The sequence below is a fragment of the Danio aesculapii genome, chromosome 25, assembly GCF_903798145.1.
Source record: "Danio aesculapii chromosome 25, fDanAes4.1, whole genome shotgun sequence".
In the NCBI taxonomy this organism is placed as follows: Eukaryota; Metazoa; Chordata; class Actinopteri; order Cypriniformes; family Danionidae; genus Danio; species Danio aesculapii.
The window spans coordinates 19,132,560-19,204,648 of NC_079459.1; the positions used below are offsets into that span (position 1 = coordinate 19,132,560).

The 72,089-nt window shown below is 36.0% G+C and overlaps 5 protein-coding genes and 1 pseudogene across 5 annotated transcripts; 4 read left to right on the top strand and 2 right to left on the bottom strand.

Annotated features, from left to right (window-relative positions):
* The first annotated feature begins 7,571 nt into the window (after positions 1–7,571).
* On the top strand, positions 7,572–8,115 carry LOC130219027 (fibroleukin-like). Its single transcript, XM_056451297.1, has one exon. It carries the CDS (start codon positions 7,666–7,668, stop codon positions 8,113–8,115), a length of 450 nt encoding a protein of 149 aa, XP_056307272.1. The 5' UTR covers positions 7,572–7,665.
* A 2,315-nt stretch (positions 8,116–10,430) lies between these two features.
* On the top strand, positions 10,431–13,265 carry LOC130219144 (fibroleukin-like). The gene is given in 4 exon segments (XM_056451434.1): positions 10,431–11,308; positions 12,289–12,420; positions 12,423–12,913; positions 12,916–13,265. Coding segments are annotated over 4 exon segments (1,113 nt in total). The 5' UTR covers positions 10,431–10,890; the 3' UTR covers positions 12,988–13,265.
* Positions 13,266–17,933: 4,668 nt separating this feature from the next.
* LOC130219732 (transmembrane protein 60-like) lies at positions 17,934–18,895 on the bottom strand (annotated as a pseudogene).
* A 3,470-nt stretch (positions 18,896–22,365) lies between these two features.
* LOC130219028 (ELKS/Rab6-interacting/CAST family member 1-like) lies at positions 22,366–30,767 on the top strand. Its single transcript, XM_056451298.1, has 4 exons — positions 22,366–22,370; positions 23,020–23,167; positions 23,439–23,540; positions 30,733–30,767. Exons 1-4 carry the CDS (start codon positions 22,366–22,368, stop codon positions 30,757–30,759), a joined length of 282 nt encoding a protein of 93 aa, XP_056307273.1. The 3' UTR covers positions 30,760–30,767.
* Positions 30,768–47,671: 16,904 nt separating this feature from the next.
* On the top strand, positions 47,672–53,414 carry fgl2b (fibrinogen-like 2b). The gene is made up of 3 exons (XM_056451300.1): positions 47,672–49,228; positions 49,959–51,388; positions 52,374–53,414. Exons 1-3 carry the CDS (start codon positions 47,748–47,750, stop codon positions 53,072–53,074), a joined length of 3,612 nt encoding a protein of 1,203 aa, XP_056307275.1. The 5' UTR covers positions 47,672–47,747; the 3' UTR covers positions 53,075–53,414.
* Positions 53,415–55,327: 1,913 nt separating this feature from the next.
* On the bottom strand, positions 55,328–62,591 carry tmem60 (transmembrane protein 60). The gene is made up of 2 exons (XM_056452381.1): positions 62,471–62,591; positions 55,328–58,482 (listed from the first exon to the last, which is right to left on the bottom strand). The coding sequence occupies exon 2, from the start codon at positions 58,443–58,445 to the stop codon at positions 58,041–58,043; it is 405 nt and encodes a 134-aa protein (XP_056308356.1). The 5' UTR covers positions 58,446–58,482; positions 62,471–62,591; the 3' UTR covers positions 55,328–58,040.
* Between the last annotated feature and the right edge of the window lie 9,498 nt (positions 62,592–72,089).

A 72,089-nucleotide genomic window follows, 5' to 3' on the forward strand; every position in this document is an offset into this window, starting at 1 on the left:
AGATTCAGCCTCATTTTGCTCTCACGGCTCTCCGGCCCCCCCAACAACCCCCCCCCCCCCATTCCTTGATTTTCATTTGAAGTATTGACTTTATTCTGCGATACAGAAGTTCACTAATTTTTGCGATTGTTTTACTATGACAGAAAACGATCAAACTACTTGCGCTACAAACAAGTGTGTTCATGACTATACTTAAAAAGTAGAATAATATAATAAGAAAAGATCAGTTTGCAACATGCAGCACAACATGCTATTTTTAGCATATAATAATCAACAGAAGTAAATAAGACCAGAAGTCTTGAGCCAAAAAGATTCCAATTTAAAAGCGGTTATTTTTTATGATTGTGTTGCAATTGCATCGCTTTACTTTTGAGAGCATTTATCCAAGTGCCAGTGCCTTGCAAGTCCTGAAAAATGTAGCCCAGCATACCATTAATTTATTCTGTGTACACTAGCCTATGCATTCATTTAATTCCCAGCCTTTCAAAGTGCACTTCATTTGACACATACATGTACACAGGCATTCACATTACTGGCCTAATGATATGTTGCCACAACTGTTACAACTCATAACGTTTTTGTATTCTTTCATGCTAGAGCTGTACGAATGGAGGAAATCTCTTTGCATAATCTCTACATACATGGCAACAGGAAATCTGCTGCAGACAACTAGGAAATTTAGGTTGATATATAAGTTTTATTCTGTGGCATTTTTCCACCCTCTATTCAAAAAAATCTTTAAAGGGCACATAGTTTACCTCTTTTTTATGATTTAATATTAATATATGGTTCTTCTAAGTGTGTCAGTTTAGGTTCAGTTTTTAAAACACAATTCAGATTTTTTTTATTATAATGTGTTAAAAAGTGTCATGATGGGGGCGTGTCCACAGTTCGCTGATTTAGGGGTGTGTTGCTTCAAATGTAGACTAGTTTTCGGCTTCCCGCCCAACGTAACAAGGGGGCGGGGCCATGAGCTCACCAGGCAGACTGAGAGAAGGAAAATCATATGTGTCTTTGTACAGTTTTACAGCCAACTGTGTGCTAGTTTCAAGTGCCGAGCTTGTACACAGAAACTAATAACCACGCACACTGAATTAACTTTGACTGAGGCACCGGATGCGCCGCTCGAAGCCGCGACACGGCACACCAGACACTCTCTGTGGCGCGGCAGATACATGAAGTGTCCCGAATCGTCGCGCCATGCATTTTTGAATTCTAAACATAGGTTTCTGCAGTGGTCCGCGGCGCCCAGCCGTCGACTTGAGTGTACCCTGATAGAAACCTATGTTTAGAATTTTAAAACGCATGCTAGGTAAGATCACAGGGCGCTTCTGGGATCGCGAGAAATGCAAACGGCTGAAGTATAAGGTAGACTCAATGAGAAGTACACATGTTTGCAAACCTACCTAAAGATACAACCAATAATTCCGATTAGAGCGATAATGTGGAGAATAGTGCTCTTGTGTTGAGCCCAACGAGCCTTGCATCTAAAAATAGAGCTAGGGTGTTCCTTTAGTGTTATCGCTTCGACTCACGCTGAAAATGGCGGACGTGAATCAACAAACTGAGGATATGATGATGCGCCTGTCAATCAATATTGGTGGGCGGGGGGACCGCTCTCCTACGTAAAGTTGCGGTCGGTTTGAAAACCGCTCCAATTGGTCCACCGTTTTTATGTTGTTAAATTGAAAAAAAAGCACTGGGTGTGCTTATATTACCCCAATATGACGGTCTATACACCATACATGCACATATGTCTGTCTAAACAGCTTGAAAAGTAGATTTTTTACCATAGGTGCCCTTTAAAGTATTATTTAATTTTTATGTTGCCAAATGTGGTTTGTGACTTAAGAAAAAGCACAGCACCCCCCTGATAAATTATGGTCCCATGGCAATGTCTACAGGTGAATCTATTGTTGCTGTAGTTAGAGAGTATTCCAGTCGGTTCTGTTTAGGAAATTGGTCTTTGACAGCCCCAAGGCACAGTTTGCCAAAAAAAAAAAAAAAATTAGCAGATGTGTTCTGTTCATAATAAAAAACTAGTTACAAAACGCATAGTATTCTGAAAGCAAAATTACGTCACATGCACCACATGATTGCATCCCTATAAAGTTGAAGTATACTTGAGGATTGAGGCCAAAGGATTGTCATCTCTCCTTGGTGGTCAGATGCAGTTCAGGTCATAAACCCCACCCTCTGTGTAAACAAAAGGGACGTGAACCTAATAAAAACAAACAAACCGCATTTCAAATGACTATTATTATTATTTCATAAGGTTTTCGATCCTTTTAGGTATTCTTATCACACTCAAGGTGTTCATTTTTTCTATATGTTTGGTTTGATTGAGTTATTTGGATGCTGATGTTAGCGTGATGTCATGATTGTGTATTAGCGAATGGGTCTGTGGGAGAGTTTGGGCGAGATTATGATACCTGGCTGCTCTTTCATGATCACTACAGTACAAATCCAAAAAGTCTGGGAAATTTTAACTTCAACTGGCTACAGTGAAAGAAAGCGGAGATCATCTGTCTTATAAAAGAACAAAATGGAGGTGACAAAACAGATGCAATGTGAATGGTCAATATTATGCAAAATTAACAGTTTCTAATTTAGTTTCAATAGGAATCCATTCAGTCATTCATTTTCTTTTCGGCTTAGTCTCTTTATTAATCTGGGATCACCAGAGTGCAATGAACCGGCAACTTATCCAGCATATATTTTACGCAGCAGATGCCCTTCCAGCTGCAACCTATCACTGGGAAACATCCATACACACTCATTCACACACATACACTATGGTAATTTAGCTTATTCACCTATACCGCATGTCTTTGGACTTGTGGGGAAACCGGAGCACATGGAGGAAACCCACGCGAACACGGGGATAACATGCAAACTCCACAAAGAAACGCCAACTGACCCAGCTGAGGCTCGAACCAGCGACCTTCTCGCTGTAAGGCGATCGCCACCGTGCAATAGGAATCCACAATAGGAATCCATCTAAACTATTTTTACACATAAATTGCAGCAGAACATTTTCTATCACAGTGTTCCTGTGCTTTAAGTATTTTGTCGTTCTGAAGCTTTCTCTACTTTGATTGGTCAGAGTCTTGAACAGTGATATGAACAGTAAAAAACTTTTTTTTTTTACTGCATTAGTTGTTTTGCCATATGAATTTAAACTTAATTTCTCTACTTTTGGAAGTGCAAACAGTGTCTAACATCTTATTCAAACTTTTTTTAGATCATTTAGCTACAGGCAATGAAGACCGTAGACTGGTATTAAGCAAGAAAACTATGTGCTGCAAGTAAAAATAGCTGACAACTTGTTTTCTACTTGTATAAAATTGGTTACTTTATTGTGGAGAAACAAATAATTTTTTGGTTAGCAAAAATCTATTTTACACACCACAGAAAAAAGGGGGAAGGGCTTAACGTTTTAAGTTTAACATTATCATAATGCATGTTTTGTGAATAAATATATAATTTACAAAGCGTCATCTTAAAAAGAAAGAGACAGAGAGAGAGCAAAATGAAGTCTCCAAACATTTAAGATTAAAAGTTAGAAATTACTCATTTCATTTTCAGGTTTGTTTACAGATAGGTTACATGCATAAACACAGTTCTCTAAAAATTGTATCCACTAAAAATACAAAATACCAAACCAATTATTACCAAACAATGAATTTTTAACTGCTGCTTGAACACCATCATAAGATAAACAGTTGTTTTTAGATTTGGTGATAATTTTTGCAGATGTTAAGCAGCAGCTGAAACAGACTGGCATTCAAAAATGAACTTGATTTGTTTGCAATCTACACCGATTCCCAAGATGAATAGGTCATTGTTTGGCAGAGTAACTCTGCAGCTAACATGTGCTTTTAATTGCAGCTGAGTTAATGCAGACTACGATGTCTTATAGATTTTCAGCTGAGAATTAATCAGGCTAAACTAAATTATTATTCCAGCCTGTCATCAAAATGCTAAAGATCAGTTCCTGACATAAAAAGGGGTAGCTTATGCCAAAATGAAAACTGTCGTCAACTTCCACAGTCTTTTAAGTTTTACACTTTGTGATCTTCCATACTGCACGCCTGACACCATTACCGCTTCCCCCCAAATTGATCTGACATATTTATTACATTATAATTACTGTAATTCCAGACTTTCGTGCAGATCCTGCACGCATTTACAAATCAACTGTTTCAATTGACTCCAGAAGATCATCACCGAAAAACAAAAGTCAAGTTGTCGCCACAGTGAGAGGAATCTGTGCGAGCGTTAGCCAGTGCTTTAATGAAGTCAAGGCTTTTGTAATGCAAACAATCGCTCTTGACGTTATCTGTTGTTGATTGCACTGTAACCATCAACTCCAGATGTCCCTTCTCCAGTCTGAAATCTGGACAAAAGCCGGCAAATCACCTTACATGGGTTTCCCACACAATTTGCCTTCATTTGTGTTATATAACTGTAGGAAAGAGGTTGAGTGCACTTGTCTGTTCTTTTATCACAATTACATAATAACCACTACCACAACATGCAGATGTGCCGGCGTAACGATCGCTAATGTGGTACTCAAACCCATCTGACAGGTCAAATGTTCTGTAAGATGGTTTATTGGAAAAATTGGAGTGTTTACACAGACAGCGACACCGATGGGCTGAATCATCCCAGAGGGATTTCAGACCCTGACATCTAAAAGGGCACCGCACAATAACCGTCCTGTCCATAAATGGTAAGACTTGATTTGTGCTAATAAAACCAGGAGTTGGATTGTAATTCCTCTATTAAAACTTGTAAAGCGAACATTTTAAAGACAATCACTTCTGTTTGGAATCTGTAAACACTGGTTTGGGGATTTTCAAAAATTAAGAGAGAATTGGATTGCAACAGTTTCCATTCTTGCTTAGTGGCCTTGGACTATTAAAGCTTCAATGTTTATATGGTTGTTACAACATTTCTCGAAATGGACATTTTCAGTTTGTTGTGGGGTCACCACATCTCTTTAAAATCAACATTTTGAGTTGAGACTGTTAACAAAGGATGTTTTTAATTTTATATCCATTGTGTCAATGTGGGCTATTCAAAACCCTATTGAAGGAAAGTTCATTCATTTTGGTGTTTGGCAGCCATCTTGGTGATCAAACTGCGGACTATTTGTAGTCAAGCGATCTATCAGAATGGGGAAAAATAAATGTCTCAGAATATGCTTGACTAAATGGCATGCAATTAAATAGGAAATCTCCTGTACAATATCATCACAGATGCTTCAGAGTCCATGCAGTATTATACTTCATAGCAGACGCCTGAAAACAATAATGTGTCTCATAATTGTAATTTGTATGTTTTATCTTGACATACATCCGATTGACACGGTTTCTGAAATGAGAAAAAAATATAGGGTGGTGCATTGATTTTGTCTATTGAAAACCGATTGGATTGTTGGAAGATGGACTTTACTTTCAAATGGAGGAGGAACATTTCAATCTTGGACTATTACGCTCATTGTTTATATGGTTGTTTACAACATGTCTCGTAATGACATTTTCAGGTTGTGTAGGGTCGCCACATCTCTTTAATACCAACATTTTAGTTGAGACTGTTACAAAAGATGTTTTTCATTTTACATCCATTGTGTGGATGTGGGTTTACCAAATCCTTGAATGAAAATTCTTTATTTTGGTGTTTGCAGCCATCTTGGTAACCAAAGTGCAGAACTATTTGTAGTCATGCGATCTATCAGAATGGGGAAAAATAAACATCTCAGAATATGCTTGACTAAATGGCATGCAATTAAATGAGAAATATCCTATCAACAATATCATCACAGTCCATGCAGTATTATACTTCACAGCGGGATGACTGAAAACAACATTGTGTTTCATAATTGTAAGGAAAAACAAGCTTGTGTAATTAAGCCATGTTTAAAGTTGACAAGAAGATAATATTGTCCTTTTTTCCCCAATCTTCACATACATCCGATTGACACGGTTTCAGAAATGGAAAAATTTTTTTAGGATAGTGCTTGATTTCGTCCTTTTGAAAAACCGATTGGATTGTTGGAAGATGGACATTATTTTCAAAATGGAGGAAGATTGTTTTATCTGGTTGTTTACACATTTCTTGTAATAACATTTCAGTTAGTTGTGGGGTTGACACATCTCTTAAATCACAATTTGTTGTTGAGACTGTTAACAAAGGATGTTTTTCATTTTATATCTATTGTGTGGATGTGGGTATTACCAAAATCCTTTGAGTGAAGGTTCATTCATTTTGATGTTTGGCAGCCATCTTGGTAACCAAACTGCAGAATATTTGCAGGTCACGCAAATGGGGGAAAAATAAATATTTCAGAATATGCTTGACTAAAGGCATGCAATTTAATGAGAAATATCTTGTCAACAATATCATCACAGATGCTTCAGTCCAAGCAGTATTATACTTCACAGCGGACACCTGAAAACAATAATGAGGACAAAACGAAGGAGGATTTGAATCTTGGACTATTATGGATTCATTGTTTATATGGTTGTTACAACATTTCTCATAATGAAGGTGTTTCACAATGGTAAGAAAAAAATTTGAGTGTTAAATTAATACATGTTTAAATTAGAGTAACAAACATATACAGCACCTTCAAAAAAAAAAAAACCAATACTTTGTTCACACAGCTTTGAATCTTCTGTGGCTTGGATGCATATGTCAGTGTGTGTGGCGTGCTGCTTTATTGGCAGGATGTTGGGAAGCTGCTGCCATCAGATCCTCGTGCATATGCATATCTGCACATGTGAGAAAGGATATGACATATGCATAGAATGCATTGTGTGTTCTAGATTAAAGACTGATCGTAACTGGGATGGTTTTGATTAAACGTCAGAGTCAGCCAATGCAAATGACTTTGACAAATCATATTCTATTTCTTAGTTCTGACACCCTTAAAAAGGGTTCAGTATCTGAAAACATTAAACAGCAGATATTGTAACCCAGCTTAATCAAGTTAAAATAACAACAAGACAAAAAATTAAATCAAATTTAAACCATTAACCCAACAATGATTGTGCAAAAAATATTATAGTTTCACAAATTACCTCAAACTGTAAAGTGTGGGTTGACTACTGCAAAAATGAGAAATGCATCATAGAGTAAATAAAAATAGTGTAATAATTTTAGGAACACAACTGGAAAACAAACAAATAACAAGATTGTCTGTTGTTTGTATATCATCATGGCAAGAGCAACACTGCACAAAATTCACGATTTTTCCCCCTTTAAAATCTGACAGTACTTAAAACAAGATACATTTACACTATGGTACCTTGGAAGAGATATAAACGTTGTGTGTTTAATGCAAGTGCATTTAGGTCTTTAAATTTGCACTCTTCAAGAGACATTCACTAAAAAAGCCTTACGCAGTAATAAATATATCCTGCTTTAAATCTCAAGTTTTATTTGTTTATCCCTAACAATCAATAACGATATACTGAACATATTCTGATTATTCTCATAGGAGGTTCTTACACTCCTCTGTTGAGAGTCATCATAGAGCATCGCCCCTCTCTGAGCTCTCACACTTCTATAAAGGGAGGTGGTCCTCCAATCCCTCCTGTTCCTTCTCTCTCATACACTTCGACACATTGAACAGAACTGCTCACCACAAAGGACACAATGTGGTTTGCTGTGTTTTACATATGGGGAACCATCTTGGCATTTTCTGTATGTGACATCTGCCCAGAAACCTCTGAGGATGCTGCTTCATGGGTAGAACTGAAGCCCCAGGGACACTGCGGGGACGAGGAAGACTTCTGCCCTTATCGGCTCACCCTCCCTGCTCTCTCCATCCAGCTGCCCAGGCCTTTTAGGGAGCTGGAAGAAATGGCTAAGGAGCTGCAGAACCTAAAGGAAGTTGTGAACCAGCTAAGGAGAGACTGCCAAGAATGTAAGGACAGGCACAGTGATGGGAGGGGTGGATGGACAGACCATAGGGACGAAGAGGAAGGGAGACATCAAAGTTTACGGCATAACATCAGTATCAAGAACACACAAAGTCTTGATGGAGAAAAAGTTGCTCAAATCTTCTCTTCAACCTTACCACAGGGAGACCACATCAGAAAGTGAAGGAACCATCAAGGGGTCTGAGAAAAGGCCCAATCATTCGATTCTGGAAGTTCGGGAATGGGATATTAATCCGAGGATTGATCTAAACCAAGGTACAACAGATCGAACATCGGAGATGAATAGAAATGTAAAAATATTTAACCCCTTACTTGATGAGGTACCTGAGGATATTTCAAAGGTGCCTACACCTGTAGGGACAGAAAAGGAACTAAAGCGGCAGTGGATTAGCAGAACCGTCCCTTCCCATGAAAAAGGATGATATACAATTTGTAACTCATGTGAAACAGCAGCCAAATGTTCTCAGGGATGGACATTCAGGGAACATAAGTGACATTCTGACATTGAGAAGAAGAGTGCAGAATGCGCCTGATCCAGATGGATTAAGAGATCCTAACATAAGGACATCAGATTTAAGCACATCAGCAGGGAACAGAAGAGTTCTAAACTTTTCTGGAGCAGGTAGACCATTGAGGCCAAGGGGTTCCTACATAAACAGTAGAGTTGTCAAAGTTAACAATGGAGACAGATTGAAGAACCCTGCTGTCATGAGAAAAACTAATCCACAAGTTGAGGAAACGATGGATACGATTCAGCCAGAAGAGGCTGGCTTTTCTCCAGCGAGGAGTGGCATTATGCGGGTAAAGGAAACCAATCCTCATATAGCAAACACAAAATCTGGGACAATCAGAGGATCAAGTCCATCAACAGATGACCAAAACAAACAAGACTTCAGTAGGGTTTCTGGTCCCAAAACAGACGATAAACATGTAAGCCAAGTAACTATAGTTAGAGAAGACAATTCAAGAAACATAAACATGACTGAGATTACAAGACTCCCAACAAATCTGAGGAAAGAAAAACAAGGTAATGTGAGCCACACAGACACAATTAAATCGTTCTCCAGCATTATGAATCAAGCCGAACAGCCAAACACAGTTAAAGAGGAAGAGAAGCACATTGGACTGAGTGAAAGTCTGGTAATTATTAGTAGCTCCGCTGTGAATAGAGAGGACTTGCCTTCCCCAGGAAGACAGGTGGAAATTGAAAAATATCTAAACCCAATCACAGAGGGTAATAACGGACAAATTGGTTCCACAATTTTAGATAAGGCTGACAGAACTCTTAATACAAGGACAGTTAATCCAATGTCTCCAGATCTTACAGATAAGATACAGCCAGAAACGTTCATCGTGGGGGCAATTGAGGAAACAGGTTTTAACTCATTAAATGCAGAAACTGTGAAGGAGGACATCCCAAGCCACAGTAAAGGCACTTATTCAGAAGACTTTGTGAAGCCAACTATTGTCCCAACTGTAAAGAGCAAAACAATAAATAGTAATGTAAGAATGACCAGTAGGTTTAAATCACCTGTGGGAGGCCATGGGGCAAGGAGAACTTCAATAACTCCACTCAAAGTTATGCCAGAACAGCCTCAGAACAGCAAGAAAAACATCAGCATGACACACGAAGTGAGGCAAGAAGTAAAGTACGTAATGCCAAGCCTTCTAAGTAACCCAGACACCACTGTGATGTCTCCTACAGGCCCCAAACTGAGACCTAATGCGACAGGAAAAATGTCAGCAAACAGAAGTGTTGGGGTACCTTCAAAATTGCCTATCCCAGTTAGAAATGGAAATATTCCCAGGAAAAACGTCTCAGGAATAATGAAACCAATTTATACAAGGAGGAAGCCAAACTTTCAAACTGAGATGAACACAAACAGAGGCATCAAGACAAAGGTAAGCACAAGGAATCAATTCTTCAGCCCCACTGGTGTAACACCTATTGTAGGAAGGGATGAAATCAAACACATCCCACAGGTGATAACATCAAATGTACTGGATAATCATCGGTTGAAAAACAACATTACAGAACCAAAATCACAACCAGAATCTCAAAATGCAGGTGACTTCAGAGATTTGGATAAGGTTCAAGAAGCTATGAACAGAGCTGAAGACAACAGTGAGATTTTGTTGATCTCAAATCATGAGAACCATTCACAGGATCCTAACACAATGCAAAGTGGCACAAGAAATTCACCAGCTGGAGAAAAAGAAAGATCGATCATTAGTTTGGGAGGTGCAAATAGTAATGGTCAAAACCCATCTGAAGGGGACAAAATCAGCAGTGGGAAAAAAAGGCCAACTGCATCCACCTTAAAGAAAGAGTTACCTAAGAAACCAGGTGCATCTCTGTTTATAACATCGACTGACTCTTTTACGGACACAGAGCATGGAGACAGTACGAAAAATATTCACATAGTGACAAACACACATGTTGAAACCTCTAAAAATCTCAGTCGGGATACACCAGAAGTTTTGAAAATACTGGACCGGCACCAAATGTGAGGTCAACTGTATTACATAATAATTGGTTAAAAAACAACAATACAGAGTCAAAGTCCCCTTCAATCTCTCAAAACGCAGCTAATGTGCAAGATTTGGCTAAACTTCAACAAGGTAAAACACAAGTTAGAGACAATAGTGAAGCTGTGTTGATTTTTAACACTGAAAACAGAGAAGAGGATACAAACATACAGCAAAGTGAAGGATCTAATTCACCTACTGGCAAAAAAGAACGCAAAACATTTAGTTTGGGAACAGCTGATAAAGTGGATAAGAAGAAAAAGGGCCAAACGCACCCACCTTGAAGAAGAAAGAGTTATTTAAGGAACCAGGAACAACACAATTCACAAACTCAACAGTTTCTTTTACAGACACACGCCACAGAGACAGTACAAAAAACAATGGTTCAGTGACAAATGCACATGTTGAAATGCCTAAAAACGTCAGTCGGGACACACCCATTAGTTTTGAAAGTATAGGAGCAACAAAAGAACTGGAACATATTAAGCTTAATAAAGACAGAGTAGATGAAATCCCTGGAGATGTATTATCTAACCCAAACACTGTGGACACAGCCAATAGTTATAGTGGAGGGAAGTTTGCAATACCAGTTGTTTTGGAAACGCTTACAAATACTGAAGAAATCAAGGGCTCAAAACTTTTCTCACTTAGCCCTGAGGACACAGCTGAGGGATTTAAATCCCATGCAGTCAGCGATGAGGTAACAGAGAGAGAGAAAGCAGAAAACAAAGTCCACAGCACCTGCCTTGGTAATTGTAACACTACATCAACTCCACACTCACAACCCAGTACAAGCCAGACCAGGACTCCATTGGCATATGGAAGAGGTGAGGAATTTTCTTACCCAACACATGTTCTTAATGTTTATTTAAAACATTTCAACCAAGTTGAAGGAGTATTTGCTCTTAATTCACACTCAAGAAAGCACTCTAGAGTGTTTAGAGAATGGCAGCAGCGCATGTTTATTGACACAAAGCTTACGGTATAGTGGAATAAGTCACAGTGACGCTTTGTATAGATTGCACCAAAGGTTTCAGGAGAGTTCAAATAGGGACATCTCTCCAAAATAACCACAGGTACAGGGAACTCAGACAAACAAGGAATCCTGAGACCCCACAATTTATCTTGGGAGTGTGATAGGGTTCCACATTATCCATAACAGGGATAAGTGGACTTGGATTCTCATCTGAATAGCAGATGTTGTGGTTTTTGTGAAGAGGACCAGCTGTAGGCGTCTTCTTTTGTCTGATGTATCAGGATGTGGTGTCTTTGTTGAGCTTGAGTAAAGGCTCAAAAGCTCAAACAATTTTCAGCAATGCATAATTAAAGCATGCTGACTACTTACTAACGATACTGTGCAAATTTACTCATGTATTGACTGGAGACCAAAATTTATCTTAGTGTTGCTTCATGTAAACTCTTAATAAATGACCTAATAATTCCAGGTGGTCAAAACAAACCCTCTAAAATATTAAGTCCACAGAGCGCAGCTTTGTTGTTGACGCATCATATGATCCAGAGATTCATCTGAATGTTTTATTTTTTTCAATTTCAACCCCATTGGGTTTATTTGTACTGAGCTTTCCGCAATGTTCCCACAAAGTATTTTGTGAAGCACTTTCACAAATAAAATGCTTTTGTGAATGTAAACAGCTTCTCTCGTTGTAAACATGACAACAGCAAAGAAATTCTCCCTGTAAGACATGCACATAAATACAAGCATGCAGATTTATGTTGTTTACACACGGTAATAGCATATTTCTTCAACAGTGGGGTGAAGTAACCTCAATGATTTTATGATCCACAGAAAAAGGACCTGCTCAAGACTGCGCTGATCACATTACAAAATCTCAAAGGAATGGTGTATACAGAGTAACGCCGCAACCAAAAAACACATTTCCTGTTTTCTGCGACATGGCGTCCTCGGGTGGAGGTTGGACGTGATTCAACATCGCTTTGATGGTAGCACAAGTTTTAATCGCACATGGGACGAGTACAAGAATGGATTTGGGAAACTAATAGGAGAGTTCTGGCTTGGCAATGACAAGATTCACTTGCTGACAAAGGCGAAAAACATGTCCTTGCGAATTGAAATCGAAGATTTCGAAGGGATCAGAGAATACGCCCAATATGACCACTTCTACGTAGCAAATGAGAGCCAACAATACCGCCTGTCCATAGATGGCTACTCGGGTACAGCTGGCAATGCCATGCAATTTAGCAAAAAGTACAACCATGACCAGAAGTTCTTCACCACTCCGGACAGAGACAATGACCAGTATCCCTCAGGAAACTGTGGAGCCTATTACAGCTCAGGCTGGTGGTTTGATGCATGCATGTCTGCAAACTTAAATGGGAAATATTATCAATCAAAGTACAAAGGGGTACGTAATGGAATATTTTGGGGTACGTGGCACAACATTAACATGGAATATACCCAACTAATGAAAGACAATCTTTTAGGACTGTTAGAATGATGATTAGACCAAAAAACTACTCCAACTAATACTAATACCAAACAGAACTAAATTAAGCTGTCTTTTGAATTCATAAACTGCTGCATTAATACCAGATTTCAGTGTGGTGTCAGAAAATTGGTTTAGTAACTATGTTGTTTAATAAACTGTAAACATAAGCATTGATTTACAAAACTTAGCACTTTTGTGATGCTTTGAAAATAATGTAGTGCATAAGCAATGAAAATATGCCATTTACAGGTTCAGCTGTTATTTTGTATATTGTATTTTTGTAAGTCTGGGGCAATCCATGGCTGTTTACACGGATATATGCTCTTTTTTCCCAATGCAAATGTTTTACGTTAAATAAAAGCATCTGTAATTTTGTTGTACCATTATTGAATTTTCAATTGAAACTAAGTACTATTTTCCATCATTGTAAGACGAAAAGGGGTTCCAAGCATTTATTTTCTTTTAAATTAGAATGTGTCCTATTTAATTTAGTTTTTTAAAGCAAACAAACAAACAAAAAAAACTATTACACATTTTTACAGAAGATACCTACAAAAATTAACTATGTTTCCATCCAAAAATGCGAATGAATTTTATGCGCAAAACTGGATTATCCCATAAAAGACATGTGAATAAAGCAGCGTTTCCATCCAACGAGCCAAAACGAACAAAATCGTCACTTCATGATCAACTGGCGCCCAATATCAACAGTAAAAATGGAAGGAGAAGCTGCTTCATTTTTTCTTCATCTAATAAATGACTAGTGCCTCAGAAGGCAATCCTGACACGCAGTGAATGCTCAGTGGCATTTGAAGGTGTCAGCTGCCAGAGCACAGCCGCTCTGATTCTGGTGGTCATTAATAATATAATAACACTAATACTTAAAAGGTAAGGCATTTTAGAATGACCAAACAACAATTAAGATGGTTTACAGTGTGCTCAGCCTGGTTTGTCCATTACACATTTTTATCATCACATGATCTCTTATAACAAAATCGCATGACCTTTTTTATTTGCGTATACTGAAATTTGTGCAGTAAAAGTGTTTCCATCGTATTTTAAGCGTTTAATCTTTCATCGAATAAAAAGTTTATACTACTCAGTTATGCGCATACGTTTTTTATGCGCATTTTCAAAATTCATGCGCATCATGGCGTTTCCATCAACCGTTTTTTTTATGCACATATTCAAAACGCGCAGAAAAAATAGGTGGATGGAAACATAGCTATTGAGTGAAACAAAAAGGTCTTATCAGGGATATTTAGATCAAGAATCATCCAATGACATTAAATAATTTAAAAATCATTTTAAATATTCATACCAATATTCTTCTAACCAACAGGTTTTACTTTTGCCTATTTATCAAGATGTTTTTCATACTTAAAATATATATTCTTGCAATTTTTTCTCAAAGGTCAGAATAAGTCTGCTGCTTCAGTTTTACATAAAAATGTGTTATGCTGAATGAGGATAGAACTTGCTTTATCTATATATTGACTTTTTTATCTCGAAAAGATATTTAAAGCAATAAAGCAGACACTTTAATTGCATTTACATAAAAAAGTCACAAAATTTTGTATATGTAAAATAATGCAGACACTGAAATGGGGCACTGACCCACATGTGCAAACCCGCCAAAATGCACCTTATATAGTAGAACTGTTTTGTAGTATCAATTAGGTTTTTTGAGAGCATAGTGATTGTGCCAATTTTAGCTTGTTCTCATTTCATTTTGTTAAATACAAACATACATAAAATACAGAATATTACAAAACAAAAATGTTTACATATATTTTTATATCTAAGATAAAATATTTTACATAAATATATTCAAATACTGTATATACACACGTGTGCATTTATACATTCATAACCAGTGTTGGGGTAACACATTACAAGTAACACGGGTTACTTCATAATATTACTTTTTTAAGTAACGGACAAAGTAACACATTACTTAAAAAAATAAGTAATAATATTTTAGTTATTTTTAGATTAATTAATCCACTTTTAAAAAATAGTTTGCTGAATTAAAATTAGTGTAATCAAGCAGAATCACACTCAATGAGAAAATGAGCTCACCATGGAAACAGACACAAATCAAGATGACAGAGCCTTACATTTCTGTGATGGAAGTTTTCTAATTATTTTGAACGCATGGAAGAAAAGGATTACAGTCTCAATGGACAGGGATTTTGAAGATTATTTTATAACAAAAATACAAAGGTAGCAAACACATTTCAACTTTTATTAATCTGTATATACAATATGTATAGCGTCAAGACGTTTTCAGAAGGTAACATTATTCAGTTTTTTTTTAAATAATTTTTTAAAGGTAAATTAAGGTCTTAGGTAGTTATAAGTTATAGTGTCGTTAAATGCAGAGGTCCTCTATTTAAAAAATCAAAAACCCTGCAAGTTCTGAAAGAGATACCAGCCTCAGGCAGGTATGAAGAATAACTCAAAAGTAACGTAACACATTACTTTCTATAAAAATTAACTAAGTAAAGGAACTAGTTACTTTTTTGGGGAGTAAATCAATATTGTAATGCATTACTTTCAACAGTAACTTTCCCCAACACTGTTTATAACAAATATGCACAGCACAGACATCTGTTATGTAAATACAATTTTTGATTAATATTTTGACAGCATTAGTTTCTAAATTTACATCTTCTGAGTCTTGATGAATTGACATTTCTCCACATAAAGCCATGGTCATACTGCTCTTTTCTCCCCATAGCTTTCCATTCACACGCAAGGAAATGCATGTGACAAGTTTTGAAAGTTCCTGCATTCCAAAGTGCAAGCTTGGTTCAAGCTCTGACCTGCGAATTGACCTCTCTGTACACAAATGTAAAAATATGGAGCATTCACTCATTTTTTCAATGTCACATTTTATCTTACCCATTTCCAAAGTACTGTATATGGGCCTGTCACAATAATCAATATATCAACTTATTGCAAACACACGGACATGACCTCATTCATTTTTGGTGATAACCAAATTCTAGCAACATAGTTTATTTACATGTGGGTGTCTGAAAATTGAAAATAAATATGGTAGCAGATATCGCAACCTCTGTTACTTTTTTGTTAAAATTTCAGGAGTCACTGCTTGATACTAATAGCAGGTTGGCATCCTATCCTGGGAGAAAACCCTGAGCTTGGAGATAATTGAGCCCAGGGTTCCCGCCTGGTCATTTAGCATGTAAGGGGGCTCAGAGATCAGATCTCGAGAGCTCCCCCTGGTAAAGGAGAAAAGGGGGAGATGGGGTGTGTGGGAATATAAATTTATATAATCTAGTTCCAAATTAGCAATAATCTATATATAACTGAAAAGTTATATTCTTTTTTATACAGACCTTAAAATCTCCTGGTTTCCTGAGCACTGGCTGTCTCCAAAGTAATGCAAACTGTCAGTTTCACAGCACAGCTGTGTCTATTGTTTAACAAATGGCAAAGTAACACTTTCAAGTCAGTCAACTGGTCTGACAGGTTCTGTCTCCAGAACATCCTTGCACACTTTTTTTTTCATGCTTAAAATGTATTGTGAACAGGTACTTATATGCTGATGAGATCGGGGCTGGAAAGGCAATTTACCCTTCGGACAACAACACTTTATTGCATGCTTTGTTTAGATCTCACCCCAATATATCAACGTCTGTAAAATTAGTTAAACTAGTGCCTACAGCACTAAGATAGAGTTCTTTCAATGATGCCACAGCGACACAGAGTTTCTTATAAAAGGATTCTGCTTTGAAGATACCCGAAAGGTCTCCCTGGTTTTTGACTCGTCTTTGAATTTAACAACAGTTTTGGTGCCGTGAGCCACATAGTGAATTCACAACAGGTGGATGGGGGGGATTCTTCAAAAGTGAAGATAGGGAAGTAAGGTGAAATGTGCTATTTATTGTAGGTTTGGATTAATCTGATTGGTTTATTGATGATTGCAGATAAAAGAGCAGCTGTTATCAATCAGATCATGTGCTGCTCTCGGAAATACTTTATAAAACTTCACTTGGCATTTGTGTTTTCACAGTCTGATTCCAATGCCTAATATTCAATTGTTAAAATGACTGAAGTCATTTTTAAGTGTTAAAGTGTTCTTAGGAAGTGTGTACTTGCATTGTGATGACATTATATTGTCATTCAGGCACTATATAATGAGTGGCCTTAAAATGTCCTTTAAATGACAATAATATTGTTTATCGCAATATATTTTGGTGCAATATATCAAACAACAAAAAATAGATATCGTGACAGGCCTAACCGTATGACAATTTCACATGCTCAAACTCTATTGTGATCACGGCTTAATTCTAGAGACATTGGTAAATTTATAATACCTGTGCGCTATATTGAACATAGTCATCTTAAAAAATAAATATGCATTCTTTTAATTATTAAGATGTTGTTATTTCTTTTATTACTATTATTATTACTATGATATTTACACACTCTTGTACAAGACAAAAACAAATATTGTAAACATATTATGCAAGTTCTGCAACGCAAAACATAAATATACGATGAAGAGAGATTTGTAAATAATACACCATCATTCTAGAACATACGTTTCTCCTGCTAATACACCATGTCTTGTTACAGTACTATTTAGGACGAAAAGCAAACGCAAACAGTGTGATCAACAGCATGTCAACTGTCATTTTCGATTTGATTTTTCGATTGTTTCACCAAAACGCAATAAATATCGAGCTCAACAATCAGTCATTTCTGTCACCTGAGCGTAAACTCACCACTGAGCCAAAAATCGTAAACCTCCCTGCCTTCCTGTCAACACCAAAACGCAGAATATTCAGCTTTACCTCCTGTGCCTGAAAGAACAAGCAGTTCCCGTTAAAGAGTTTCACACAGCTGTACATTCTTGTCCATTATATATCCCCTTTTCATGAATAAAACTACTTTCAAGACGATTTAACTCCTGAAAAATACAGGCTTTCAGAAACTACCGTTCCAGTGTTCAGTCTCTTCTGAAGTGAAAAACGTTTGAATCCCAGTTCCACCATAGCACCGATGAGCAAACCCCATAAAGGGATGCAAACCGAGCTCACCATGATGTCCATTAGGCTTTCTAATTTGGCACAGAGTGTCAGACAGAAGGCCAGTTTTAGCAGCATGGCGATGAGATACCAAACGCGCTTCTTCAAGTTCTCCGCTCCATTGCGAGGATCGAAGCCTGGTTTGCATCGACCGGCACATTTTGACAATGAGCATGAGGAGCAGGATCAGATCGAAGGTCCAGATGGGAAGGAAAATGAGGGAACCAGCTCCCAGTCGATCTTCCTGTCCAACTTGAGGACCCAGCATGATGAGGAAGATGAGGGTGAAGATCCACGTCAGGAGGACTCTCTGTGCAAGGGACATGTTCATTTGAAACGCTGGCCAAAGGGCACAGCAATGAGCTGATCTGAGAGAGAGACACAGTAGTTATTATTATGAGTGTTGTGTGACAAACAGAGAGTTCATTTTATTTTTTTTATCTTTCAGGATCATCATGCTGCTTTTAAATAAGAAAAAATGGTAATATATGTAAATTTAAGACACTATTAGTAGCGATGCTCCAATCGATCTGCCAGAGATCAGTATCGGACGATAATTACATTTCATGACTCAATCGGTACTCATTGATCTGGGGTGTGTTTCCGAAACCCATCGTTAGCCAACTAAGGTCGCAGGTTTCGTTGTTACAAACATAGTTCGTTGGTGTTTCCCAAATCCATCGTTTCAACGAACATTCGCAAATTTGTACGTTTCCAACTACACCTCTAGAGCTGTAGTTAGAAGCATAGTTCCTGGCTGTGTTCTATTCCCAGTTATTCCCTCCTATGCCCTATTCCTTTTGAATGTTTCAACATTTAAACTCAGACTGATTAAAAAAAGCATTAAAGTCATCTCTCTTAGGTGTAATTTGCTTTCAAAGTATTTTTCACAGCTCAGTTTTAGCAATCTTAATATTGACAATTGCGTTCTCTTCGTTGTGCATTTTGAAAACCTTTATGCCATTTTGAACACATCCGTGGCTCATGACGAAAGCTAAAGGTGACCTATTATTTAAAAGTGGAATTTACGTTGCGTCTCCAAGACTTGTGGAAACAAAATTATATAGCATACATTAATGCTTTAAATTTATAGTATGTTATTTATTAAGAAATGTATCTGTACTGTAAATGACATGGGCCTGTTGGTTAGATAATGTCTGCAGTGGTTTGAATGTGTCCAATTGTAAAAGTAGACTTTAAAAAGTAAATAAACAATAGCCTACTTAATAATAATAACAACAATAATAATAAATTAATAATAATTAAGATTTTTTTTCCTTTTCTTAATAAATGGCCTACTGTAAATTTCAACCATTAGCCTAACGATTTATAAATGAGATTAGAATTTGTGCTACTAAGTGGTTTTATGTTTTAGAATAGAATACGGAATATTCTCAATAATATTTGTTAAGGAAACACAGACCCTATATGTGCCGTTTACATAGGCTATATTTAAATTAATGTAGAAAATGAGTGCATGTTTATATCAAAACTAATATTGGATTATTTATAAATTTGTGTGCATGTAAAACAATACGTTGCACAAAAAAAGAGATTTTCTCTAAAGTAGTTGTTACTCCACCTCGTTTAGAGCGTCATTATGGACGTTTTACGTTATAACTAACGTGGTTCAAATGATGGATTTGCGACAAAGCAACTACGGTTTTGGGAGACACTCGTCACTACATCGTTCTTTCCCAAACGATGCATCGTACTACTACTCTAATAGTTCAGCCACGTCATTGTCATTGTTTGGGAAACGCAACCCTGGCCGATCCCATGAACCAATTGCAAATGTTTCATTAAGAGTTTACAAGCTGAGAAAGATGCATGTGCGCACCCAGGTTATGCATCAGCAGTGCTACAACACATGAGTATGCCCACACGGAATCTGCACAAATCCACAGATTTTTAGCCCATCATTGAGTTTATATATTTACTTATTATTTACTTGTAAATGTTTGTAAATTTATTCATTTTTTAAATTAATTTCATTAATATTAATGACTAATATGAAAATGTTCATATGATTTATTTACAATACAGTTTGCAAAGTAATATTTTCAGTTTTAGTAGATATATATATATGAGACTTGTTTACCAAATGAGTGGATCTATTTGGATTTTGCATTGTAAACATTAAATAAAAGTTAAAAAGGTATTATTTTTTACATTTAATATATTAAGTTTTTAGTTATGATAATCGCAAAATCATTCCACATAAATCTGCATATTTTTTTATAAAATTCTGCACAGAAATAGCAAAAAATGTTCGCAGATACTGTCTGGCCCTACACATGAGCAATGCTTCCAAAGTGCATAGTTAGTAATTTTTCTTACTATTTTTAATCTGTTTTAACTATTTTGTTTTTGTAAAGCTGCTTCTGGCCATTACATGAATGCTACATCCTTAATTTATTATTTTAGGCAAGGGGAGATATCATACTTAAAAGCAAAATGTGTTTATGCTATGGCAAAGTTACATAAAGCTTGAAGAACCAGAATCGGTGCTCAGTATCAGCCAATTACCATGACAAGGAATCAGTATTCAATAAGTATAGGCTGCAAAAATGTTAATTAAATAATTAAAAGGAAGACAACACATCAATATGTACTCTAAATGCAAACATCTAGATATCAATTATATTTCATAAATTTTACACAAAATAAACTCAAGGCTTGACAATTTCAATGCATTTGAATAGGGGGGATATTTTACTCCTCCTTCACACACTGCAAAAAACAACACGTCTTTTTATTTTAGTACTTTTGTTATTTTTTCTGATGTATTTACTTAAAGTAAAACTAAAGAGAAGTGTGCCTTCAGAGAAACTGATCAAAATTAAGCAAGTTTACGATTACAAATATCAGGTAACGGTTGGGCTGCACGATATTGGAAAAAACTAACATTGCGATATTTTGTTTTGCTGCAATATATATTGCGATATAAATATAATTTATCAGATGATATGAATAGCTCTTTTTGGGAAGATTTTATTAGATAGACAGGGGTGATCAAGTCTTTGTTTTGCAGTGCATCTACATAAAATATAATAAATTGCAAGGATATCAATACAAATACAAAAAAAGGTAAACAGTGCAAAACGTCAAAATGACACTTGCGTCGAGCTAAAACTAGCAGCAAAAAACATTTGCGTCGCGCCTTGCGTGGTGTATGATAGGGCTCCTAGTCTGAAAGTTTGAAGTAGTTTTAAATTTTAATAAATGAAGTAGTTTTTAAGTTTGAAACAGTTGGCATAGAAAGATAAGTACATACTGTTGAAGTCAAAATTATTATTACCCCCTTAAAAAAAAAAATCTGAGTGAGGAAATTTTCACAGTTTGTCTGATAATATTTTCCTACTGGAGAAAGTCTTATTTGTTTTATTTCGGCTAGAATAAAAGCAAAAATAAAATAATAAAAGTAAAAATTAAAAAGACAAAATTTTTAGCCCCTTCAAGCTAATTTTTTTCCGATAGTCTACAGAACAAACCATCATTATACAATAACTTGCCTAATTACCCTAGCCTGCCTAGCTAACTTAATTAACCTAGTTAAGCCTTTAAATGTCACTTTAAGCTGTATAGAAATGTTTTGAAAAATATCTAGTCAAATATTATTTACAGTCATCACGACAAAGATAAAATTAACGAGTTATTAGAAATGAGTTATTAAAGCAATTATGTTTAGAAATGTGTTGAAATTATATTCTCTCCGTTAACCAGAAATTAGGGAAAAAAATAAACAGGGGGCTAATAATTCACGGGGCCTAATAATTCTGACTTCAATTGTATGTTAGAATGTTTCTAGTATGGATTGGCATGTTTCTTGCTAAGCGATTGATAGGGTGTTCTGAGTGGTTGCTAAGGCGTTGCTAGGGTGTTCTAGGTTGTTACTGAGGCTAGGCAGTTGTTAAGGTGTTCTGAGTGGTTGCTAGGCAGTTGCCAACAATTAGCATGGCGTTGCTAGGGTGTTCTAGGTTGTTACTGAGGCTAGGCAGTTGTTAAGGTGTTCTAAGTGGTTGCTAGGCAGTTGCCAACATTAATTAGCATGATTCTAGTATGAATTTTGCAATATTCTAGCATGTTACTAGCATAAATTAGCATGTTGTTAGCATGAATTTAGTTTGAATTAGCATGTTGCTAGCATGTTTCTAGTATAAATTAGCATGTTGCTAGTATAATTAGTATGTTAGTATAGATTGGTATGTTTCTGGTATGGATTGGTATATTGTTAATATGTTTCTACAAATGATCGGTATGTTTCTAGTTCTTTTTAGTATGTTTCTAGTATGGATTGGTATGTCGCTAGTATGTTTCTAGTATGGGTTGGTGTTTCTAGTATGGGTTGGTATGTCGTTAGTATGTTTCTAATATGGATTAGTATATTGCTACTAAGAATTGGTATGTTATTAGTATGTCCAATGTAAAGTCAATGGTAGTTTTTTTTACAATCGAAGTCTATAGGACAGTTGCTAGGGTGCCGTAAGTGGTTGCTAGGGTATGGCTAGTAAGTTGAAAGGTCATCAGTGATTGGCAGATTGGTAGTCTGAGTTAAATGAGCTCAGCCATAAGTCTGTATGACAGTCTGGCGGAAAGTTATGAGGTCACAAAGTTTGGTCCAATTTGAGGCAACGGGACTTTTCCCAATTATCTGATTCAGTTTTCGGAAAACCGAAAGTCGGATCAGTTGGAAGAGATATAGCAACCAAAGTCAACCAGTTTGGAGGTTTGGTGTTTGTGGTTTTTGTAGTTTAAACGGTCTAGGAGGAGATGCATAGAGAAATTAGTCTCAGAAGAAATAGAATATTAAGTTTATATAGTATAACAGTATGTTGGCTTTCTCAAACCACCATAATAATGACTTCAAATCTTAATTTTTTAAAATTATTTTTAATAGTGTGAAATTATTACTATTTCTACTATCAGTTTTACTACTAAAGATGTGCTTTTGTTTATTTGACGATAATATGTTTCTAACCTGGCTTGATCAATTGTAATCCACAGACAAGAGGCTCTTCTGGCAGCCATAAGTGAGAAGGATGCTAACATCGCCTTGTTGGAGCTCTCTTCATCTAAAAAGAAGAAAACACAGGAGGAAGTGGCTCAGCTGCGGAGAGAGAAGGACCGTTTGGTGCAGCAGCTCAAACAGCAGGTACGGCCTGCGTCACCGAGCGGATCTGACCGTCCTCAAGGTCACTTTGTTTATCTGATTTCAGTCAACAATAACAGAAGTTGCAGAAGAACTTAAAAGGCCTAGACAAAATACATCTTTGTTTTGACTGCTGCGCTTTTATGTATATAAACAAGGTCTATTGATGTGCTTCTTTTAATTGATCTTTTCTTGACCCTTAATCAACCCTTGTTTTCATCCGTTTTTACCCTCCCAATCTTTCCTTACATCTGTGCCTCCTCTTTTCTCCTAGACACAGAACCGCATGAAGCTCATGGCGGATAATTATGATGATGGATACTTGAAAACACCACCTGACCAGACCAATCACAAACCTCCGAAATCACCTGATCAGGTCACAATCCGGTCCTCTGCAAACATCAGCAAAAGGGACAGTTCACCTCGAAAAAATCCTGTTACATTTACTCATTCTCATAATATGCCCAATTCCTACAAAACATGAGTATTGCATTGTCCAGAATCTGGACCTATTTATACCTGGTCACTTTGTGCGTTTTCTCTGATCGAATAGCTATCTGATTTGTGAAAATGGGTTTGATTATATAATTTCAATCTTTAAAACCCACACTATATGCAAATTTAACTAGGCTATGACTACTAAAGCATCAGATACACTGCATTTTATTTCATTATATGAGACATAAGCTATATATATACTGTATTGTTAGGCATATCATTTTAGATTTAGGCTATAGGAGACTTCACCTGTGTTCCATTAAAATATCAGCACAAGCACAAACACTCGAACGAAATGCTAAATGAAACATCTGTTTTTGTTGTACACATACAGTTGAAGTCAGAACTATTAGCCCCCCTTTGAATATTTTTTCTTTTTTAAATATTTCCCAAATTATGTTTAACAAAGCAAGGAAACTTTCACAGTATGTCTGATAATATTTTTTCTTCTAGAGAAAGTCTTATTTGTTTTATTTCAGCTAGAATAAAAGCAATTTTACATTTTAAGGTCAAAATATTTTTTTTTCAATAGTCTACAGAACAAACCATCATAATATAATAACTTGCCTAATTACTCTAACCTGCCTACTTAACCTAATTAACCTAGTTAAGCCTTTAAATGTCACTTTAAGCTGTACAGAAGTGTCTTGAAAAATATCTAGTAAATATTATTTACTGTCATCATGGCAAAGATAAAATAAATCAGTTATTAGAAATTATTAGAGTTATTAGTTTTTAGAGTTATTAAAAAATAATAAACAGAGGGGCTAATAATTCAGGGGGGCTAATAATTCTGACTTCAACTGTATGTGCAAGACACCATTCAGAACTGTAAAGAATTTACATTCATTTGTATATAACCTACTCTAACAAAAACAAAGCACTGTGCCTTTTTTTAAGCGAACTAAACTCTATACTTTTCTATAATTTTTCCTGTCCATTTACAGAGATAGGTTAGTACAGTTGTGTGATGCATCTCTGTTGTGAAAGCTGCCAATTGATATTTATTTTACATTCTACTTGAATAATTTAACGATCAACCCTTGTGCACTGTTCAAATTTACTACCCTTTGTTATGTTCGGGATGAAAACATCCACTGAATTAAACTGCAGTAAAAATGCATCAGATAAATATTTTTTCAATTTTTTTTGTAGAAATCTGTTACTCAAACTACTATCAAAACTACTAAATTGTTAAAAAATTACCGGACACAAAATAACATATTTTCAATACAAAAATTAATTGTGGACTGTTTTTTTAAACCTTTTATCAGTCTTGGACATGTGAATGATTAGTAACAACATTGGCTTTGATGCATTGTTAGATTTTAATGTTTTCTCTGTAATTTACTGTTGGTGGCTGTTTATGCCCCACTGACTTTCATTATAACCACATCTGATGGTGCATAAATACACAGTACATACACAGTCTTTGTTTTTATTTACTCCATGTAGTTCTGAGAGCTAAGATGCATGTTTTGATATTCTCAGATGCAAAGGTCACTCTCACTGACACATACACATACTTTAATATACTGTTATGCTCCATATAAAATCCAGAATCTAAAGAGTTATTGGTGCCAATTGATGATCACCTGTAAAAATTACAAATTTTACCTCTTCCCAACAGGGAAAATCACCAACAATCAAAAAAGCACGATAATACGGTGTCATGGTTTTGTAATCAAATAAATGTGTTTATAATGGAAGTCACAGGGGCAAAAACAATGCATCAAAGGCGACGCTGTTTCACACGTCAAAAACTTTGATAAAAGGTAAAAAAAATCCAGTCCACAATTACTTTTATGTTAAAAATGTGTGTTTTTTTTTTTTACCAAATCAGTGACATCATATATGAATTTGACTATTAAAGTCCTGTAATTTTCTAAGCAATTTAGTAGCTTTGATTAGGACTGATATTGATTCACAGACTTATGCAAAACAAATTTGAAAAAATGATTTGCCTGATGCATTTTTACAGCAGTTTAATTCAGTGGATATTTTCATCCCGAACATAACAAAAGGGTAGTAAATTTGCCTAGAGTGTATTGTTGAGTTCATGAAAAAAAAACTAATTTTCTCAAAATATATGTCAAAATAAGATTTGTCACCAAAAACCATTTTGCTAGTTGAAACACAGAAAAAGTTATGGCCAAATTGAGACTCAAAATCACCCCAGAGTGGATCCCCAACAGTACATAAGGGTGAATGACTGGTCAAAATATCAAACATCATACACCATCATCTATGCATTGCGTGCTGCATTTATGCTGTTATATTTGATTATGTAATACAGACAATACCACGCTATCATGTATTTTTATTTATTTATTTTTTATGTTTTAGGAGGAGAAAAAATTACAAATGTGGTTTCGACAACCAGATGCCTTTAGACAAGTTTTTTTTTTTCTGGAACGCGTGCCAGACCACCTCCTGAATTGGTTAAAGTGAAATGATTTACATCTTTTTAATGATCAGATAACTTCCTGATAAGAAAAAAAACTCATGAAGTGACCAGGTGTAAACAGTCACATATTTTAGTATTTGAATTTCTGAATGTCAGTATTTATAAAGTGCATTTCCCACACACCGCTAGTTACATTTTTTTGTTTATAGGCTTGACATTTATAAAAAAAACGTCACAAGTATTTGTTCATTAGTTTTATACTTAAATATAGAAGAAAATGTGAACTTCACATCAATTTTGATCTTGCTCCCTCTAGTGACACCAACATGTTTATTCAAATAACTTTTGAAACATAACCCTTTTGTCTCTGATTTCTTCAAGTAAATTTGTTTTCGACAGTTCCTACAAAATGTTTTGTCATATATGTTTCCCCCTCTTTTTTTTTAAAGAGCCTACATTTCAGACTGAAAATTGGACTGGTTTTGGTGGATATCGAAGCAGATCATCTTTAGACCATATTTGAGAGAAAAATTGTTGATTAGTCAAACCATTTTCAAATAATCTGCCAAATTGCACATGAGGCTTTGTTTCTTTAGTGTCAGACCAAACTTGGTGTATGTTATAACAATTATGACTTAAGGTTAGCTGCACAGATTTGGCTCAGTGCCACAGAGGTTAGGGTTCTTGCAATAATTTGCCCTAAAATATTTTCTCTTTAGATTTGTAGCAGCATACAAAGTCAAATAATACAGAAAAAAAATATATAATAATTGATGTATTGATGCCTTGAATGTACTGCAATTTCTGCAGTGACCAACTTGTGGTCAAATATTAATATTAAATTTCAAATATACTGATAGCTTATGAAATACAACTCCAAATCAGAAAAAGTTGGGACAGTATGGAAAATACTAATAAAAAAAGAGAGTAGTAATTTCCAAATTTACTTTAATATAAATTTCATTGCAGACAATATGAACACAACATATTAATTTCATTGTAAATATATATCTTTCCTGTCATTCAGATCTGCAACACATTCCAAAAAAAGTTGGCACATTAGAAATTTATGGCTAGTATATGGGTAAATTGGTTAAATAATGATGTGACTTGAAACAGGTGATGTCAACAGATGATTGTAATTATGATTTTGTACAAAAGCAGCATCCAGAAAGGTCTAGTCCTTTAGGAGCAAAGATGGCAAAGGATCATTGTTTGCCAACAATACACAAGAAATGATTGAAATGTTTAAAAACAATGTTCCTCAAAGAAAGAAGGAAGACATTTGGATATTTCACCTTTCAATAGTGCATAACCTAATTAAAAGATAACTAAAAGATTGATCTCTGATCCCTCAGGCGGCCCTGCATCAAGAATCGTTCATTCATTTATAAGTGATATCACCACATGGGCTCAGGACTACTTTGGCAAACCTTTGTCAAGTAGCACATTACGTAGTTACATCCACAAATGTTAGTTAAAACTCTACTGTGCCAAAGGAAGCCCTATGTTAACAGTGTCCTGAAGAGCCATTGACTTCTCTGGGCTCAGAGGCATCTGGGATGGGTGGAAAAGTGTACTGTAGTCAGAGGAATCAGAATTTCAGGTATTTTTGGAGAGAATAAACGTTGGTGTGCTCCTGACCTAATAAGAAAGGATCATCCAGACTGTTACCAGCAACAAGTCCAAAGGCCAGGGTTTGTCATGATGTGGGCTTGTGTCAGTGGTACCTTGTACTTCTGTGATGGCACTATTAATGCTGGAAAAGTACCTAGAGATTTTGGGACACAATATGCTGCCTTCTTTTCCAGGAACGCTCATGCATATTTCACAAGACAATGCAAAACAACATTCTGCACACATTACAAAGTCCTGGCTGCAGAGGAAGAGGATACAGTACATGACTGGCTTGCCCGCAGTCCTGATCTGTCGCCAAAAAAGAATGTGTGGAGCATTTTGAAGCGCAAAATCCCACAGCGAAGACCACATACTGTTGCCCATCTTAAGACTTGTTTGTAGGAAGAAAGGGACAAATTACACCTGAAACGCTTTCATCACAAGGTGTCTTCAGTCCCTAAATGTATTTTAAGTGTTGTGAAAAAGTAATGGCAACATTCCAAAGTAGTAAATGCTTTACTGTTGAAATGTGTTGCAAGAAACAAAATTGGAACGTTTTCATAAAAAAAAACCCAAAAAACAATAAAAAACCAAGTGGAACACCGTAATAACGTTTGTTATAAGGTCTGCAATGAATTACAAGTCAAAGTAAATTTGGAATTCGTTTTTTATTTATTTGTGTTTTCCATACTGTCCCAACTTTTTCTAATTTGGGGTTGTAGCTTTGCTGGTCTTGATAGAGTCAGAGGTCACTGATAAGTTATGCCATGCTCAGCCAAACTTTTTGTCGACTACTAATTTTTCAATAAAATTTTTTTAAACTTCTCATACAGTGTGTTAGATTAGGGAATAGGGATGAGCCCTTGCGAATGGAAAGCGTTGTCCGACACCCGAAGTGTCCATCAATTTTACCACTTTGAAATCCATCATTCTGAAGGGCCCTTCAAAAGTGGCAGTCTTGAGCATTTTGGTTTGAAACGGACACTTCAACATGGCAGCCATAATCGATTTCACTCATTTGGAAGGCTATACATCCCATTTGGAGTGCACTGCTAGACTCTAATTTACATGCAGTACAACCAAATCATCTTCAGCAAATGCAATAAAAATGGTCAAATTAAAGGTGCAGTATGTAAAATAGAACACCAGTGGTTGAACTAAGTATTGTACTCCTAATTCAAAACATTTTCCACTCAGCAACCATACACCCCCCCACCCCCCAAGAATAACTCCCCGCAATGCAGATTGACAAAACAACCGATCAAGCTTGCCTGACTATCGAGCTACATCGTCTCCTAACTACAAGCCACGACACGCGATAGAAGAAATCTTCCCATGTGAAAAGGAGTGTTTGTTGAAAGCATCAACTGAAATTGATATTTTAGAAAGGCTTCAATTTCTCGAGGATGAACAACATCATAAACTAAATGACAATGATCACCTCAGGTACTGATTATGTGCTTTATTCGTGTTAAATACTAATGATGTGGGTTTTAATGCGATTTTACATGACATTTATTGCCCATACTGAAAGCAGCAGCAAATAGTTTGCCTCAGACCTTAAAATAAAATAAACATAGTTTGAAATTAAACTTCAGTGTTTTAGTGTTTTGCACTGTAAATAAGTTTAATATGTATTCATTTGATTGTAAACCTTACCATTTCATTAAAGTGCAGTGCATTATTCTGCGCTTCTGAATGGCTGTATTTAATATTTCTGCGTGTTGAGTCTGGTGCAGACAGCTAAATTGCTTATCACTGCAATTGCTGCTGTCTATTGAGGTCGCGTTTTCAGCCACGGACGAAATACATTGAAAGCTTCATGACTGAAATGAGATTGACAGCCACCAAGGCTGAAATATAATTGGGTCAACTGTCAGTGGGCTGGTTATAGAGACCAAAACAAAGGCAGACATTCCGGCACGGAATGCACTTTTTCAAAGGAGAATAACTGACGTTAGGATTGTTTTTCAGATAAACAAACATGTTATAAACAATTCTTAAATATCTGCAAACATATTACGGTATGTATATGCTTCAGAATAAGTCAAAAACTTACATACAGCACCTTTAAGCTGTTTAGTCAAACAATTCTTGAATAACATGGTAATCTAATTTAATAAAAAGCTCGCCAAAATAGACATGAACCTGTATCTTTGTAAAGCCATGGTCACTTACACTAACCACACCACATCAATTTGGTAACAGAGCCACCTATTGCTGAAAAACCATTAACCATACAAGTAGTGACTGTATTCATAATATGATTTTTCAGCCATTAAATCGCCTGTTGTTTGATCATCCCTGCTATGCTTTGCTCCTCATCTGCCTTTGATGTGTTTGGCCCTTTATTACTGCTTGCAGCTATATTTATGAATGATATTATAAATATATTCCTATTGACTTACTGTATAGTAATGTGCGACTTTTTTTCTCGAAAAAATTGTAAATGAAACAGTGTGTTCATTTTTGGTGAACTGTTCCTTTAAAAATAGTTTACTACAATCATCATTTCTTAGCATTTTGTTTTGTTCAGTGAAATTCAATATGGCTGAATATGAAATAACTTAACATTGCTGTATTTTGCTTATCTCATACTCCATAGGAGCTTGGAACTTGACAGCAGCTGAAGAAAGACAAATTGGAGTTGTGGTCAGTTTCATACTCATTAGTAGGACACTAAATAACAGAAACTGAATTGGAAATGAACGCGCCGTTGTCCGTTTCCATTACAGTCATGTTATCGGAAATAACGTGAAGCTGCTCTCACCTCCAACGCAACTGCCATCATTTCCTTTTTACTGCCTTCATATTGATCATGACTTCTCAACCCTATGGATTTTATTCTTATTCATGACTGTAAAATCGCCCCTAAGCGCAGATCCAGGATCAACGTTGTAATGCTATTATTTACGTCAAATACATTGAAAGCTGATCTTGCGTCTGCGCTTACGGGTCGCTTCTACTTGGATTTCTTCGCATACTAACCTGATCTTTTTTCCCATGCTGCACTTGGCTAAAACCCTGCCATCTCTTAAACCAATAGGATGATGAGGAGGGCATTTGGGCATAGCCTCACTGCAGCCATTATGTTTTAGAAGGGTGAGCATTTCTTTGATGGACATGTAAAAGCCAATCTCAGCTGCCCTGGTTCCTCCCCATGTGCCATAAATCCTGCCTGTCTCGCTGTGCCTGCTGGAGATCATTGACCATTTCTTAGCAGTGCTTTTTATTTGCATAGATTTGATGTAGTTTTCATATTTCAGATGTCACTTGTTTTTATTTAAGACGTATATGTGATTTATTTATGATAAACACCGCTATGAAATGGTCCCGAAATCTCATTTACCCTGGTTTTGATTTTTTCCCTTCCCCTTTTTGAGCCTGTTATGTCTTTGTATGCTTTTGTGGTTAAATGTAATCCCAGATGGTGCATTTAGGCTGTCGTTTTCTACACACACTCTGCCCTCATCAATTTCACATAAATAAGCTCTTTTGAATCATTAGGAATAAAATATATTTATAAAACTACATTTATTATATGTAATTGTAAAGTACATGTAATACAAATCTCTTAACACAAATATTTATTATCATAATGTCATATCTGAAAAATATTAAGTTTACCAAAATGCAATCATAAACTATATCAACTCCCATTCAAAAAGTTTAGGGTATTTATTAACTAGAAAAAAGGATGCATTAAATTGATCAAAACTGACACTAAAAGACACGTTACAGAATATTTCTTCATCAGTTTCTGTTCATCAAATAATCTTCAAAAAAATGTATCTTGGTTTGCACAAAAACTATTAAGCAGCAAAACTCTTTTCCAAATTGACAACAATAAGAAAATGTGATCTATTGTAAATCTAATCAAAAAGCGCAATGAAACACAATAACATGTCCTGACGGATCACAAAACTAGAGTAATGAAACTTAATTAAGCCATCAACTTATTACTTAATTATAAACAATGACAAAAACAACACCAGATAAAATCCAGGTGTTCATTGTGTGATATTGGCCACGATTACACATCATCTGAAAAACAATCTGACAAATACTGTAAAGATTAATTCCTATAATAATCCTAGGCTAAAACATCTCGTTTTTAATTACTGATTTGCATGTTTACCAACAGGTAATTATGGCCGTTCAATTTTCCATCTGAGGAAATTCTGGTAATATGTTAAATGAACACTCCACTTTGTTAGGAAATAGGCTCGTTTTCCAACTTACTGTACCTAGAGTTAATAGTTGAGTTTTAGCATTTTTTATCCATTCAGCAGCCGATCTCTGGATCTGGCAGGAGCACTTTAAGCTTAGCTTAGCATAGGAAAAGTTTTTCATTGATTTTTCTATTTAGCTTAACTCTTCTGTTGTGTACAAAAAAAGGTGGAAAATGATCAAGGAACTTTGTTGCCATACCATGGCTGCAGCAGGCACAATTCTAACTGGTGGTACACGTGTAGGGCTTGGTGCAGAGACTATATTTTAGATGCTACGTAATATAATTGTGCCTGCTGCAGCCATGGTATGGCAACAAAGTTCCTTGATCATTACCTAAATGACAGTATAGTTAGTCACATTAACCTCAAAAATAGCAACTTTTCATTTTCTGTCTGTCTTTGATGTAACTACAGAAGAGTTAAGCTTTAAATATCACAATTATCAATAATCTTTGGTCATTTTGAGTGAGATGCTAGTGGTCTAATCTGATACAATGATTTATGCTAAGCTAAGCTAAAAGTGCTCCCGTCAGACACAGAGATCGGCTGATTGGATCTAAAAATGATAAAACTCTACTGTTTAACTCTATGGGAGCAGTATAAATTAGGCTATTTTTTTTTTAAAAGCAAGTGTTCCTTTAAATTCTGAGAAACTTTTCTGCAGTGTAAGGTAAATAGGAGATCTAAACCTACTTATTTACGAAAGGAAAAGGACCAACACTAATTGTTAACTTATAAGAATAATTCAATTAAATTGGAAGAACAGGACCTCAAACTTTGTGTGAGATTTACTACTTCTTTTTTGTAATGATTATAAAATGCTTTCCAAACCCTGCACGCATTATTAAAATTGACAACTGAGTTGGTCTAAAGATTTCTGCACCAGATTTCTGTCAGGTCCCACAATCATCAAGAAAATGAGGGGAATAAATAAAATGAACTAATTACAGTTCATCAGCATTTACCTAAACCAGTACAGTCTGGAAGCAATTAAATATGAACAAATAGACTAAAATCACATTATATGACAATCAAAATCACTGGAGTCACATCCACACATGACTTTAATAATGATTGTTGCCCCTTCATTAAAACAACAACAGAAATGGTCACAATAATAAAAGGAGGTTTAACTAGACTGTAAGGCAAAATCTATTATTTAACCAGATTTTGTGATTCATGTGTGTTTTTTTGTTTTGTTTACACTTTCAAATTGCAATTATGGATTATTGAGCTCTCCTCAGACAAGCTACAAAAATACTTCATACTTAATTATACTTAAAAATTAAAAAAAGCTACATTATTGATACAGAATTTAAAGAAACAATTACTTCTCCTGTAAATTTATAAATCTTTTTTAGCTATATTTCCCAAGTGCTGTTTAACAGAGAAGTTTTTTTCAGAATGTTAAACAATTTTAATGACTGCTTTCTAATAACTAGTTTCTTTTGTGTTTACCAGAATGATTGTAGATATATCTTCAGCTTAAAATGCTCTCCCAGCAGGCACAGGACGTCAACATCACGTCAGATTGACATTTTTACCCCAATGTTGTGAGATGTTGCATTTTGTTTAAAATTGAAAATCAGGTTGACATCAGAACCTAATGTCAGACTGACATCAATGTCCAACATCGGACAGACGTTGCATTTTGGTCACTATCAACGTCTAATGATTTACAAGCTTGACGTTGTGTGGATGTTACCAATATGACATCTATCAGATGTTAGATTTTGGTTGCCAAACTTGACAAATAAATGCCAGAATTTGACATCATTATGACGTTGGTTTAAGATGTTGGCTCGACATTGGTTTTCGATCACTTTCCAACACAACCTAAAAAACTATCAACGTCATTTCACATCGTTATTGGACATCAAATTAATGTTGTCTTTAGACAGTGGCGACCTAAATCTTACTTAATATTAACGTCTTGTGACGTTGTGTGTCTGCTGGGATGTAATGGCTTAACTAGGTAAATTAAGTTAACTAAGCAAATTAAGTTAATTAGGCAAGTCATTGGAAAACAGCGGTTTGTTCTGCTGCCAATCGGGGACAAAAAGATAAATCTGAATTGGTCCAATACTGTGGCAGATTTTACATTATTTTTAAAATTATTTTGTTCCAGCCAAATGAAAAAAAAAAAAACTTTTACCAGAGGAAAAATAAAATAAAATACTCAGAAAATTTGTTCAGTGAAACATCTCTTGGGAAATATTTGAAAAATAATTAATATTTCATAGGAGGTCTAAAAATGTTGTCTTTAACTGTATGAATTTTATCCAGGCTGGTCTTGTAAATTACAGTACAAAACATACTGTTCATTTCTTTACATATTATATCCTAGAAAACAAGTTAACTGTAAAAAAATCCTGGTCACCTTAAATTTTTAAGCTGAATCAAATTACCCTTATGAGTCCATTGAACTTTAAATATTATGTTAAAACTGATGTAAAACAGCTTGCGTAACTTATACATTTAAGTTGAACATGATTAGTAAACTACTAAAAACTAAAACATATGATGTCAGGACTAATTGATCATAGTAGTTTTAAACTACTAAAAATATCAAGAAAGTTACACGAGTCCAGATCAAGCTCTCATAATGCAATTCAAATGTAAAAAAAAAAAAAAAAAAAAAAAAAAAAAAAAAAAAACCTACCTGTAAATCATGAGCTACGGACAACTGTTAATTATCATAGTATCACGTCTTGTCTGGTCACGTCTACAAACGCATGTGTTTGCATGCCAACATCTGTTGTGTCTTTTAAAAGTGCCATGCAGAAATGATGTGCTTGGATAATAAAAAATAAACAATATCAAGATAAAGTCTGCAGCTGCATGAGAACAGACTGTGTGATCCTCTGCTGTGTGGTGGTGACGGTGTGTGTTTTCTATAGATAAGATCTGGACGGAGAGTGACGGTGCGCAGGAGCTCTACACTGGCCACCTGATTATCCCATTTAATACCCATAAACCCTTCTGACACATTAACACATCATCAGCCCACATCATCACACCAGTAACCAGGACCCCACGGCCAGTGAAACACACACACACTTCACAGGTAACGTCTATATGTACAGTAGGCATTTGTGAATTCATGTTTTCATTTTTGCAGCATTTGACTATTGAGCATATTCATTGCCTTAAAGGGAGAATTCACCATTCATTCATTCATTCATTCATTTTCCTTTGGCTTAATCCCTTATAAATCGCTACAGTGGAATGAACCGGCGGCTATTCCAGCATATGTTTTACGCAGTGGATGCCCTTCCAGCCGCTACCCAGTAGTGGAAAACACTCATACACGCTCGCATTCACACACCCACTCATAAACTATGGCCTATTTTGTTTTATCAATTCACTTATAGCGCATGTCTTTGGACTGTAGGGGAAAACCGGAGGAAACCCACGCAAACATTGGGAGAACATGCAAACTCCACACAGATATGTCAACTGACCCAGTCGGTACTCGATAATTTGTACACCCAAACATGAGTTTCTTTAATCTGTTGAACACAAAAAATATTGGAAACCAGTAGTTATTTGCTTTCATAGTAGGGAAGAAAAATAGTATGGAGGTCAATGGCAAACACTCTTCAATATTTATTTTGTATTCAACTGAAGAAAAAAATACACAATCTGTTTTTTACAGATGGAGGGTGAGAACGTGATGATGGAATTTTTTTGTTTTTGGGTGAATTCTTCCTTTAAGCAATAACAAACTAAATGTTATTCTAAGTAATATTTTACTTTTTATGTCAGATCATCTCAAATTTATTTCATAATGTTCTAGATGTACATAAGCAAATAAAAATAATGGATGCCCATTTGTGCCACAAGAGAAAAATGATTTCATTTGTAATGCAATAATGTGCACCTTTCCTAATGCTGCTTTGAATCATTTCAATAATTGATATACAAATAAATTTGAATTGAATTAAAATAAACTAATTAAAAAATTAATTATGACAAAAACAATTAAAACAAAACAAGTTAAGATTCTGACATAATAGAAATATTTTGTGTGTTATTGAAGCCCATTTTTGCCAAAAAAAAAAAAAAAAAAAATCAAATCATGCTTTGGTAAAACATAACATGCTATAAAAATCAGGATTGTGACAAACAATTAATAAGACATTAACAGAAAAAAAAATTTAATCATTTAAAAAAATGCATCTCATTTTGAACTTTTTTGATGTAATAATTATACTTTTTTATTTTTAGAAATTTGATTTATCAAAGCTGTTTTTATTTATTTTGTGGCTATATAACTGCTATGATTGAGATATTTAAAAAAAGTTTTGTTCATACTTATTACACTGGGCAATGATTCAAATGTTTAATCACAATTTAATCTACAGTTAAATCTAAATGAACTTTTCAGAATTATTATTTGCAAAATTTAATAACGAGTTCAAAAGTAGTGTGTACTAATGGACAAACATTACTAATGGACTAATGGACCAGTGGACTGACCACATTGTAAAACATCAAAAATGTTGTATTGGTCATTCTAAAATCCCTCAGCCAAAGTCCATCATCAAAGTGGTTCAGTATTATTACTTCATAGAACTTGTGCAGCTGCACTGCCGGAGAATGATTTTGTTCTCTATGACTCAGATGGAATCGGTGCTTTATTCGCAAATGTTTTAAGCAACATTTCAGTTTTGCATCTTTTTGAAAATAAGTATTAACATGTCCTAATTTTTCTCAAAAAACAAATTTTCCCCGGATGTTGGTAATAACCAAAGAAATCCAAATATGCAAAGAAAACAAATCTAATTAGTTTACAAATTTTGTTATGTGTAATAAAATGAAATGACTCAGGGAAAAAGTATCGAACACATGAAGAAAGGGAGGTGTAGAAAGGCAGTGAAAGCCCAGACAACAGCTGAAATATTTCAGTAGTTCTTCAGCAACCCTCTGCCCTTAAATGAATATTAGCTGCTTCAGTCGAACATCTACATTATCAGGATGATGAAGATGGAACCAGGGTAGACATTTCAGCCAAGGAAACTCTCAAATGCTTTCAGAGAAAGAAAATCAAGCTGTAGAATGGCTCAGCCAATCACCTGACTTAAATCCAATGGAGAATACAAATTAAAGATCAGACTTGATAGACGAGACCCACAGAACCATCAAGATTTTTACACTGTTGAAGTCTATGAAAAACTCATACCCGAGCAATTCATGTGACTTCACTCTCCATATGAGAGTCGTTTTTAAGCTGCCATCACCAAACAAAGCCTTTTATATAAATTATTAAATACATTTCTGTAGTTCAGTACTTTCTCCTTGTGTCATTTCATTGTTATTACACATAACTCATTTTTGTTTTGTTTTGTTTTATTTTTATGTTTGTATTGTTTGGGTTTTTACCAAAATCTGGCTTTCCCCCGCTGTATGCATATGATCTGGATGACACACCTGTAACTGTTTTGGTCTTTCAGTGGGATCCTGGGACGGTGAGTCAGTGTGGAACTGCAGTTTTTTGGACCTCCAGAACCAAACTGGCCAGCCATAATGGACCCTTCAGCCTCCTCCACTGTCTCTCTGCCCTCATCCAAAAAAATCCGGAGCCCTCAAAGAGCCTGCAAACCATCCGCCGTCCTAATACTGGCGCAGCACAGAAAATATGCAGTGTTAGTCGAGTCGTGAATGCAACTTTAATTTCGTTTTCTTGATATGTCATTCATGGTGGAGTAAAAACAGATTTAGAATGTTAACCTGATCAATGGGTGGTGCTATATAAACATAACTGAATGCCAAACTGTTGTTAACAATATAAAAAAAAGTGTTATGCTACTTTAAACTGCGCTCAGTATTAGGACCGTCGGACCCTAGGTAATGTCTTGCAATGGTTACCTTTCCCCTTTACTAAAAAAACATTTAGGACACCTTCAAGAGCATGACGTAAAGATTTTTAGATAGTGGTGCGTCTATTTTGTCAAACCTGACACCAAGTCAGAGGAGAAAATCAGGTTTTGTGTATCCTTTAATTCCAGCTGCTCCAGCTCTGTAATTCCAAATACAGCTGCTATAAGGATTAGATTTAAAACATCCGTGAAATAAGTGCTCATGAAGGAGTCCATCGAAGGGTTTGTGCAAGAAATTAAGGCGAGACTAGTTGTTTTTCTAGCAGCTCTTAGACAGGACATTGTAGGCTCCCCGAATATCTTCATATCATGTCCTGATAACCAGTTTCTGAGAGCTCATTGCTGGTTTTATGTACTCTCATAAACGTGGATATCATTGTGTCTCTCTCTCTCTCAAAGTGGATTTTTTATGTTGCATTTGTGGCCTAGTGTCTTCGTGTATTTAAATTACAATGAAAAAAAGGATAGTCCACTAAAAAAAAAAAAAACAATTAAAAGAAAGAAATGAAAATAGATGATCAAATCTTATAAAAGACACGGGTATGGGTGTTCTGAATTTGTATAAATGTGTATGTATATAAATCTGTATTATCAGTGTTTTCACTCTCTGACGTTTTCTTTTACTGCTTGTGTTGTTGTATATACACTTCACATGTATACATAGATACACTACCTGACAAAAGTCTTTTCATCTATCCAAGTTTTAGTTTCTAGTTGATCTTTTGGTCTCAGAAGTGGTCCCAGAAAGGCAAAGGTCTCTAGATTACAATTATTTTACCACAATAAAATATGATTATGCCTTGATTTTTAATGATTTTATTAGGACAGTAAGGTCTGACTGCTTAGACAAAAGTCTTGTCACTTAACAGATATAATGTACAGTATACAAGATAAAGTCATGCTGCAGAAAAAAATTAATATTGTGTATGACTCATACGCTTGGAGGACTGCATCCATAAATCCATCCATCTCTGCAATGATTCGGATAACTTATTAATAAAGTCATCTGGAATGGCAAAGAAAGCGTTCTTGCAGGACTCCCAGAGTTCATCAAGATTCTTTGGATTCATCTTCAATGCCTCCTCCATTTTACACCAGACATGCTCAATAATGTTTATGTCTGGTGACTGGGCTGGCCAATCCTGGAGCACCTTGACCTTCTTTGCTTTCAGGAACTTTGATGTGGAGGCTGAAGTATGAGAGGGAGCGCTATCCTGCTGAAGAATTTGCCCTCTCCTGTGGTTTGTAATGTAATGGGCAGCACAAATGTCTTGATACCTCAGGCTGCTGATGTTGCCATCCACTCTGCAGATCTCTCGCACGCCCCCATACTGAATGTAACCCTAAACCATAATTTATCCTGCACCAATTTTGACTGATTTCTATGAGAATCTTGGGTCCATGCAGGTTCCAGTAGGTCTTCTGCAATATTTGTGATGATTGTGATGCAGTTCAACAGATAATTCATAGACAAAAATCTACCTTCTGCCACTTTTCCAAATGATCAAGTTATTAGTTGTTGCTTTTACAACTAGGATTGATGACAAGACTTTTGTCAGGTGGTGCATATATACAAACACACGCACGCACACACACGCACGCACGCACACACACACACACACACACAAACAATTGCACAAAACTTATTAGAATAAACTAAACTACATAAACTACAATTGAAACACATTTACCAAATAAATTCCAGAATGAACATAAAAAAGTCCCAACAAAAAATGATGGAAAGTGACATATATTTGCTTGAACAAAGAGGTTCAGCGTTTTTAAAAATGTAATTGTAATAAAGTTGATGGCTTCCTGGCCATCAGAAAGAAGGATGCGGAGAACTGACAAACTCTTAAAATCGCCCACTGAAGCTAAGCAGGTCTGCGCCTGGTCAGTACCTGGATGGGAGACCACATGGGAAAGCTAAATTGGTGCTGGAAATGGTGTTAGTGAGACCAGCAGGGGGCACTCAACCTGCGGCTAGTATAGGTCCAAACGTTCCAGTAAAATGATGGGGACTCTATACTGCTCAGTGAGCGTCGGCTTTTGGATGAGGTGTTAAACCGAAGTTCTGACTTTCTGTGGTCGTTAAAAATCCCAGGAGGTCTTTCGAAAAAGAGCAGGGGTTTAACCCCGGCTTTATCCTGGCCAAGTTTGCCCACTGGCCTCCTAACTATTCCCATATCATAATTGGCTTCATCACTCTGTCTACCTTCCACCAATCAGCTGGTGTGTGGTGTCTGGTCTGGCGCAATATAACTGCTGTCGCGGAAAGAGGAGATTCAGCCTCATTTTGCTCTCACGGCTCTCCGGCCCACCCAACAACCCCCCCCCCCCCATTCCTTGATTTTCATTTGAAGTATTGACTTTATTCTGCGATACAGAAGTTCACTAATTTTTGCGATTGTTTTACTATGACAGAAAACGATCAAACTACTTGCGCTACAAACAAGTGTGTTCATGACTATACTTAAAAAGTAGAATAATATAATAAGAAAAGATCAGTTTGCAACATGCAGCACAACATGCTATTTTAGCATATAATAATCAACAGAAGTAAATAAGACCAGAAGTCTTGAGCCAAAAAGATTCCAATTTAAAAGCGGTTATTTTTTATGATTGTGTTGCAATTGCATCGCTTTACTTTTGAGAGCATTTATCCAAGTGCCAGTGCCTTGCAAGTCCTGAAAAATGTAGCCCAGCATACCATTAATTTATTCTGTGTACACTAGCCTATGCATTCATTTAAATTCCCAGCCTTTCAAAGTGCACTTCATTTGACACATACATGTACACAGGCATTCACATTACTGGCCTAATGATATGTTGCCACAACTGTTACAACTCATAACGTTTTTGTATTCTTTCATGCTAGAGCTGTACGAATGGAGGAAATCTCTTTGCATAATCTCTACATACATGGCAACAGGAAATCTGCTGCAGACAACTAGGAAATTTAGGTTGATATATAAGTTTTATTCTGTGGCATTTTTCCACCTCTATTCAAAAAAATCTTTAAAGGGCACATAGTTTACCTCTTTTTTATGATTTAATATTAATATTATGGTTCTTCTAAGTGTGTCAGTTTAGGTTCAGTTTAAAACACAATTCAGATTTTTTTTATTATAATGTGTTAAAAAGTGTCATGATGGGGGCGTGTCCACAGTTCGCTGATTTAGGGGTGTGTTGCTTCAAATGTAGACTAGTTTCGGCTTCCCGCCCAACGTAACAAGGGGGCGGGGCCATGAGCTCACCAGGCAGACTGAGAGAAGGAAAATCATATGTGTCTTTGTACAGTTTTACAGCCAACTGTGTGCTAGTTTCAAGTGCCGAGCTTGTACACAGAAACTAATAACCACGCACACTGAATTAACTTTGACTGAGGCACCGGATGCGCCGCTCGAAGCCGCGACACGGCACACCAGACACTCTCTGTGGCGCGGCAGATACATGAAGTGTCCCGAATCGTCGCGCCATGCATTTTTGAATTCTAAACATAGGTTTCTGCAGTGGTCCGCGGCGCCCAGCCGTCGACTTGAGTGTACCCTGATAGAAACCTATGTTTAGAATTTTAAAACGCATGCTAGGTAAGATCACAGGGCGCTTCTGGGATCGCGAGAAATGCAAACGGCTGAAGTATAAGGTAGACTCAATGAGAAGTACACATGTTTGCAAACCTACCTAAAGATACAACCAATAATTCCGATTAGAGCGATAATGTGGAGAATAGTGCTCTTGTGTTGAGCCCAACGAGCCTTGCATCTAAAAATAGAGCTAGGGTGTTCCTTTAGTGTTATCGCTTCGACTCACGCTGAAAATGGCGGACGTGAATCAACAAACTGAGGATATGATGATGCGCCTGTCAATCAATATTGGTGGGCGGGGGGACCGCTCTCCTACGTAAAGTTGCGGTCGGTTTGAAAACCGCTCCAATTGGTCCACCGTTTTATGTTGTTAAATTGAAAAAAAAGCACTGGGTGTGCTTATATTACCCCAATATGACGGTCTATACACCATACATGCACATATGTCTGTCTAAACAGCTTGAAAAGTAGATTTTTTACCATAGGTGCCCTTTAAAGTATTATTTAATTTTATGTTGCCAAATGTGGTTTGTGACTTAAGAAAAAGCACAGCACCCCCCTGATAAATTATGGTCCCATGGCAATGTCTACAGGTGAATCTATTGTTGCTGTAGTTAGAGAGTATTCCAGTCGGTTCTGTTTAGGAAATTGGTCTTTGACAGCCCCAAGGCACAGTTGCCAAAAAAAAAAAAAAAAAATTAGCAGATGTGTTCTGTTCATAATAAAAAACTAGTTACAAAACGCATAGTATTCTGAAAGCAAAATTACGTCACATGCACCACATGATTGCATCCCTATAAAGTTGAAGTATACTTGAGGATTGAGGCCAAAGGATTGTCATCTCTCCTTGGTGGTCAGATGCAGTTCAGGTCATAAACCCCACCCTCTGTGTAAACAAAAGGGACGTGAACCTAATAAAAAACAAACAAACCGCATTTCAAATGACTATTATTATTATTTTCATAAGGTTTTCGATCCTTTTAGGTATTCTTATCACACTCAAGGTGTTCATTTTTCTTATATGTTTGGTTTGATTGAGTTATTTGGATGCTGATGTTAGCGTGATGTCATGATTGTGTATTAGCGAATGGGTCTGTGGGAGAGTTTGGGCGAGATTATGATACCTGGCTGCTCTTTCATGATCACTACAGTACAAAATCCAAAAAGTCTGGGAAATTTTAACTTCAACTGGCTACAGTGAAAGAAAGCGGAGATCATCTGTCTTATAAAAGAACAAAATGGAGGTGACAAAAACAGATGCAATGTGAATGGTCAATATTATGCAAAATTAACAGTTTCTAATTTAGTTTCAATAGGAATCCATTCAGTCATTCATTTTCTTTTCGGCTTAGTCTCTTTATTAATCTGGGATCACCAGAGTGCAATGAACCGGCAACTTATCCAGCATATATTTTACGCAGCAGATGCCCTTCCAGCTGCAACCTATCACTGGGAAACATCCATACACACTCATTCACACACATACACTATGGTAATTTAGCTTATTCACCTATACCGCATGTCTTTGGACTTGTGGGGAAAACCGGAGCACATGGAGGAAACCCACGCGAACACGGGGATAACATGCAAACTCCACAAAGAAACGCCAACTGACCCAGCTGAGGCTCGAACCAGCGACCTTCTCGCTGTAAGGCGATCGCCACCGTGCAATAGGAATCCACAATAGGAATCCATCTAAACTATTTTTACACATAAATTGCAGCAGAACATTTTCTATCACAGTGTTCCTGTGCTTTAAGTATTTTGTCGTTCTGAAAGCTTTCTCTACTTTGATTGGTCAGAGTCTTGAACAGTGATATGAACAGTAAAAACTTTTTTTTTTTACTGCATTAGTTGTTTTGCCATATGAATTTAAACTTAATTTCTCTACTTTTGGAAGTGCAAACAGTGTCTAACATCTTATTCAAACTTTTTTTAGATCATTTAGCTACAGGCAATGAAGACCGTAGACTGGTATTAAGCAAGAAACTATGTGCTGCAAGTAAAAATAGCTGACAACTTGTTTCTACTTGTATAAAATTGGTTACTTTATTGTGGAGAAACAAATAATTTTTTGGTTAGCAAAAATCTATTTTACACACCACAGAAAAAAAGGGGGAAGGGCTTAACGTTTTAAGTTTAACATTATCATAATGCATGTTTTGTGAATAAATATATAATTTACAAAGCGTCATCTTAAAAAGAAAGAGACAGAGAGAGAGCAAAATGAAGTCTCCAAACATTTAAGATTAAAAGTTAGAAATTACTCATTTCATTTTCAGGTTTGTTTACAGATAGGTTACATGCATAAACACAGTTCTCTAAAAAATTGTATCCACTAAAAATACAAAATACCAAACCAATTTATTACCAAACAATGAATTTTTAACTGCTGCTTGAACACCATCATAAGATAAACAGTTTGTTTTTAGATTTGGTGATAATTTTTGCAGATGTTAAGCAGCAGCTGAAACAGACTGGCATTCAAAAATGAACTTGATTTGTTTGCAATCTACACCGATTCCCAAGATGAATAGGTCATTGTTTGGCAGAGTAACTCTGCAGCTAACATGTGCTTTTAATTGCAGCTGAGTTAATGCAGACTACGATGTCTTATAGATTTTCAGCTGAGAATTAATCAGCTAAACTAAATTATTATCCAGCCTGTCATCAAAATGCTAAAGATCAGTTCCTGACATAAAAAGGGGTAGCTTATGCCAAAAATGAAAACTGTCGTCAACTTCACAGTCTTTTAAGTTTTACACTTTGTGATCTCTCATACTGCACGCCTGACACCATTACCGCTCCCAAAATTTGATCTGACATATTTATTACATTATAATTACTGTAATTCCAGACTTTCGTGCAGATCCTGCACGCATTTACAAAATCAAACTGTTTCAATTGACTCCAAGAAGATCATCACCGAAAAACAAAAGTCAAGTTGTCGCCACAGTGAGAGGAATCTGTGCGAGCGTTAGCCAGTGCTTTAATGAAGTCAAGGCTTTTGTAATGCAAACAATCGCTCTTGACGTTATCTGTTGTTGATGCACTGTAACCATCAACTCCAGATGTCCCTTCTCCAGTCTGAAAATCTGGACAAAAGCCGGCAAATCACTTACATTGGGTTTCCCACACAATTTGCCTCATTTGTGTTATATAACTGTTAGGAAAGAGGTTGAGTGCACTTGTCTGTTCTTTTATCACAATTACATAATAACCACTACCACAACATGCAGATGTGCCGGCGTAACGATCGCTAATGTGGTACTCAAACCCATCTGACAGGTCAAATGTTTCTGTAAGATGGTTTATGGAAAAATTGGAGTGTTTACACAGACAGCGACACCGATGGGCTGAATCATCCCAGAGGGATTTCAGACCCTGACATCTAAAAGGGCACCGCACAATAACCGTCCTGTCCATAAATGGTAAGACTTGATTTGTGCTAATAAAACCAGGAGTTGGATTGTAATTCCTCTATTAAAAACTTGTAAAGCGAACATTTTAAAGACAATCACTTCTGTTTGGAATCTGTAAACACTGGTTTGGGGATTTTCAAAAAATTAAGAGAGAATTGGATGCAACAGTTTCCATTCTTGCTTAGTGCCTTGGACTATTAAAGCTTCAATGTTTATATGGTTGTTACAACATTTCTCGAAATGACATTTTCAGTTTGTTGTGGGGTCACCACATCTCTTTAAAATCAACATTTGAGTTGAGACTGTTAACAAAGGATGTTTTTAATTTTATATCCATTGTGTCAATGTGGCTATTCAAAACCCTTTGAAGGAAAGTTCATTCATTTTGGTGTTTGGCAGCCATCTTGGTGATCAAACTGCGGAACTATTTGTAGTCAAGCGATCTATCAGAATGGGGAAAAATAAATGTCTCAGAATATGCTTGACTAAATGGCATGCAATTAAATAGGAAATCTCCTGTTAACAATATCATCACAGATGCTTCAGAGTCCATGCAGTATTATACTTCATAGCAGACGCCTGAAAACAATAATGTGTCTCATAATTGTAATTTGTATGTTTTATCTTGACATACATCCGATTGACACGGTTTCTGAAATGAGAAAAAAATATAGGGTGGTGCATGATTTTGTCTATTGAAAACCGATTGGATTGTTGGAAGATGGACTTTACTTTCAAAATGGAGGAACATTTCAATCTTGGACTATTACGCTTCATTGTTTATATGGTTGTTACAACATGTCTCGTAATGACATTTTCAGGTTGTTGTAGGGTCGCCACATCTCTTTAATACCAACATTTTAGTTGAGACTGTTAACAAAAGATGTTTTTCATTTTACATCCATTGTGTGGATGTGGGTTTTACCAAAATCCTTTGAATGAAAATTCTTTATTTTGGTGTTTGGCAGCCATCTTGGTAACCAAAGTGCAGAACTATTTGTAGTCATGCGATCTATCAGAATGGGGAAAAATAAACATCTCAGAATATGCTTGACTAAATGGCATGCAATTAAATGAGAAATATCCTATCAACAATATCATCACAGTCCATGCAGTATTATACTTCACAGCGGATGACTGAAAACAACATTGTGTTTCATAATTGTAAGGAAAAACAAGCTTGTGTAATTAAGCCATGTTTAAAGTTGACAAGAAGATAATATTGTCCTTTTTTCCCCAATCTTCACATACATCCGATTGACACGGTTTCAGAAATGGAAAAATTTTTTTAGGATAGTGCTTGATTTCGTCCTTTGAAAACCGATTGGATTGTTGGAAGATGGACATTATTTTCAAAATGGAGGAAGATTGTTTATCTGGTTGTTACAACATTTCTTGTAATAACATTTCAGTTAGTTGTGGGGTTGACACATCTCTTTAAAATCAACATTTGTGTTGAGACTGTTAACAAAGGATGTTTTTCATTTTATATCTATTGTGTGGATGTGGGTATTACCAAAATCCTTTGAGTGAAGGTTCATTCATTTTGATGTTTGGCAGCCATCTTGGTAACCAAACTGCAGAATAATTTGCAGTCACGCAAATGGGGAAAAATAAATATTTCAGAATATGCTTGACTAAATGGCATGCAATTTAATGAGAAATATCTTGTCAACAATATCATCACAGATGCTTCAGTCCAAGCAGTATTATACTTCACAGCGGACACCTGAAAACAATAATGAGGACAAAACGAAGGAGGATTTGAATCTTGGACTATTATGGATTCATTGTTTATATGGTTGTTACAACATTTCTCATAATGAAGGTGTTTCACAATGGTAAGAAAAAAATTTGAGTGTTAAATTAATACATGTTTAAATTAGAGTAACAAACATATACAGCACCTTCAAAAAAAAAAAAAACCAATACTTTGTTCACACAGCTTTGAATCTTCTGTGGCTTGGATGCATATGTCAGTGTGTGTGGCGTGCTGCTTTATTGGCAGGATGTTGGGAAGCTGCTGCCATCAGATCCTCGTGCATATGCATATCTGCACATGTGAGAAAGGATATGACATATGCATAGAATGCATTGTGTGTTCTAGATTAAAGACTGATCGTAACTGGGATGGTTTTGATTAAACGTCAGAGTCAGCCAATGCAAATGACTTTGACAAATCATATTCTATTTCTTAGTTCTGACACCCTTAAAAAGGGTTCAGTATCTGAAAACATTAAACAGCAGATATTGTAACCCAGCTTAATCAAGTTAAAATAACAACAAGACAAAAAATTAAATCAAATTTAAACCATTAACCCAACAATGATTGTGCAAAAAATATTATAGTTTCACAAATTACCTCAAACTGTAAAGTGTGGGTTGACTACTGCAAAAATGAGAAATGCATCATAGAGTAAATAAAAATAGTGTAATAATTTTAGGAACACAACTGGAAAACAAACAAATAACAAGATTGTCTGTTGTTGTATATCATCATGGCAAGAGCAACACTGCACAAAATTCACGATTTTTCCCCCTTTAAAATCTGACAGTACTTAAAACAAGATACATTTACACTATGGTACCTTGGAAGAGATATAAACGTTGTGTGTTTAATGCAAGTGCATTTAGGTCTTTAAATTTGCACTCTTCAAGAGACATTCACTAAAAAAGCCTTACGCAGTAATAAATATATCCTGCTTTAAATCTCAAGTTTTATTTGTTTATCCCTAACAATCAATAACGATATACTGAACATATTCTGATTATTCTCATAGGAGGTTCTTACACTCCTCTGTTGAGAGTCATCATAGAGCATCGCCCCTCTCTGAGCTCTCACACTTCTATAAAGGGAGGTGGTCCTCCAATCCCTCCTGTTCCTTCTCTCTCATACACTTCGACACATTGAACAGAACTGCTCACCACAAAGGACACAATGTGGTTTGCTGTGTTTTACATATGGGGAACCATCTTGGCATTTTCTGTATGTGACATCTGCCCAGAAACCTCTGAGGATGCTGCTTCATGGGTAGAACTGAAGCCCCAGGGACACTGCGGGGACGAGGAAGACTTCTGCCCTTATCGGCTCACCCTCCCTGCTCTCTCCATCCAGCTGCCCAGGCCTTTTAGGGAGCTGGAAGAAATGGCTAAGGAGCTGCAGAACCTAAAGGAAGTTGTGAACCAGCTAAGGAGAGACTGCCAAGAATGTAAGGACAGGCACAGTGATGGGAGGGGTGGATGGACAGACCATAGGGACGAAGAGGAAGGGAGACATCAAAGTTTACGGCATAACATCAGTATCAAGAACACACAAAGTCTTGATGGAGAAAAAGTTGCTCAAATCTTCTCTTCAACCTTACCACAGGGAGACACATCAGAAAGTGAAGGAACCATCAAGGGGTCTGAGAAAAGGCCCAATCATTCGATTCTGGAAGTTCGGGAATGGGATATTAATCCGAGGATTGATCTAAACCAAGGTACAACAGATCGAACATCGGAGATGAATAGAAATGTAAAAATATTTAACCCCTTACTTGATGAGGTACCTGAGGATATTTCAAAGGTGCCTACACCTGTAGGGACAGAAAAGGAACTAAAGCGCAGTGGATTAGCAGAACCGTCCCTTCCCATGAAAAAGGATGATATACAATTTGTAACTCATGTGAAACAGCAGCCAAATGTTCTCAGGGATGGACATTCAGGGAACATAAGTGACATTCTGACATTGAGAAGAAGAGTGCAGAATGCGCCTGATCCAGATGGATTAAGAGATCCTAACATAAGGACATCAGATTTAAGCACATCAGCAGGGAACAGAAGAGTTCTAAACTTTTCTGGAGCAGGTAGACCATTGAGGCCAAGGGGTTCCTACATAAACAGTAGAGTTGTCAAAGTTAACAATGGAGACAGATTGAAGAACCCTGCTGTCATGAGAAAAACTAATCCACAAGTTGAGGAAACGATGGATACGATTCAGCCAGAAGAGGCTGGCTTTTCTCCAGCGAGGAGTGGCATTATGCGGGTAAAGGAAACCAATCCTCATATAGCAAACACAAAATCTGGGACAATCAGAGGATCAAGTCCATCAACAGATGACCAAAACAAACAAGACTTCAGTAGGGTTTCTGGTCCCAAAACAGACGATAAACATGTAAGCCAAGTAACTATAGTTAGAGAAGACAATTCAAGAAACATAAACATGACTGAGATTACAAGACTCCCAACAAATCTGAGGAAAGAAAAACAAGGTAATGTGAGCCACACAGACACAATTAAATCGTTCTCCAGCATTATGAATCAAGCCGAACAGCCAAACACAGTTAAAGAGGAAGAGAAGCACATTGGACTGAGTGAAAGTCTGGTAATTATTAGTAGCTCCGCTGTGAATAGAGAGGACTTGCCTTCCCAGGAAGACAGGTGGAAATTGAAAAATATCTAAACCCAATCACAGAGGGTAATAACGGACAAATTGGTTCCACAATTTTAGATAAGGCTGACAGAACTCTTAATACAAGGACAGTTAATCCAATGTCTCCAGATCTTACAGATAAGATACAGCCAGAAACGTTCATCGTGGGGGCAATTGAGGAAACAGGTTTTAACTCATTAAATGCAGAAACTGTGAAGGAGGACATCCCAAGCCACAGTAAAGGCACTTATTCAGAAGACTTTGTGAAGCCAACTATTGTCCCAACTGTAAAGAGCAAAACAATAAATAGTAATGTAAGAATGACCAGTAGGTTTAAATCACCTGTGGGAGGCCATGGGGCAAGGAGAACTTCAATAACTCCACTCAAAGTTATGCCAGAACAGCCTCAGAACAGCAAGAAAAACATCAGCATGACACACGAAGTGAGGCAAGAAGTAAAGTACGTAATGCCAAGCCTTCTAAGTAACCCAGACACCACTGTGATGTCTCCTACAGGCCCCAAACTGAGACCTAATGCGACAGGAAAAATGTCAGCAAACAGAAGTGTTGGGGTACCTTCAAAATTGCCTATCCCAGTTAGAAATGGAAATATTCCCAGGAAAAACGTCTCAGGAATAATGAAACCAATTTATACAAGGAGGAAGCCAAACTTTCAAACTGAGATGAACACAAACAGAGGCATCAAGACAAAGGTAAGCACAAGGAATCATTCTTCAGCCCCACTGGTGTAACACCTATTGTAGGAAGGGATGAAATCAAACACATCCCACAGGTGATAACATCAAATGTACTGGATAATCATCGGTTGAAAAACAACATTACAGAACCAAAATCACAACCAGAATCTCAAAATGCAGGTGACTTCAGAGATTTGGATAAGGTTCAAGAAGCTATGAACAGAGCTGAAGACAACAGTGAGATTTTGTTGATCTCAAATCATGAGAACCATTCACAGGATCCTAACACAATGCAAAGTGGCACAAGAAATTCACCAGCTGGAGAAAAAGAAAGATCGATCATTAGTTTGGGAGGTGCAAATAGTAATGGTCAAAACCCATCTGAAGGGGACAAAATCAGCAGTGGGAAAAAAAGGCCAACTGCATCCACCTTAAAGAAAGAGTTACCTAAGAAACCAGGTGCATCTCTGTTTATAACATCGACTGACTCTTTTACGGACACAGAGCATGGAGACAGTACGAAAAATATTCACATAGTGACAAACACACATGTTGAAACCTCTAAAAATCTCAGTCGGGATACACCCAGAAGTTTTGAAAATACTGGACCGGCACCAAATGTGAGGTCAACTGTATTACATAATAATTGGTTAAAAAACAACAATACAGAGTCAAAGTCCCCTTCAATCTCTCAAAACGCAGCTAATGTGCAAGATTTGGCTAAACTTCAACAAGGTAAAACACAAGTTAGAGACAATAGTGAAGCTGTGTTGATTTTTAACACTGAAAACAGAGAAGAGGATACAAACATACAGCAAAGTGAAGGATCTAATTCACCTACTGGCAAAAAAGAACGCAAAACATTTAGTTTGGGAACAGCTGATAAAGTGGATAAGAAGAAAAAAGGGCCAAACGCACCCACCTTGAAGAAGAAAGAGTTATTTAAGGAACCAGGAACAACACAATTCACAAACTCAACAGTTTCTTTTACAGACACACGCCACAGAGACAGTACAAAAAACAATGGTTCAGTGACAAATGCACATGTTGAAATGCCTAAAAACGTCAGTCGGGACACACCCATTAGTTTTGAAAGTATAGGAGCAACAAAAGAACTGGAACATATTAAGCTTAATAAAGACAGAGTAGATGAAATCCCTGGAGATGTATTATCTAACCCAAACACTGTGGACACAGCCAATAGTTATAGTGGAGGGAAGTTTGCAATACCAGTTGTTTTGGAAACGCTTACAAATACTGAAGAAATCAAGGGCTCAAAACTTTTCTCACTTAGCCCTGAGGACACAGCTGAGGGATTTAAATCCCATGCAGTCAGCGATGAGGTAACAGAGAGAGAGAAAGCAGAAAACAAAGTCCACAGCACCTGCCTTGGTAATTGTAACACTACATCAACTCCACACTCACAACCCAGTACAAGCCAGACCAGGACTCCATTGGCATATGGAAGAGGTGAGGAATTTTCTTACCCAACACATGTTCTTAATGTTTATTTAAAACATTTCAACCAAGTTGAAGGAGTATTTGCTCTTAATTCACACTCAAGAAAGCACTCTAGAGTGTTTAGAGAATGGCAGCAGCGCATGTTTATTTGACACAAAGCTTACGGTATAGTGGAATAAGTCACAGTGACGCTTTGTATAGATTGCACCAAAGGTTTCAGGAGAGTTCAAATAGGGACATCTCTCCAAAAATAACCACAGGTACAGGGAACTCAGACAAACAAGGAATCCTGAGACCCCACAATTTATCTTGGGAGTGTGATAGGGTTCCACATTATCCATAACAGGGATAAGTGGACTTGGATTCTCATCTGAATAGCAGATGTTGTGGTTTTTGTGAAGAGGACCAGCTGTAGGCGTCTTCTTTTGTCTGATGTATCAGGATGTGGTGTCTTTGTTGAGCTTGAGTAAAGGCTCAAAAGCTCAAACAATTTTCAGCAATGCATAATTAAAGCATGCTGACTACTTACTAACGATACTGTGCAAAATTTACTCATGTATTGACTGGAGACCAAAATTTATCTTAGTGTTGCTTCATGTAAACTCTTAATAAATGACTAAATAATTCCAGGTGGTCAAAAACAAACCCTCTAAAATATTAAGTCCACAGAGCGCAGCTTTGTTGTTGACGCATCATATGATCCAGAGATTCATCTGAATGTTTATTTTTTTCAATTTCAACCCCATTGGGTTTATTTGTACTGAGCTTTCCGCAATGTTCCCACAAAGTATTTTGTGAAGCACTTTCACAAATAAAAATGCTTTTGTGAATGTAAACAGCTTCTCTCGTTGTAACATGACAACAGCAAAGAAATTCTCCCTGTAAGACATGCACATAAATACAAGCATGCAGATTTATGTTGTTTACACACGGTAATAGCATATTTCTTCAACAGTGGGGTGAAGTAACCTCAAATGATTTTTATGATCCACAGAAAAAGGACCTGCTCAAGACTGCGCTGATCACATTACAAAATCTCAAAGGAATGGTGTATACAGAGTAACGCCGCAACCAAAAAACACATTTCCTGTTTTCTGCGACATGGCGTCCTCGGGTGGAGGTTGGACGTTGATTCAACATCGCTTTGATGGTAGCACAAGTTTTAATCGCACATGGGACGAGTACAAGAATGGATTTGGGAAACTAATAGGAGAGTTCTGGCTTGGCAATGACAAGATTCACTTGCTGACAAAGGCGAAAAACATGTCCTTGCGAATTGAAATCGAAGATTTCGAAGGGATCAGAGAATACGCCCAATATGACCACTTCTACGTAGCAAATGAGAGCCAACAATACCGCCTGTCCATAGATGGCTACTCGGGTACAGCTGGCAATGCCATGCAATTTAGCAAAAAGTACAACCATGACCAGAAGTTCTTCACCACTCCGGACAGAGACAATGACCAGTATCCCTCAGGAAACTGTGGAGCCTATTACAGCTCAGGCTGGTGGTTTGATGCATGCATGTCTGCAAACTTAAATGGGAAATATTATCAATCAAAGTACAAAGGGGTACGTAATGGAATATTTTGGGGTACGTGGCACAACATTAACATGGAATATTACCCAACTAATGAAAGACAATCTTTTAGGACTGTTAGAATGATGATTAGACCAAAAAACTACTCCAACTAATACTAATACCAAACAGAACTAAATTAAGCTGTCTTTTGAATTCATAAACTGCTGCATTAATACCAGATTTCAGTGTGGTGTCAGAAAATTGGTTTAGTAACTATGTTGTTTAATAAACTGTAAACATAAGCATTGATTTACAAAACTTAGCACTTTTGTGATGCTTTGAAAATAATGTAGTGCATAAGCAATGAAAATATGCCATTTACAGGTTCAGCTGTTATTTTGTATATTGTATTTTTGTAAGTCTGGGGCAATCCATGGCTGTTTACACGGATATATGCTCTTTTTTTCCCAATGCAAATGTTTTACGTTAAATAAAAGCATCTGTAATTTTGTTGTACCATTATTGAAATTTTCAATTGAAACTAAGTACTATTTTCCATCATTGTAAGACGAAAAGGGGTTCCAAGCATTTATTTTCTTTTAAATTAGAATGTGTCCTATTTAATTTAGTTTTTTAAAGCAAACAAACAAACAAAAAAAACTATTACACATTTTTACAGAAGATACCTACAAAAATTAACTATGTTTCCATCCAAAAATGCGAATGAATTTTATGCGCAAAACTGGATTATCCCATAAAAGACATGTGAATAAAGCAGCGTTTCCATCCAACGAGCCAAAACGAACAAAATCGTCACTTCCTGATCAACTGGCGCCCAATATCAACAGTAAAAATGGAAGGAGAAGCTGCTTCCATTTTTTCTTCATCTAATAAATGACTAGTGCCTCAGAAGGCAATCCTGACACGCAGTGAATGCTCAGTGGCATTTGAAGGTGTCAGCTGCAGAGCACAGACGCTCTTGATTCTGGTGGTCATTAATAATATAATAACACTAATACTTAAAAGGTAAGGCATTTTAGAATGACCAAAACAACAATTAAGATGGTTTACAGTGTGCTCAGCCTGGTTTGTCCATTTACACATTTTTATCATCACATGATCTCTTATAACAAAATCGCATGACCTTTTTTATTGCGTATACTGAAATTTGTGCAGTAAAAGTGTTTCCATCGTATTTTAAGCGTTTAATCTTTCATCGAATAAAAAGTTTATACTACTCAGTTATGCGCATACGTTTTTTATGCGCATTTTCAAAATTCATGCGCATCATGGCGTTTCCATCAACCGTTTTTTTTATGCACATATTCAAAACGCGCAGAAAAAATAGGTGGATGGAAACATAGCTATTGAGTGAAACAAAAAGGTCTTATCAGGGATATTTAGATCAAGAATCATCCAATGACATTAAAATAATTTAAAAATCATTTTAAATATTCATACCAATATTCTTCTAACCAACAGGTTTTACTTTTGCCTATTTATCAAGATGTTTTTCATACTTAAAATATATATTCTTGCAATTTTTTCTCAAAGGTCAGAATAAGTCTGCTGCTTCAGTTTTACATAAAAATGTGTTATGCTGAATGAGGATAGAACTTGCTTTATCTATATATTGACTTTTTTATCTCGAAAAGATATTTAAAGCAATAAAGCAGACACTTTAATTGCATTTACATAAAAAAGTCACAAAATTTTGTATATGTAAAATAATGCAGACACTGAAATGGGGCACTGACCCACATGTGCAAACCCGCCAAAATGCACCTTATATAGTAGAACTGTTTTGTAGTATCAATTAGGTTTTTTGAGAGCATAGTGATTGTGCCAATTTTAGCTTGTTCTCATTTCATTTTGTTAAATACAAACATACATAAAATACAGAATATTACAAAACAAAAATGTTTACATATATTTTTATATCTAAGATAAAATATTTTACATAAATATATTCAAATACTGTATATACACACGTGTGCATTTATACATTCATAACCAGTGTTGGGGTAACACATTACAAGTAACACGGGTTACTTCATAATATTACTTTTTTAAGTAACGGACAAAGTAACACATTACTTAAAAAAAATAAGTAATAATATTTTAGTTATTTTTTAGATTAATTAATCCACTTTTAAAAAAATAGTTTGCTGAATTAAAATTAGTGTAATCAAGCAGAATCACACTCAATGAGAAAATGAGCTCACCATGGAAACAGACACAAATCAAGATGACAGAGCCTTACATTTCTGTGATGGAAGTTTTCTAATTATTTTGAACGCATGGAAGAAAAGGATTACAGTCTCAATGGACAGGGATTTTGAAGATTATTTTATAACAAAAATACAAAGGTAGCAAACACATTTCAACTTTTATTAATCTGTATATACAATATGTATAGCGTCAAGACGTTTTCAGAAGGTAACATTATTCAGTTTTTTTTTAAATAATTTTTTAAAGGTAAATTAAGGTCTTAGGTAGTTATAAGTTATAGTGTCGTTAAATGCAGAGGTCCTCTATTTAAAAAATCAAAAACCCTGCAAGTTCTGAAAGAGATACCAGCCTCAGGCAGGTATGAAGAATAACTCAAAAGTAACGTAACACATTACTTTCTATAAAAATTAACTAAGTAAAGGAACTAGTTACTTTTTTGGGGAGTAAATCAATATTGTAATGCATTACTTTCAACAGTAACTTTCCCCAACACTGTTTATAACAAATATGCACAGCACAGACATCTGTTATGTAAATACAATTTTTGATTAATATTTTGACAGCATTAGTTTCTAAATTTACATCTTCTGAGTCTTGATGAATTGACATTTTCTCCACATAAAGCCATGGTCATACTGCTCTTTTCTCCCCATAGCTTTCCATTCACACGCAAGGAAATGCATGTGACAAGTTTTGAAAGTTCCTGCATTCCAAAGTGCAAGCTTGGTTCAAGCTCTGACCTGCGAATTGACCTCTCTGTACACAAATGTAAAAATATGGAGCATTCACTCATTTTTTCAATGTCACATTTTATCTTACCCATTTCCAAAGTACTGTATATGGGCCTGTCACAATAATCAATATATCAACTTATTGCAAAACACACGGACATGACCTCATTCATTTTTGGTGATAACCAAATTCTAGCAACATAGTTTATTTACATGTGGGTGTCTGAAAATTGAAAATAAATATGGTAGCAGATATCGCAACCTCTGTTACTTTTTTGTTAAAATTTCAGGAGTTCACTGCTTGATACTAATAGCAGGTTTGGCATCCTATCCTGGGAGAAAACCCTGAGCTTGGAGATAATTGAGCCCAGGGTTCCCGCCTGGTCATTTAGCATGTAAGGGGGCTCAGAGATCAGATCTCGAGAGCTCCCCCTGGTAAAGGAGAAAAAGGGGGAGATGGGGTGTGTGGGAATATAAATTTATATAATCTAGTTCCAAATTAGCAATAATCTATATATAACTGAAAAGTTATATTCTTTTTTATACAGACCTTAAAATCTCCTGGTTTCCTGAGCACTGGCTGTCTCCAAAGTAATGCAAACTGTCAGTTTCACAGCACAGCTGTGTCTATTGTTTAACAAATGGCAAAGTAACACTTTCAAGTCAGTCAACTGGTCTGACAGGTTCTGTCTCCAGAACATCCTTTGCACACTTTTTTTTTCATGCTTAAAATGTATTGTGAACAGGTACTTATATGCTGATGAGATCGGGGCTGGAAAGGCAATTTACCCTTCGGACAACAACACTTTATTTGCATGCTTTGTTTAGATCTCCACCCCAATATATCAACGTCTGTAAAAATTAGTTTAAACTAGTGCCTACAGCACTAAGATAGAGTTCTTTCAATGATGCCACAGCGACACAGAGTTTCTTATAAAAGGATTCTGCTTTGAAGATACCCGAAAGGTCTCCCTGGTTTTTGACTCGTCTTTGAATTTAACAACAGTTTTGGTGCCGTGAGCCACATAGTGAAATTCACAACAGGTGGATGGGGGGGATTCTTCAAAAGTGAAGATAAGGGAAGTAAGGTGAAATGTGCTATTTATTGTAGGTTTGGATTAATCTGATTGGTTTATTGATGATTGCAGATAAAAGAGCAGCTGTTATCAATCAGATCATGTGCTGCTCTCGGAAATACTTTATAAAACTTCACTTGGCATTTGTGTTTTCACAGTCTGATTCCAATGCCTAATTATTCAATTGTTAAAATGACTGAAGTCATTTTTAAGTGTTAAAGTGTTCTTAGGAAGTGTGTACTTGCATTGTGATGACATTATATTGTCATTCAGGCACTATATAATGAGTGGCTTAAAATGGTCTTTAAATGACAATAATATTGTTTATCGCAATATATTTTGGTGCAATATATCAAACAACAAAAAATAGATATCGTGACAGGCCTAACCGTATGACAATTTCACATGCTCAAACTCTATTGTGATCACGGCTTAATTCTAGAGACATTGGTAAATTTATAATACCTGTGCGCTATATTGAACATAGTCATCTTAAAAAATAAATATGCATCTTTTAATTATTAAGATGTTGTTATTTCTTTTATTACTATTATTATTACTATGATATTTACACACTCTGTACAAGACAAAAACAAATATTGTAAACATATTATGCAAGTTCTGCAACGCAAAACATAAATATACGATGAAGAGAGATTTGTAAATATATACACCATCATTCTAGAACATACGTTTCTCCTGCTAATACACCATGTCTTGTTACAGTACTATTTAGGACGAAAAAGCAAACGCAAACAGTGTGATCAACAGCATGTCAACTGTCATTTTCGATTGATTTTCGATTGTTTCACCAAAACGCAATAAATATCGAGCTCAACAATCAGTCATTTCTGTCACCTGAGCGTAAACTCACCACTGAGCCAAAAATCGTAAACCTCCCTGCCTTCCTGTCAACAACAAAACGCAGAATATTCAGCTTTACCTCCTGTGCCTGAAAGAAACAAGCAGTTCCCGTTAAAGAGTTTCACACAGCTGTACATTCTTGTCCATTATATATCCCCTTTTCATGAATAAAAACTACTTTCAAGACGATTTAACTCCTGAAAAATACAGGCTTTCAGAAACTACCGTTCCAGTGTTCAGTCTCTTCTGAAGTGAAAAACGTTGAATCCCAGTTCCACCATAGCACCGATGAGCAAACCCCATAAAGGGATGCAAACCGAGCTCACCATGATGTCCATTAGGCTTTCTAATTTGGCACAGAGTGTCAGACAGAAGGCCAGTTTTAGCAGCATGGCGATGAGATACCAAACGCGCTTCTTCAAGTTCTCCGCTCCATTGCGAGGATCGAAGCCTGGTTTGCATCGACCGGCCATTTTGACAATGAGCATGAGGAGCAGGATCAGATCGAAGGTCCAGATGGGAAGGAAAATGAGGAACCAGCTCCAGTCGATCTTCCTGTCCAACTTGAGGACCAGCATGATGAGGAAGATGAGGGTGAAGATCCACGTCAGGAGGACTCTCTGTGCAAGGGACATGTTCATTTGAAACGCTGGCCAAAGGGCACAGCAATGAGCTGATCTGAGAGAGAGACACAGTAGTTATTATTATGAGTGTTGTGTGACAAACAGAGAGTTCATTTTATTTTTTTTATCTTTCAGGATCATCATGCTGCTTTTAAATAAGAAAAAATGGTAATATATGTAAATTTAAGACACTATTAGTAGCGATGCTCCAATCGATCTGCCAGAGATCAGTATCGGACGATAATTACATTTCATGACTCAATCGGTACTCATTGATCTGGGGTGTGTTTCCGAAACCCATCGTTAGCCAACTAAGGTCGCAGGTTTCGTTGTTACAAACATAGTTCGTTGGTGTTTCCCAAATCCATCGTTTCAACGAACATTCGCAAATTTGTACGTTTCCAACTACACCTCTAGAGCTGTAGTTAGAAGCATAGTTCCTGGCTGTGTTCTATTCCCAGTTATTCCCTCCTATGCCCTATTCCTTTTGAATGTTTCAACATTTAAACTCAGACTGATTAAAAAAAGCATTAAAGTCATCTCTCTTAGGTGTAATTTGCTTTCAAAGTATTTTTCACAGCTCAGTTTTAGCAATCTTAATATTGACAATTGCGTTCTCTTCGTTGTGCATTTTGAAAACCTTTATGCCATTTTGAACACATCCGTGGCTCATGACGAAAGCTAAAGGTGACCTATTATTTAAAAGTGGAATTTACGTTGCGTCTCCAAGACTTGTGGAAACAAAATTATATAGCATACATTAATGCTTTAAATTTATAGTATGTTATTTATTAAGAAATGTATCTGTACTGTAAATGACATGGGCCTGTTGGTTAGATAATGTCTGCAGTGGTTTGAATGTGTCCAATTGTAAAAGTAGACTTTAAAAAGTAAATAAACAATAGCCTACTTAATAATAATAACAACAATAATAATAAATTAATAATAATAATTAAGATTTTTTTTCCTTTTCTTAATAAATGGCCTACTGTAAATTTCAACCATTAGCCTAACGATTTATAAATGAGATTAGAATTTGTGCTACTAAGTGGTTTTATGTTTTAGAATAGAATACGGAATATTCTCAATAATATTTGTTAAGGAAACACAGACCCTATATGTGCCGTTTACATAGGCTATATTTAAATTAATGTAGAAAATGAGTGCATGTTTATATCAAAACTAATATTGGATTATTTATAAATTTGTGTGCATGTAAAACAATACGTTGCACAAAAAAAGAGATTTTCTCTAAAGTAGTTGTTACTCCACCTCGTTTAGAGCGTCATTATGGACGTTTTACGTTATAACTAACGTGGTTCAAATGATGGATTTGCGACAAAGCAACTACGGTTTTGGGAGACACTCGTCACTACATCGTTCTTTCCCAAACGATGCATCGTACTACTACTCTAATAGTTCAGCCACGTCATTGTCATTGTTTGGGAAACGCAACCCTGGCCGATCCCATGAACCAATTGCAAATGTTTCATTAAGAGTTTACAAGCTGAGAAAGATGCATGTGCGCACCCAGGTTATGCATCAGCAGTGCTACAACACATGAGTATGCCCACACGGAATCTGCACAAATCCACAGATTTTTAGCCCATCATTGAGTTTATATATTTACTTATTATTTACTTGTAAATGTTTGTAAATTTATTCATTTTTTAAATTAATTTCATTAATATTAATGACTAATATGAAAATGTTCATATGATTTATTTACAATACAGTTTGCAAAGTAATATTTTCAGTTTTAGTAGATATATTATATATGAGACTTGTTTACCAAATGAGTGGATCTATTTGGATTTTGCATTGTAAACATTAAATAAAAGTTAAAAAGGTATTATTTTTTACATTTAATATATTAAGTTTTTAGTTATGATAATCGCAAAATCATTCCACATAAATCTGCATATTTTTTTATAAAATTCTGCACAGAAATAGCAAAAAATGTTCGCAGATACTGTCTGGCCCTACACATGAGCAATGCTTCCAAAGTGCATAGTTAGTAATTTTTCTTACTATTTTTAATCTGTTTTAACTATTTTGTTTTTGTAAAGCTGCTTCTGGCCATTACATGAATGCTACATCCTTAATTTATTATTTTAGGCAAGGGGAGATATCATACTTAAAAGCAAAATGTGTTTATGCTATGGCAAAGTTACATAAAGCTTGAAGAACCAGAATCGGTGCTCAGTATCAGCCAATTACCATGACAAGGAATCAGTATTCAATAAGTATAGGCTGCAAAAATGTTAATTAAATAATTAAAAGGAAGACAACACATCAATATGTACTCTAAATGCAAACATCTAGATATCAATTATTATTTCATAAATTTTACAAAAATAAACTCAAGGCTTGACAATTTCAATGCATTTGAATAGGGGGGATATTTTACTCCTCCTTCACACACTGCAAAAAACAACACGTCTTTTTATTTTAGTACTTTTGTTATTTTTTCTGATGTATTTACTTAAAGTAAAACTAAAGAGAAGTGTGCCTTCAGAGAAACTGATCAAAATTAAGCAAGTTTACGATTACAAATATCAGGTAACGGTTGGGCTGCACGATATTGGAAAAAACTAACATTGCGATATTTTGTTTTGCTGCAATATATATTGCGATATAAATATAATTTATCAGATGATATGAATAGCTCTTTTTGGGAAGATTTTATTAGATAGACAGGGGTGATCAAGTCTTTGTTTTGCAGTGCATCTACATAAAATATAATAAATTGCAAGGATATATCAATACAAATACAAAAAAAGGTAAACAGTGCTTTATGGTTTTCTCGGGAGTATAACAGCATTCAAATATAGAAACTGAATAATTAAACTTGGAATAACATGGTCATTGTTGTATAAATAATTTTATACAATAACACAAAATAATATATATTTTGATCTTTAATAAAGAATCTAATCCTGCAATGTGACCATTGCAGATACACGCATTGCGATATCGATGCTCAAACGATATATTGCTCAGCCCTATTTAATGGGCTCAGAAATAACAGATAATTGTTCTTGTTCAAATATATTTTTATCTAACAACTGCATACATGTATATTTTATTTGTCAAATAATGATTGACAGGTTTTTAAATCAACCTTAGAGACAACTAAAATGGTGTACACTCTCTAAAATGGAAACACGCATAAATAAATCATATTTTGTTAACACAATAAATCATATTTTGTTAAAATAATTAGGATTAATAAATACTCATTTATTACTAATATTTATTTAAATAATAAATAGAATATAATAAATCAAACTAATTTTATCATCTCAAATAAAATTAGAAATAAATTGATTTATTACTGTATGCTCCACGTTTAACAATCTAAATCTGTAAAGCCTGTCAAATTTAAAAATTGCCACTATGTTTCATGCTAATCATATTTTTGTCAAAATGTTATCATTTTACAAAGTAAAAACTGTTGAATTTAATTATTAATATTTTAAGCATGTACGAAAAATCTCTTTTTACTTTTATTTCGTTACTTATAAATAAATACAACCATTTTACTAAGACAGTTCATTTTCATAAAACATTGCTTAGCATGAAAATGTATTGTGACACTTGAGTTCTCATCTTCACATAAAAAAGTAAAAACCCATTTTATTATTATAATCTTGAGTTTATAATAAAGTTTTATAATAATGTAAAGGTATTCTTACGGTTTCATTTAATTCAATGTGTTACTTGCTGTTTCTAAACCCATTTTTCTGTCGGTGTGGCTCGTTGTCAAGCGTTTCTTCAAATGTAAACCGTTTAAGTTGCCTCTAAGGTTGATTTAACAACCAATCAACCGGTATATGACATATAAAACACAGACACGTGCTGTCCAACCAATAAACTTACATTTAGTGTATTTATATGTGATTTATATTGACTGTCCCATCCTGACAGATTCTCAAAATCTAGCTGTCCACTACTAGCACACAACTAGCATAGACAAACCAGACTGATTTATGTGTGTATAAAAGCAAACCGGTGGAAAGAAAAACACAGTGAAGGCTTACCGATGATGAAGACACCCCGGCTGGACTACTTGTTAGAGAAATGTAAGTTTAAAACCGATATTGTTTTCCAGAAATGTGTGTGGTTGAGCGCTGCTACACACCAGAGGCTTCAAAACAACTTCTCACGAAGAACCAAGTTAACGCGTAGGCAGCGCTACCTGCCGGTCTGGATGACACGTGGCAACAGTTTAAAGGGTCAGTTCACCCACAAATGAAAATGGTTAATTACTCACTTCCACATGGTTTCAGTCCCCTGAGCAGTGGCGGCTAGTGCGCAAACATCAGAAAAAAAAATCTAACTGTTGGTAACGCAAGTGTAAAAGCCATTTATCATGTGATGTATCAAAAAACAAAAATATGACTAAAGCATATAAGCAATAAATGCATCACAAATCAGTGAATTTTGGTTAAATTTGGGTTTATTATCAGTAATGAACTAATCAAGATAATCAATAAACACACACACACACACACACGCACACACACACACACACACACACGTTGCCTAATCACTGGCCAGTAGCACTACTTGAAAATAAATTTTGCTGTCCTTTCTTTCTGGCTTGCAAATTTCTCAATGACCTTTTGGTTAAAGTCAGTCATCTCAGTAACCAGTCTCTTTTTTATTGACAGCATGGCCAATGCATTCAGTCTCTCTTGGGTCATGCTGTTTCTCAGAAAAGTTTTATTCTTTTTGAGGTTGAGAAATGGACTGTTTTGGCCCAAGGTATCCCAATCAGGCCCCGGAAGTGACCGTGGAAACGCGACTGGCCCTGGCTCGCATTGGCACACTAACTTAAGGCGCGAGAGTGGAAACATGGCTCTTGACTACATTCCCAGAGCTTGTGTCCACCTGGGTTTGACCTATGCATTTTAACTGTGACAAAGAATGGTGTTTTTACAAGTGACTGTCTGCGAACACTGGAAGATATTGGAGGGTAGTATACCCATGAACTGCTGTGTCCTCTTTGGTTCAATGAATCTGCATTATTCTGGCAAATAATACCTTTCATGTATCAAATCACATACATTTCACTTTAAGTGTATTGTTTTAAACAATATTGTTTAACAGTTGTTTGAAACTATGCTGTTTAAAAAAAAAAGATGATCAATTTGTTGAAATGTACATGTTTTATTGTGTATTATATTATGTATTGTCTATTATGAGATTGCTAATTTAATTAATTGTTACTCAATCAATATATGTTAAATTTAATTAATAATATTGCTTGCAATCTGTTACCTCAAATTTATTGAGTAGATATGGGGTATTATTTTTTACAGTGTAGGCTTTTATGTTCCTCTGTGATGAGTTTCTTCGCGGAGGTTTTGTTTTTTACTGAATGCAATGTACAAGTAGCTAAAACTTGCTCATTCAGAGGCGGGAACCGGCGGATGTGCAACAACTTTAATCATAAGGCAAACACAAAACAAAAGCTTCCATCTGGAGCTCCTTTAAAGGACTCGACACTTGTAAACTCTCACTCCATCAGGCTCACGACTATCACACTCATCACAGCCACAAAGCCGACCAATCACAAACTCTGCGCTATGCATTGTTGCAATGTGTAGTTACATTTTTTTAAAAGTGCGCGTCAGCTGTGGCATCAGCAGCAGCGTCAGCCATGGCAAGTGCTATGCGACCGCGCGAAGGTTGCGCCGGACCTTACATGTGCGCTTGATGCAGAAGTATAAATCAGATTTAAAATTGCAAATTAAAAAGTTAAGATTAGACACTGGAGCCAAAATACAGTGTTTTTAAGTCTAGGGGAAAACCAAAATGCACATTAGTGTTTTGTTTGTCATATTTTATCAATTTATGTATGTAGATTTCCATCACATATTTTTTTACGTTTTTTCTTCTGCACTGAACCTTAATCCTCCACATTTTAACTTATTCTGGGTTCTATATGTTTTCGTTATAATTAAATATTATAATAATGTAATTTATCTGGGTTTAATATACTTTTTTATAATTGTAATAATAATTATTATATGACGTTTGCAAGTTAAACTGATGGAAAGTGCTTTTATTTTAATTCAAAAATTTCAGTAAAATATAATTTTTTTTTTTTTAGTGTTCAAGTGAAATAAGTTTTGTGTTATTCTATAAGATACTGAGGATATTTCCTCCAAATTTAAAATAAAAACATGGTTATTTGGAACATTTTTCTAAACAAAAAAGAAGCCATGTTTTAGTTTATACATTAATTGTTTGACAACACAATACTTGTGGAAATTCTGTATATGTAAAATTGTTTAAATTCTATATATTTGTATACAAAAAAAAAAAAAAACGTTTTATATGTTATAGTTTAAAAATCTAATGGAATAACACTGATTTTCAATCAAAAAATAGAACAATTGTTAAAAATCATTAAAACACATTTTATTGTTATTTTCTGGGGGAAAAAATGCCAAAAATAAAAAAATGTTAGACCTTTATAAAGGCAAACATTATCATTTACCCAAACTCATACCTAATAATTCTAGAGAAACTGTATTTAAATATGTATAACATTTCCTAATGGCTTTTCTGTGTATAACAGTCTAGAAGTTGTAATAACCTTTTAATTCTTTATGTGCTTTTGGAAATGGATCTTCACTATCCCAAATTAGATTAAATAATTAAACATTTTACTCTCATTTCGTGCATGCTCAATATCCAAATGAAGTGAATTGCAAAAATTGTCACCTAATAGCACCCTTCAAGTCTTTATTCAGCCTCAAGATGGCACTGTTTCACTATTTTAAGTTGTTGAACAGCTTCTATGGACTGTGCAAACTGCTCCTCAGTGACTCTAACAAGAAGCAAACGGCCCTTAAGAACTTAAATATAAATTGCTATACCCTTAAAAACAGGAATGGAATATTGCTTTAATTTCAACCAACTTCTATTAATCCAACATGTGTCAATTTTATTGTTCCAGAGACAGTTCGCTCAAAAATGAAAGTTCTGTCAGCATTATTTACTCCGCATTGATTTGTCCAGACAATTTTTGTTGAACAAAAAAATAAAATAAAATAAAAAAAGAAGATATTCAGAAGAACGTTAAGCAGTAACTATTGCTAATAGGAAAAAACAAATACACTGGTTAAAGTCAGGGTGACAGAAGGGATTTTGGATCTCTCTCTCTTTTTTTACCAGAAATTTTCCTTTTTTTATTTTTGAATTATTATTGAACAAATTCCTTTGCAAATCTTCATAATACAGACACGAATAAAACTGAAGAATTATGGCACACTTAAAAAAATCCATAAATTAACGAGTTTTGCATTTTGTGATTTATGTAATTGTGTTTCATTCATTTATTTTTGCTTTTGAAATGCATTATGGCCCCCCCGGTAACCTTCTTCACTTTCGTCCGCGACAACCCCCTTGCTCTTCACTTTTGTCAGCGACCAACACACCCCCACCCCCCGCTCTTCACTTTCGTCCACAACCCCCCCCGAATCCCCCCACCCCCCACGCAGGCTCTTCACTTTCATCCGCTACACCCCCACCTTCATTTGTCAGAGGGCCCGTGGTGCCCCTGCCCCATAATGCCATGACATCACATGTACATAAGAATTCACAGGTGCACCTTTACAGTGGCGCCCCTGCCCCATAATGACATCACATGAACATAAGTATTCCCAGCCTTTGCTCAATACTTTGTTGATACACCTTTGGCAGCAATTACAGCCTCAAGTCTTTTTGAATATGATTCCACAAGCTGGGCACATCTGTCTTTGGAAATTTTTGCCCATTCCTCTTTGCAGTACCTCTCAAGCTCTATCAGGTTGAATGGGAAGCGACGGTGTACAGTCATTTTCAGATCTCTCCAAAGATGTTGAATAGAATTTAGGTCTGGGCTCTGGCTGGGCCACTCAAGGACATTCACTGAGTTGTTGTGAAGCCACTCTATTGATATTTTGGTGATGTGCTCTGGGTCATTGTCCTGCTGGAAGATGAACAGTCGCCCCAGTCGGAGGTCAAGTGTCCTCTGAAGCAGGTTTTCATTCAGCATGTCTCTGTACAGTGCTGCATTCATCTTTCCCTCTATCCTGACTAGTCTTCCAGTTCCTGCTGCTGAAAAACATCCCCACAGCATGATGCTGCCACCCCCATACTTAACTGTAGTGATGGTGATTAGCCTGGTGATGAGCGTAACGCCTGGCACTCACTCTAAAGAGTTCAATTTTAGTCTCATCAGACCAGAGAATTCCAGGCGGGGAGTGGCTTCCGTCTGGCCACTGTACCATAAAGGCCTGATTGGTTGATTGCTGCACAGATGGTTGTCCTTCTGTAAGGTTTTCCTCTCTCCACAGAAGAATGCTGGAGCTTAGACAGAGTGACCATTGGGTTATTGATCACCTCCCTCACTGAGACCCTTCTCCCTTGACCACTCAGCTTAGACGACCGGCCAGCTCTAGGAAGAGTCCTGGTGGTTCCAAACATCTTCCACTTATGCATGATGGAGGCCACTGTGCTCATTGGAACTTTCAGAGCAGAAGAAATTTTTCTGTAACCTTCCCCAGCCTTGTGCCTTGAGAGAATCCTGTCTCTAAGGTCTACAGACAATTTCTTTGTCTTCATGGTTGGTTTCAAAAAATCTTTTTTTTCACATTGTCATTATGAGGTATTGTGTGTAGAGTTTTGAGGAAATAAATAAATTTAATGCGTTTTGGAATAAGGATGTAACAAAAAAATGTGGAAAAAGGTAATTGCTATGAATACTTTCCGAATGCACTGTATATGCACAGCTAGTGTTTTTCAGCCAACAGATAACTTCTGGTGAAAGGTAAATGTGACTATTTTAAATTGTATGGTTCCTGTTACAGCAACGTCATCGTAATGTAACTAAAATACAATCAGTTAAATAAGCTTAAGCTTTTATTTAGTTGTATGCATAAAATGAGATGATAGACCATGTAAATTCTAGCACCGTCAGTAGCAGCAGGCTAGCGCAGAAACTCCATTGAAAATACTTTGGTAAAATAAATTTTCATATTTCAAAGAGGCAGGGAAAAGCGGACTTTACTGCACTGCAGAGCAACAGATTTCAAATTGTGTTCATGCCCCTGCTGAAAAATCCAACTTAAACCAGCCTAGGCTAGTTGGCTGGTTTTAGCTGGTTGACCAGCCTGGTTTTAGAGGGTTTTTGGCCACTTTCAGGCTGGTTTCCAGCCATTTCCAGCCTGGTCTTAGCTGGTCAGGCTGGAAAATGAAATGACAGCTTGACTAGCCTGGTTTAAGCTGGACATAGTTGGTTTTGGCTGGGCTTCCAGCCTGGCAAGGTGGTCAAGCTGGTTTTAGCTGGTCATTTTCCAGCCTGACCAGCTAAGACCAGGCTGGAAATGGCTGGAAACCAGCCTGAAAGTGGCCCAAACCCCTCTAAAACCAGGCTGATCAACCAGCTAAAACCAGCCAACCAGCCTAGGCTGGTTTAAGCTGTTTTTTTTCAGTAGGGGTATAGAGCCAAAACTGTTAGAATTGTGTCAATGTCCAAATAATTATGGACCTAACTGTAATTAATAAATATTTTTTACAATGAAAAACACATTTTGAGAAAACAGTTTTTAAAAATACGTTTGAAATTGAAATCTACAGACACAAATGGATAAAATGTGACAAAAGAAACATTTAAAGGCATAGTTTTCTATTTAGTTCGGTATTGACTCACCCTCGAAAAACAAATACTATGGAAGTCAAGGGATACAAGTTTTCAGCATTTTTCTAAATATCTCCTTTTGTGGTCAACAGAAGAAAGAAAGTTAAACCGGTTTATGACAAGTGAATTATTTAAACAATTTTCAGATTTGCGCGAACTATTCCTTTAATAATTAATTTCCAATGAATGAATGTTCAGGAAAAAAACATGCTACAAACAAAACTTCTTCATATGCCTCTCCGGTTAATGCCACACCTGTGATAACCATCAAAAAACTTCTAATGTCCGATACATTATCATAATCAGCAATTTTCTGAAATGTTCTTCAGAGTCCAGACATGAAGGTGCGGGCATTTCAGTACACAAAAAGCCACATGCGTGCTGAATCAGTTAATGAGCTTATTACCCTTTGCAAATGTCCTGTTGTGGCTGCCATTACTGAGGCCTTAAGGGGACGTCAGCACAAAAGTCAGGTAATAATAATACAGCGGCTTCTTTGCTCCATGTTGCTTATCAGTGAAAACACACAAGTGCGAGTCGCCTTGAGGCCTGAGCTGAGCTGAGGACGCGCTTTTAATTGGGTCAGTCTGATTCTGCTGCCTGTTGCCATCATGAGCCAACAGAGAGCAAAAAAAAAAAGCCTTTTTCTGGCTTTTTAATGGGACGCACACAGTGTTTTAGATGACACTCATGCTGGAACAGTCTGCTACTCCATTATGAAGATTTACCATCATTCTAGCACAGTAAACAGAGTTTTTATGTGGTATTTGCATATAGGATTGTAATAAACTGCTGGTTAAAATATTGAAAATTGCTCACAACCATAATTAGGTCAATCTGACTTGACTATAAGGGCGGCATGGTGGCTCAGTTGTTAGCACTGTTGCCTTACAGAAAGAAGGTCGCTGGTTCGAGTCCCGGGTAGGCCAGTTGGCGTTTCTGTGTAGTGTTTGTATGTTCTGCCCGTGTTGCCCATAAGTGAATTGGGTAAGCAAAATTGGCCATAGTGTATGTATGTATGTGTGTGTGTGTGTGTGTGTGTGTGTGTGTGTGTGTGTGTCTGTGTGAGAATGTGAGAGTGTATGGGTGTTTCCCAATACTGGGTTGCGGCTGGAAGGTCATCCGCTGCATAAAACATATGCTGAAATAGTTGGTGGTTCATACTGCTGTTGCGACCCCTAAAAAAATATGAGACTAAGCTGAAAGAAATGAATAAATGAATGAATGACTCGACTATTTTTATTAACTATACATTGTAAAAAATAAAATAAAATAAAATTGTGGCCTAAAAGTTGAATCAGCTGACTAAAAATATTAAGTATAGTAAAAAAACGTTGAGTTGAGACCTGGAGTCGGTTCTTCGTACGTGGATTACTCAATTACCTGGCTATGGATATTGACGATTTGACACAGGCTCATATTATATATACAGGATTAGATCGGGTCAGTTCAAGCAAAGATAATACTGAAAGTATGCACCAAATGCTGATATTTTCTTACAGTAGTTATATACACTTGGGAAATAGTATATATATATATATATATATATATATATATATATATATATATATATATATATATATAAAGTTTAAAAAAATACATTTTAACAAAACTTATGCAATCTGCACACAATATTCGACTTTTTTCAAAAAAGGATAGGTCTAATAATTTATGCAGTCATGCGTGTGTTTTGACCGCTAATATGCCAGTGATTGACACCTTTACCGATATCTAAATGCTTTTTTGATAAAAAATAAATTCATATAGTTATTCCTTACGCCGATTAAAAAAACTTGAGCAGGCCTAGTGCTCCTATAATAAAGAAATTCTTCTCTAAATGTAGAACTAAATACATTGATATGCATTGAAATACATGATGAATACTCTTGACACATGAAAGTGTAAAGCCTGCAGCTCACAACAAATGTGGAAAGTTATTGCGTATCATATTTAACAAACCGTTTACTACGAATTTGATGTATTTTTCCTCACATGGAGAATTAATCAGATGATGTCATTATGCTGCTGTGCCGTCAGCCAATCGTTGCATTGCTGATCATGATTTCGAGGATCAATAGATCGGTCCTTCACAACACACACAGCGATCTCAGATCAGTTCATCTAGACATTTTAATCTGATTCACGAACTTGTTTGAAGGATTAAGGTAGTTCTGCAAAAGGGGGTCCACATCGGTACTAGTAAGGTGTACCTAATAAACTGGTGGTGAGTATATCTTCCATTTTTATACAAAATTGGAAGATATATAGAGGGTTTAGCATAAAATAACCAAAAAGGTGCCGTATTTATATAAATTTTAAGACAAAATAATCTTTGGTTTAACAGAAGAAGAGTTAAGAAATTTGGTGGAAAATGTCTGACTTTAAAACCCGAATTAAAATTAAAATGAAATGAAAACATTTGTTATTCTGGTCAATTGTCAAAACCTCTTAATACCAATAGTTGTATTATAAATTAGTAAGAAATTTGATCAGAAATGTATAAAATAAATAACACATTTCCACATGCACACATAATCCATAATAATAGAGTGAAAATAACAGAAATTAATTTTTCCTCCAGTTTTATTGACACAGCAGTGATTTTTAATATGCTGATTTGCTACTCAGTTATTAATAATTCATTTTTTCCCTGCTTAATATATTTCTTAATGAAAACCATGATGGACTACCTTTCAAAAATCTTTGAATTTCTGTTTAATAAATCCTTAAAACATGTATCGCATTGCTCTCACAAAAATCATCACTGAGTTTCATCACTGATAATAATGAGATCCGTTATTAATAACTCAGTAGCAACAATAACTGAACATATTAGAATGATTTCTGTGAACCCTGAAGACTGAACAATCAGGTTTATCATCTCAGGAATACAAAACTAAAAACTGTATAAGAAAAACAGCATAAAATAGAAAACTTACTTTTAAATTCTAAATACATTCTGTAAAACTACTGTTTTATTTTAATCAAAAACAAGCAGACAATAAGAGACTGGTTGTTTCTAGACTTTTCAAGGTTTTTTGTTATAAGAACTTTCATCATATATGCACTCTGAGGATTGAGAAAATATGGTCCATATCTTGCCTTTGCATAATTTGTTTCTGCAATCTGGCATAAGTTTATGCATTGACTTTGAAAAGGAATTCTATATATATCATTGCCAAGCACAGATGCACAGTAAATATTACAAGCATTCCCTGTAGTACTGTATCACACATATAACTGAGCTTTGTGGATTTTTTTAATCTATTTTTGAGCATATTTTGTTAAGAAAATAAACATTTAGTGAAACCGATTTGGCATTCTAACCTGAACATATGGCATGACAAAATCCAACATCTAATGAAAATGAAAAGCATAGTCACTATCATGTCATTCCAAACCTTTTATTTGATTTCATGTCTTCTAAAACGTAGCTAAAAAAAGCGGCTCTTTTTCATACATTGAAAGTGAATGATTTGGCTATCCCAGACACATTCATTGTAAGAGAACAATAGTTTTCAATCTTTCAGTCATTTTGAGTGATTTGGCCACAAAAACACTGCAACATTTCATGAATGATATCTTTTAGATGTTTAAGAATGGCATTGAATCTTTTAAATAATTGCTCAAAGTGTTATGAAACATGACTTGCTCAATACATTGTGATGACTGACTCTCTGGTATCCATAGTAACACTCTGGCATCTTGCATATTCAAGTATATATCGTTGCAGCCCAGAGACCAGCAAGTGGGGAGGGACTTACGCCAAAAGTAGGTTTGGAGACACAAAAGTGGGAGGGACTTATGCCGAAAGTAGGTTTGGTGTCCCACAAGTGGGTGGAACTTATGGCAAAAGTAGATTTGGAGACCCACAAGTGGGAGGAACTTACGCCAAAAGTAGGTTTGGAGACCTGCAAGAGGGAGGCACTTACACCAAATATAGGCTTGGAGACTCGCAAGTATGA

Coding starts and splice junctions, on each gene's coding strand:
- LOC130219027 (XM_056451297.1), top strand. CDS start 7,666: ATGTGGTTTGCTGTGTTTTACATATGGGGAACCATCTTGGCATTTTCT.
- LOC130219028 (XM_056451298.1), top strand. Junction 23,168..23,438: donor TGCAGCAGCTCAAACAGCAG/GTACGGCCTGCG, acceptor CTTTTCTCCTAG/ACACAGAACCGCATGAAGCT. Junction 23,541..30,732: donor CTCCGAAATCACCTGATCAG/GTCACAATCCGG, acceptor TTAAACCAATAG/GATGATGAGGAGGGCATTTG.
- fgl2b (XM_056451300.1), top strand. CDS start 47,748: ATGTGGTTTGCTGTGTTTTACATATGGGGAACCATCTTGGCATTTTCT. Junction 49,229..49,958: donor TTGCCTTCCCAGGAAGACAG/GTGGAAATTGAA, acceptor ATCATTCTTCAG/CCCCACTGGTGTAACACCTA. Junction 51,389..52,373: donor TCCATTGGCATATGGAAGAG/GTGAGGAATTTT, acceptor TATGATCCACAG/AAAAAGGACCTGCTCAAGAC.
- tmem60 (XM_056452381.1), bottom strand. CDS start 58,445: ATGAACATGTCCCTTGCACAGAGAGTCCTCCTGACGTGGATCTTCACC.